Source organism: Bos indicus, chromosome 5 (genome assembly GCF_029378745.1).
Source record: "Bos indicus isolate NIAB-ARS_2022 breed Sahiwal x Tharparkar chromosome 5, NIAB-ARS_B.indTharparkar_mat_pri_1.0, whole genome shotgun sequence".
NCBI classification, from domain to species: Eukaryota; Metazoa; Chordata; class Mammalia; order Artiodactyla; family Bovidae; genus Bos; species Bos indicus.
The window spans coordinates 99440846-99501335 of NC_091764.1; the positions used below are offsets into that span (position 1 = coordinate 99440846).

At 36.3% G+C, this 60490-nt stretch overlaps 2 protein-coding genes across 14 annotated transcripts in view; both read left to right on the plus strand.

Moving 5' to 3' along the window:
• The window catches only part of LOC109559664 (killer cell lectin-like receptor subfamily I member 1), a 24237-nt gene extending 13311 nt beyond the window's left edge, over positions 1–10926 (plus strand). For 8 of the 12 annotated variants that reach the window (XM_070790113.1, XM_070790114.1, XM_070790110.1 and 5 more), the window contains 4 exons: positions 4825–4976; positions 5337–5431; positions 5939–6033; positions 10621–10926. In XM_070790113.1, the coding sequence (XP_070646214.1) occupies positions 4825–4976; positions 5337–5431; positions 5939–6033; positions 10621–10706 (428 nt within the window). In that variant the 3' untranslated portion in view covers positions 10707–10926. Of the gene's footprint in view, positions 1–1593; positions 1841–4824; positions 4977–5336; positions 5432–5938 lie in introns of all 12 variants that reach the window. The other 4 variants (XR_011566752.1, XR_011566750.1, XR_011566749.1 and 1 more) reach the window with 3 other exon arrangements.
• Positions 10927–19721: 8795 nt separating this feature from the next.
• LOC109558822 (killer cell lectin-like receptor subfamily I member 1) lies at positions 19722–41051 on the plus strand. 2 transcript variants are annotated; one of them, XM_070790115.1, is made up of 8 exons: positions 19723–20107; positions 20962–21752; positions 24159–24431; positions 27429–27527; positions 27678–27746; positions 33248–33399; positions 33749–33852; positions 34645–41051. In XM_070790115.1, the coding sequence occupies exons 3-8, from the start codon at positions 24227–24229 to the stop codon at positions 34754–34756; spliced, it is 741 nt and encodes a 246-aa protein (XP_070646216.1). In that variant the 5' UTR covers positions 19723–20107; positions 20962–21752; positions 24159–24226; the 3' UTR covers positions 34757–41051. The 2 variants fall into 2 exon arrangements, with proteins under 2 accessions (XP_019815699.2, XP_070646216.1); XM_019960140.2 differs by lacking the exon at positions 20962–21752 and having other exon boundaries at positions 19722–20107.
• Positions 41052–60490: the final 19439 nt, after the last annotated feature.

Here is a 60490-nt window from a genome sequence, read left to right on the forward strand (position 1 = left end):
GGCATTAGTTGAAAAGGGACAGAAGTTAGCTTTTGATGTGATGGAAATATTCTAAATTTTAATTGGCGAGGAAGTTACAGAAGTATACTTATTTTTCAAAACTTATCAAATTGTGTACTTCAAAACAGTTTATTTTGTTGTGTGTAAATTATAACTCAAGTTGACTTAAAAATGGCACGTGCCTGTGTACTAAGTTGCTTCAGTCGTGTCCAAGTATTTGTGACACTTTGGACTTAGCCCACCAGGCTCTTCTGTCCATGGGATTCTGCAGGCAAGAAAACTCCAGTGGGTTACTGTGCCCTTCCTTAGGGTATCTTCCCGACCTAGGGATGGGACCCAGGGATCAGGCACTGCAGGTAGATGATTATTATTATTATTATTATTAGGGTAACCATCCCTGGAAGCCCTAGTGATTCCTTTGCTATTACATAATGCCTTTGTTTGGGGCTTCCTGGGTAGCTCAGTGGTAAAGAATCTGCCTGCCAATGCTGGAGATGCAGATTCATTCCCTAGGTTGAGAAAATCCCGTGCAGGAAGAAATGGCAACCCACTCTAGTATTCTTGCCTGGGAAATCTCATGGATAGAGGAGCCTGGCAAGTGGGATATGACTGAACATGCAGGCACAGTGCCTTTCTTTGTCATCATGGTTTTGCCTTTAAAGTCCATTTTGTCTGATAGAAGTATTGCTTTCCCCATATTCTTATTTTTTATATTTGTATTTTTGGAAATATCTTTTTCCATCCCCTAATTTTCACTTTGTGTCTTTCACCCTGAAATGAGTCTCTTATAGGCAGCATATCACAGTTTCTTTTTTTTTTAAATCCAATATGCTTGCTTTTGATCAGAGCATTTAGTTCATTGACATTTAAGTAATAATCATCCAGGTGGCTCAAATGGTAAAGAATCTGCCTGCAATGCAGAGACCAGGGTTTGATCCTTGGGTTGAGAAGATCCCCTGGAGGGGAAAATGGCAACCCAATCCAGTTTTCTTGCTTGGAGAATCTCCACAGACAGAGGAGCCTGGAAGGCTGTAGTCCATGGGCTCACAAAGAGTCGGACATGACTGAATGACTAAACATGTTGATATATATGTACTAATAACCATTTACATCTTTGTTTTCTGGTGGTTGTAGTTCTTTTATAGTCATTTCTTCTTTTGTTTCTCCTTTTGTGGTTTGCTGATTTTCTTTTTTAGTATACCTGATTTATCTTCTTTTTAGTTTTTGTGAATCTGTTGGATGTTTTTAATCTGTGGTTACCAGGGAGTTCAAGTATGTTAACTCACAGTTATATCTACTTGCTTTAAAAGGATAGATATTCAAGTTCAAACACAGTATAAAAGATATACATTTTTATATTTACCTCTCCCACATTTTGATGTCCTATTTTATAGCTTCATGATTATCTTTTCACTGTTTCCTGTAGTTACAATCACTTTTGCATTTTTTTTATTCTTTTTTAATCTACATTCTGACTTAAGTGAGCTTAGATTCTTTTATATATTTGCTTTTCCTATTGTGATTTTCCCTTTCCTATAGGTTATTGTTTCTTTTCTATTAAGAAACTGCCCTTCGATATTTCTTTTTGTATAGGTTTGCTGCTGCTGCTGCTAAGCTGCATCAGTCATGTCCGACTCTGTGCAACTCCATAAATGGCAGCCCACCAGGCTCCTCTGTCCCTGGGATTCTCCAGGCAAGAACACTGGAGTGGGTTGCCATTTCCTTCTCCAATGCATGAAAGTGAAAAGTGAAAGTGAAAAGTGAAAGTGAAGTCGCTCCAACTCTTAGTGACCCCATGGACTGCAGCCTACCAGGCTCATCCATCCACGGGATCTCCCAGGCAAGACTACTGAAGTGGTGTGCCATTGCCTTCTCTGTTGTATAGGTTTAGTATTGCTGATTCTTTTGGTCTTCGCTTATTGGAGAAATTCATCATCTTTCCTTCTATTCTAAATGATCATTTTGTTGGGTAGAGTATCCTGGGTTCCAAGTTTTTTCCCATTTCTGGACTTTGAATATATCTTGCCACTTCCTTCACATCCACTATTGATAAATTACTGCAGAGCAATTAGTTGACAGTCTTGTGGGAGTCCCCTTGTAACTACCTCTTTGTATTTTTCTTTCTGCCTTTAGAATCCTTTCTTTCAATTTTTGCATTTTAATTTCACATTTCTTGATGATGTGTTTGGGTTGATTGTGTTTGGGACCCTCTGTGCTTCCTGTTTCCTTCTTTAAGTTTGGAAAGTTTTCAGCCATAACTTCTTCAAAACATTTTTGATCCCCTTCTCTCTCTCTTCTCCTTCTGGAAGCCCTATTCTGTGTGGGTTGGCATGTTTTATATTATCCTATAGATCTCATATATTGCTTTTGTTTTGCTTTATTTGTCCTTATATCTGCTGTTCTGATTGAGTTATTTCCATTTTTTCTGTTCTGGGTCATTTATTCATTCTTTGTGTCATTTAGTTAGTTATTCATTGCTTCTAGATTGCTTTTTATCTCAGTAATTGAGTTATCTACTTTTGATTGGTTCTTCTTTATAGTTCCTAGTTTCTTTTTATAGTGATCTACATTTCTATTGATAGCCTTTCTTAAGTCAGTTAGTATTTTTACTACCACCTTCTTGAACTCAGGGTCTGGTGAATTCTGTTTTATTATTTGTTCTTTCAGGGGATTTCTCTTGTTCTTTTAATTGAGAGTAGTTTCTCTGTCATTTCTTTTTATTGAAATTTCTCTGACTATATTGAATTTAGGAGAAACAGTTGTGTATTGTGGTCTTGAAGGTTGGTTTTCATGTGGCAGCAATCCTGTAAAGACTGTGTTTGTCCAGTGTCTTTGATGTAAGGGCTGCTTTTGATATGGAAGCCAGCTACTTCTATCCTCAGGGTATCCTGGCCACTATCACTTTGCTAGGGTATGTGATTGACATTAGTGGTGTGAGGCGGGACTTCCTCTCTTCTCAGTGGCTGTTGCTGTCTGTCAAGTGCTGGATCTTTTCCCAGTTGCTAGAGTAAAAACCCTGAGGGAAAGACTCGATCAGCCTCCATTGCCCTTGAGTGCATGCCCTGACACAAAGTGGGGTGCTTGCTGAAGCAAGTGTGACCCATGTACTTACAGAAGACCTATGCACAACCTATGGAGGTGTCCATGGCTCCACTCAGAAGTGGCTTGGGCTTGCATCCCTTCCCCTGTTGTGATAATCCCAGGTCTAGTGCAAGGCTGTAGTGTGGAGAATGCTGAGGCTAGGGGTCAGGGCACTGTGGCTGCAGGAAGTGAGTTGGCTGTGCTGCTATCGAAGATCTGGGCTGTCTCTGTGGCATTCTTCTCCCAGGCCCTGTCTGCCACAGATCCAGCTCTGAACTGAGGTATGAAGTGGGTGGAACTGGGGTGCTCTCAATTGGGAGAGGAACCGCTGAGTGCTCCTGTGGGTGCTGAGAATTGCTGTCACTGCCCTCACCTGAAACACACCTCAGGCTCATCCAGGCTGCCTCTGTGTAGTTACATCAGGTCCTCCCTCAGTATCTGTCTACTGGGACTCAGCACGAAGCCACTGAACACTCCTGCAGTGCTGCCCTGCAGATTTGCTGACAATGGCTAGCATCGCCCCACCCAGATCACTCTCTAGGCCTCCCAGTCTGTCCCTGCAGAACTAGACAGAGTCTTTTCCCAGGACCTGTTTGGCTGGATACGACACCAAACAATGGTGTGGAGTGAGCAGGACTGGGGTGATCACCTCTTTGTATTGAAATTTGTGGCAATGCAGCAGTCACCCATGCAAGACTCTACCCACACTGACTGTTAGCCAACCAGCACATACACTGTCCTCATAAGTAGAGTCTAGGCTTTTAGAGCCCTCTTTCTGTCCCAGGAGTTTCCCCATCAGGCAATAGGGCTTGTCTCCTACACACAGGATCCAGGACTGGGATGCCCAGACTATGGCTTATTCTGCTTATTCCACAGGGTGAGGGTTCTTTTCTTTCCTTTCAGATCCCTCCCAAGGGTGCAAGGTCCTGAACTGATGCTGTTTTTTTCCCCCATCCTACCAGGTTACAATTTTCTTGCCATTTTGATTGTATGGGAGTTCTGCCAGTTTCCAGTTAGTTTTTCATGAAAATTGCTCCATATGTAGATGTCTTTTTGATGTGTTTGTGTGGATAGATGAATTTCATGTCCTGCTTCTCTATCATCTTACTCTCCCTCAAGTATATGTTTTTGATGATTTAAAAAATATTATTAAAAATGCAAATTACATGTTTATTAAATAAGGTATAAGTTTTAAAATTTTTTTGCTGAATTTTATTCTGTATATTTAAAATCATTAATAATAAACATTTTTGACAAAAGGGAATAACTCATCAGTTACTTTCAGTGCTTGTATGTTTATATGTTGTTTAGCCTCTTATTTTATTTTTAATATTTATTTATATGGCTGCTCCAGGTTTTAGTTGCAGTATGTGGGATGAAACCCAGGCCCCCTGCATTGGGGGCAAGGAGTATTAGCCACTGGACCACCAGAGAAGTCTCTGGCCTTTTAAACATGCATGTATAATTTTAATCACATCAAGCAATCTTGTAATATTATTTGGAATGCATTTTCCTTATAGGTAAAATTTGATAACAAATTTTAAGTAGAAAAGTATAATACATGAGCTAAATATTATTGTTAGCTATGGTTTGTATAAAATTTGCCCAGGAACATTACAAAAAATGCTCACTTTGCTTTCTACCTAATATTCATCTGTATAAGAAGCACAAAGGTATAGTAACTGTGTTAGTAGTAGTGATTCATAGTACAGAGTACACATTAAATGAGTTTATATTTTCTAGAATGTTCCTGTGACCTTTGTTCCACTCACTGGATTGGATTTGGAAATAGTTCTTACCATCTTTTCAGTCAAGCCAGAACCTGGGTGGAAAGCCATGCTGCCTGTGCAGAGCTGAATTCCCACCTTCTAAAGATTGATACTAAGGGAGAGCTGGTAGGATAGACACTTCTGTTTTTGTTGGTGGTGGTGGTGTTATACTGTAACTATATTTGGTTTGAAAGCATTAGTGATTGACACCGTAATTTGGGAAAACTGGAGATTCTCAAAAGTATATGATATTTTCTTTCTTTGACTCAATTTTCTTAGGGAGAGATTAGAGAAACTCTACTTTTTGAATGTTTAATGCTAGAAGAAAAAAATCACATTAACAAATGAGATATCTTGAGAAAAAAAAAATCTTTTTAACACTAAGTAAATGTATGCAAGCCCTTGGGAGAACTCTAACCAATAACCTTTGAAAGGAGTGGATTATAATATGCACACTTTTCTGGTTTATGATTTTTTTCCTAATAGGAAATTTTATCAGTGCTAGAAGAAAAAGGATGGATAGGTCTTCAAATCAGTGAATCCTGGTTATGGGAAGATGGCACCACAGTAAATGAAAACCTGTAAGTACAGTATTTTGATAACTGAACTTTTCTGTGTATATAGGGATGTGTGTATGTTATGTGTGTAGGGCACAGAAAAATCAGCTAAGAAAAAGGAAATTATTATGTTTTTTGAAAATCATCCTGTGAGATTTAATTGGGGGAAAATTGCCAGTTCTTTCTAAAAAATTTCACCTTTAGGAACTTTACATTTTTAACTTTACTGGACTCAGGATAAATTTGTGCATAGTTTTAGGCAAGCTTATAAATCTATAGACTTCTGTTGTATTTTTATTATTTGTCATTTGGCTTATAATTCTACTTAAACAGGATGGGATTAGGTATTGTCTAATATTTTCTGTTAAGTTTTAATATTTTGTAATTAAAGACTATTAATCTTCAGAGTTTTGTTCTTGTTTTGATTTGTTTAGTTTGTTCTTTTACTGTTTCTTATTTTGTTTTTGCTGATTTTAAGCTTGTGAGTTGGCATTTGTAGATATGACACCTTGCTTTACAATTTTTTTGCAGATTTGAATTCCTGAAAATGGATGATGAGAGTTGTGCATATATTGAAGGAAATTATGTGTATACTGCTAACTGTTTATCTGGGAAATCTTACATCTGTGAGCTTACCATATAGCAGCTGAATTTTGCTAATACATATTGTTGGTGAATTTTAATTAATTAAAAAGTACAAAATATGTTGTTGCTTTTATAAAATGGTATAAATTATTACTAAAGCTTTTTTTTTAACTGCACACAGAATACTTTAGCTAAATTTTTGAATTTTAAATGTATTCTAAGTGAGGAAAATTTATCACCCAAATTCCTTGGGAGCAAGTATTTTCCCTATGATAACTCATATTAATATTTTTTAATTTAATAAAGTTAAAAGCACTTTTTATGAACTAAAAAATTTGTAAAATTAGGGATACAAAAATAAAAAGGGCTTCTATATCAGTTAGGGTTCTGGCATGAAATAGACATCATTTAAGATTGTTCAAGAGGTTTACAGTGATGAGGACACTCACCATATTGGTGAGGTTTAATGGAAAAAACAAGAAATAACAAGATTTATAGACCTCTCCTTGGGGGCAAGTCTTGGGGGCAAGCCAGGGTGCTTGTGTTCAAGCACACTCCTTAAGAGCAGAGTCCAGGATTCCCACAGTCCTTCCATCTGTCCCGGTACTTCTACCATTAGCCACGGGTACTTGTTTCCCCCACAAAAGACTCCAGGACTGTCACACCCAATCTGTGGCCTGACCCATTCAATCCCAAGAGTGGGCCTCCATCAGTATAATCTCTCTTTCCTCTGAGGCCCCTCCAAGGGGCACCAGTCCTGACCCAATCACTTCTCTTCCCTGCCTACCTGATTACTTGTGTATCTTTCTTACAGTTTGGTTACACAGGAGTCCTTTTGCCAGTTTCCAGTTAGGTTTCAGTGAGAATTGTTCCACATGTGGATGTATTTTTGACACATTCATGAGAGGGCAGGTGAACTTTATGGCCTCTTACTCTGCCATCTTAATCTGAAAAGTGTTAGTCACTCAGTTGTGTCTGACTCTTTGCAACCCCATGGACTCTAGTTCACCAGGCTCCTCTGTCCATAGGATTCTCCAGTCAAGAATACTGGAGTGGGTTGCCATTCCCTTCTCCAGGTCTTGATCTGAACCTCCTTTATTTACTTGAAATATAGCATGACTCCCTTTTGATCTATAAAATTTCTGCTGAAAAGGCAAATAATAATGTTATGAGAGTTCTCTTGTATATAACCAGTTGCTTTTCTCTTGCTGCATTTAGTATTCTCTCTTTGCTTTTAATTTTTGCCACTATAATTATAAGTGTTTTTTTGTGAACCCCTCTGAGTTCCTATTGTTTTGGAACTTCTGTGCTCCTGGACAGGGATATTTGCTCCCTTTTCCAGGTTAGGGAAGTTTTATACTCTTATTTCTTCAAATGAGTTCTCTGCCCCTTTCTATCTCCCACTTCCTTCTGGGTCTTGTTTGTGTACTTGACATTATTCCATAAGTGTCTTAAACTGTCCTAATTTTTGAAATTCTTTTTTCTTTATTCTGTTCAAGTCAAGCAATTTCCACCATTCTCTACCAGTTTGTTCATCTGTTCATCTGGGTCATCTAATCTGTTGCTGATTCCCCCATGTGTATTTTAAAATTTTAACTATTGAAATCTCCAGCTCTGTGTTTCTTCTGATATTTTCTAACTCTTTGCTAAAATCTGTGCTCACCCACTCTTCTCCTGAGTTCACTGAGCATTCCCATGATCATTTCCTTGAATTCTGTTAGATAGATCAGTTACCTTCACTTTGTTTACTTCTTTTTCTGTGATTTAACCTTGTTCCTTAATTTGAAACATCCTGTCTCCATCATTCTCTCTGATTCTCTCTATTTGTTTCTCAGTGTTAGGTAGTTTGGTCATGTTTCTGGTTCTTGGAGAAGTGATCTTACATAGGAGATGTCTTATGGTTACAGAGCCATATGCTCTAGAGGTGACTCTGTGTGGGATGCATAGGTCAACTAACTACTACTGGGACACTGGTAGATGTGGTTAGTCCCTGTCTTGTTGGTTATGTTTGCAGAAAACATTTTTCCATGTTGTCATATTTTTTTTCACTTTTCCAATAGTATCTTTTTGATAGACACAAAGACTTTATTCCCAAGATTTATTGAGATATAATCAACATATAACATTAAGTCAAACATTTTGATTTGATAGATTTATATACTGCAGAATGACTACCATCATTGCATTGACTAGTACCTCTGTCCTATCACAGAGGTACCTTTCTTTTTCATGATAAAACTTTCAAGATATATTTATTAGCAACTTCCAAGAATATACTACAATATTATTACTTTATTCATCATGCTGTACATTAGATCTCTAAAACTTGTTAATCTTACCACTGAAAGTTCATTCAGTTCAGTTCAGTCACTCGGTCATGTTCAACTCTTTGGACTCCATGGACTGCAGCACGCCAGTCTTCCCTGTCCATCACCAGCTCCTGAAGCCTGTTCAAACTCATGTTCATTGAGTCAGTGATGCCATCCAACCATCTCATCCTCTGTTATTCACTTCTCTTCCTGCCTTCAATCTTTCCCAGCATCAGGGTCTTTTCAAATGAGTCAGTTCTTCACATCAGGTAGCCAAAGTATTGGAGTTTCAGCTTCAGCATCAGTTCTTCCAATGAATATTCAGGCCTGATTTCCTTTAGAATGGACTGGTTGGATATCCTTGCAACTCAAGGGACTCTCAAGAGTCTCCAACACTGCAGTTCAAAAGCATTAATTCTTCAGCCTTCAGCTTTCTTTATAGACCAACTCTCACATCCATTCAAGATTACTGGAAAAACCATAGCTTTGACTAGACTGACCTTTGTTGACTAAGTGATGTCTCTGCTTTTGAATATGCTGTCTAGGTTGGTCATAGCTTTTCTTCAAAGGAGCAAGTGGCTTTTAATTTCATGGCTGCAGTCACCATCTGCAGTGATTTTGGAGCCCAAGAAAATAAAGTCTGTCACAGTTTCCACTGTTTCCCCATCTATTTGCCATGAAGTGATGGGACTGAATGCCATGATTTTAGTTTTCTGAATGTTGAGTTTTAAGCCAACTTTTTCACTTTCCTCTTTCACTTTCATCAAGAGGCTCTTTAGTTCTTCACTTTCTGCCATAAGGGTGGTGTCATATGTGTCAGTCAGTCAGTTCAGTCGTTCAATTGTGTCTGACTCTTTGCAACACCATGAACCATGCACGCCAGGCCTCCCTGTCCATCACCAACTCCTGGAGTCCACTCAAACCCATGTCCATTGTGTCAGTGATGCCATCCAACCATCTAATCCTCTGTCATCCCCTTCTCCTCCTGCCTTCAATCTTTCCCAGCATCAGGGTCTTTTCAAATGAGTCAGCTCTCTGCATCAGATGGCCATGAAGTGATGGGACTGGATGCCATAATCTTAGTTTTCTGAGTTGAGCTGTGAGCCAACATTTTCTCTCTCCTCTTTTACTTCCATCAAGAGGCTCTTTAGTTCTTCTTCATTTTCTGCCATAAGGGTGGTGTCATCTGCATATCTGAGGTTATTGATATTTCTCCTGGCAATCTTGATTCCAGCTTGTGCTTCCTCCAGCCCAGCATTTCTCATGATGTACTCTGTATATAAGTTAAATAAGCAGGATGACAATATACAGCCTTGATGTACTCTTTTCCCTATTTGGAACCCGTCTGTTGTTCCATGTCCCATTCTAACTGTTGCTTCCTGACCTGCATACAGGTTTCTCAAGAGGCAGGTCATCTGTGTATCTGAGGTTATTGATATTTCTCCCAGCAATCTTTATTCCAGCTTGTGCTTCATCCAGACCAGCATTTCATTATCTTTGACTAATATTTCCCTACCTCACACCAAGTCACTGGTAACTATCACTTCTCTGTTTCTCAGAAATTGACTTCTCCAGATTCCACACATATTTGATATCAGGTAATATTTGTCTGTGTCTGTCTGACTTATTTCAATATCAAACTGTCTGGTGTTGCTTTCAGAATATGTAGTTTTGTATTTACCATGCCAAATTCTCTCTTATCATTCTTCAGCTTTAGAAGTAAAATGTCCATTCTTGGCTCTTTGCCCTACTGTACAATTTTTAGAAATACCTTGTTTAGTTCTTGAAAAAAATTAATAATTGGATGTTTGTTTTAGTTATACTAAATGTTTATAACAATTTGGGCAGAGTTTGTGTATTTGTAACATAAGTAAATATTTCAGTGAATTGGTAAGATATTTTACCATTAATTTAGGTCTTCTTCAGTAATTTTCAATAAAACTTCATAATTCTTTACATAGTAATTGTGTTTATCTTTCATTAGATTTATCCTAGGTATTTAATTTTTTCCTTAATGTAAATCACATCATTTTTTAAATTTATACTGGAAGTGAAGCACTCATATAGAAAATAGAACAGCCAATTAATGTATAATATTTAATTTTCACAAAATAAATATGACTATTTGGGGATACATTGTGTTGCTGCCAGAATATATTTTGAAGTGTTAACTCCCTATTTCCAAATGTGACCTCATTTGGAAATAGATCTTGGTATGTGATCTAGTTAAAGCTAGTTCTTTCTTTAGAGATACGCCTAGAAAATTGTGCTTAGGGATCAGCTCTGCTCACAACCTTATTTTGAACTTCTACCTTCCAGACTGTGAAAAACAAAATCTGTTTTTTCAAGATATTCAAGTTGTACTACTTTGTTACAGAAGCCCTAGGAAACAAATACTACATTGATGTAACCAGCACCCATATAATTGAATAATATTCCAAGCACCTGAGAAATGCCTCTTGGACACTGTCTCCAGGAATAACTCCTCATCTTCATAACAGCTATCCATTCCACATCATTATTCCTTTTGGGAATAAATCCCCACTATAGTACATTTTGTCTTAATTTATAATAGCAGAGATTAGATTTACCTGGTTTTAAACTGTATGAATAAATGGAATCTTATAGAATAAACTATTTTGTGTCACTTTTTTTTCCTCAAAATTGTTTGTGATATTAATCCACAATGACATGAACAGACCGCATAGATAAAAGAGATACCATAAAGAGATATTCAGCCTCAGAAAGAATAGGAAAATGTAAATTTAAATAATTCAAGATAATCCTTTCTGTTGGTGAAGGTTTTATTGGTAAGATATCTCTTACCTCCTTAAACTAAGAAGATGAACTACTATCTTGATCTTTTGTTAAAAATAAATAGCTAGGTTGTAGCTCTTACCCTCGTTTTCATTTCTTCAAATTTGTTTGAGTGCCAAACAGATATTGTTTTCAAAAGGAATAGCAAGTAATTTGTAAAGATATAAGAGAAGTAAGATTTATTTCATTCTGCTGTACTGGCAATATTTTGAGAAAATTCAAGTTGCATATACTTTTTGAAATTAATCTTAATCTGATGCTTTATTTGCAAAGGAGAAATCTACTACAATGAAACTTCATTTTATTCATATCTGTTTTGAGTGGTTATATTCAAGAAGCATTCATAGGGCAACAGTAAAGATGAGGGAAGGGTCACATTTCAAGTTTATTATTCACTCAGAACAGTTCAGTTCAGTCACTCATTCACGTCCGACTCTTTGCGACCCCACGAATCACAACACGCCAGGCCTCCCTGTCCATCACCAACTCCTGGAGTTTACCCAAACTCACGTCCATCGAGTCAGTGATGCCATCCAGCCATCTCATCCTCTGTCGTCCCCTTCTCCTCTTGTCCCCAATCCCTCCCAGCATCAGGGTCTTTTCCAGTGATTCAACTCTTTGCCAGAGGTGGCCAAAGTATTAGTTTCAGCTTAAGCACCAGTCCTTCCAATGAACACCCAGGACTGATCTCCTTTAGGATGGACTGGTTGGAATTCCTTGCAGTCCAAGGGACTCTCAAGAGTCTTCTTCAATACCACAGTTCAAAAGCATCAATTCTTCAGTGCTCAGCTTTCTTCACAGTCCAACTCTCACATCCATACATGACTACTGGAAAAACCATAGCCTTGACTAGATGGACCTTTGTTGGCAAAGTAATTTCTCTGCTTTTAAATATGCTATCTAGGTTGGTCATAACTTTCCTTCCAAGGAGTAAGCATCTTTTAATTTCCTTGCTGCAGTCACCATCTGCAGTGATTTTGGAGCCCAGAAAAATAAAGCCTGACACTGTTTCCACTGTTTCTCCATCTATTTCCCATGAAGTGATGGGACCAGATGCCATGGTCGTAGTTTTTTGAATGTTGAGCTTTAAGCCAACTTTTTCACTCTCCTCTTTCACCTTCATCAAGAGGCTTTTTAGTTCCTCTTCACTTTCTGCCATAAGGGTGGTGTAATCTGCATATGTGAGGTTATTGATATTTCTCCCGGCAATCTTGATTCCTGCTTGTGCTTCTTCCAGCCCAGTGTTTCTCATGATGTACTCTGCATATAAGTTAAATAAGCAGGGTGACAATATACAGCCTGCACATAAAATAGGTTTAAACAATTAAATACCTCATTGGGAATATGACATAAATTAGTCACTCATTCATGTCTGACTCTTGTGACCTCATGGACTGTAGCCCACCAGGCTCCTCTGGCAAATATTTTGGAATACATAGCCATTCCCTTCTCCAGACTATCTTTCTGACCCAGGGTTCAAACCTGGGTCTCGCCATTGAAGGCGGATTCTTTACCATCTGAGTCACCAGGGACATGACATACAAGGTAACATATTCACAGGTTCAGGGATGAGGATGTGAACGTCTTTGAGGGCTGTTTATACACTATCTCCCACAGTCTTCCACTCTTGGGAGGATGAATTTGGAATTCTACATTATGGCCTGTTACTCTTCCTGAGCAAATTCTCTGACCACAGCTCTGATGCTGGCAGTGAATGCATGACATGTTCCTCTTATGTGACAATCTCACTCTAGGAGATGAGTGTTTGGCAGATGGAAATAAAAGTTTAAGGTGCTCAGTCGTGTCTGACTCTTTGCAACCCCATGAACTATATAGTCCATGGAATTCTCTAGGTCAGAATATTGGCTTGGGTAGCCTTTTCATTTTCCAGGGGATCTTCCCAACCCAGGGATTGAACCCAGGTCTCCAGCATTGCAGGTGGATTCTTTATGAGCTGAGCCATAGGGGAATCCCAAGAATACTGGAGTGGGTAGCTTGCCCCTTCTCCAGGGGATCTTCCCCACTCACGAATCGAACTGGGGTCTCCCATATTGCAGGCAGATTCTGTACCAACTCAGGGAAACCCTGGAAGGGCTATCAGGGAAACCCAGATAGAAGAAGGCAGCACTGGCTGTCGGTATTAGTAACTGTTGTTTAGCTGCTAAGTCATGTCCAACTCTTTATGGCCCCATAGACTGTAGCCTACCAGGCTCCTCTATCCATGGGATTTTCCGGGCAAGAGCACAGCAGTTGATCACCATTTCCTTTTCCTGGGGATCTTCCCAACCTAAGGATCAAACCCATATCTTCCTGCATTGTCAAGTGGATTCTTTACCGCTGAACCATCAGGGAAGCCTTGTATTAGGAACTACTTCTCTACATTTTCCTAATTTCTCTACAGCCATTTTAATGAAGTATTAATAGGAGCTGTACTGGAGATACTATACAGGTGCAAATGTCCAAACAGACGGCACCCAGTGTACTCTTTCTTGCAGTCTTAACCAAATTTAAGATACAGATAAGCTTGAAGATTATGGTTTTTATTCTTTGATTTACTACAGTCTGTAGGGTTGCAAAGAGTCAGACATGACTGAAGCAACTTAGCACAGCACAGCAACAAATATTTATTGAGCATCTCCTTATGTCCGTCACTCTTCGAGGGTCTGAGGCTACATAAATGGACAAAACAAAGAAAAGTCACTGTCCACATGGACTGACATTAAAGTGGAAAAATGACAAAGACAGTGAAGTAATAAATCATATGTAATAAGTGATCATGAATGCTAATAAGCAAAATAAAGCAGTGAAGGGTATTTTGCAGTCAAAGAATTGGATATTTAAATAAAGAAGTCAAGAAAGGCCTTGGGTCATCCAGATATCATTATATTTTTGCTTTGAGAGTCAACTTAATAATCTAAATGTTCTCATTTTCTTGGTTAAAGGTGTTTCTCCATCCTTACTATTATAAAATGCCTTTTCCACAGTATAATTACTCTTTATCAATAAAATGCATAATAGATTGACAGGACTGTAATTTCTGTACAAAAATTGCTTACTGATGTTATCAAGGGATAGGAAAAAAAAAAAAACATTACAAGGCAGGGTAGAAAGAAGGGTAAGGGAAACCTGGGGTGTGTTAATAGTATATAAAATAGCCCTGACAAAAATGTAGTATGTGTGGAAATTTGTGTGTCTGTAATACTTAATATTAAACAAATGAAAGAGGATTAAGTATATTTCAGATAAGACAGGACAAGTTCAAAGATACACTATTTTCTGTTAATGTTTTTCATATGCTTTATCAAGTAACACCACACCAAAAAAAATATTGGTTCGCTCTTAGATGTTATGAAAAGTTGAAATAAGAGGTGGTGTAACTCCTAAACTCAAGAAGAATGTACAAGTGAGATACGACCAATAGAATTAAATGCACATAAAAACTGGTAACAGAACACAGAAAGATGACTGCGTGTGAGTGGGTGAAGTGTGCAGCAGGCGACTCTGCTCACCCCGGTAGCTGCACAGGAAGCTCTAGCTCGGCCAAGGCTGTGGTGGACGCTGTGGCTTCCAGGGGAGATGGCACTCAGCCTGTGAGGTCAACATGGGTGGAGGTGATGTTCGCTATGTGGCTGAAACAGTGGCCTTTTCCCTGTAAACATGTTAACATATCTTAGCAAAGGAAATACTACAAAGTGGGTCAAATAAGGACGTTTTCCGGGGAATAAAGTGAAGAAGACACTAAGTAGAGAAAGTGAGACTGGTCTTAAGATATTCACAGATACTCTAGAAAAGAGACTATGCTTTCATACTTAAAAGCATACAAAACCTGTCCATTTATACACATGTGAAGGCAAATTTAAAGCATAGGAATTATATTAATATGGATTGTATCAAAATTCAGTTACCTTTTTATTAATACTAGAAATTATATTAATACCCCTGAATTAATGGATTATATTCACATGCACAAATGTAAAATTTGGTATTATGAGTTACCAAATGTAAAATTTGGTATTACAATTAGATACATCAACAAGTTAATGACTAAAAGTGACTTTATGAATCTTGCAAATATTGAAAATCTTATTCCACCAAGGAATGGCTTCTTTAAGACTGTAATTGTTTTATTAAACATTGTAAACAGTATGTGTATATTAAGGTCTGTTAGTCCATACAGAGAAGATCACCTGCCCTTTTTTTTTCTGGTTGAAAGTGATGTATTTTAAAAGTATTTGTGTTTTTAACTAGTATAGACCAAAGAATTATATTTTATAAACTTGAAATTTACACACAAGGATAAAATTTATGGAATATTAGTATATAAAAAAGCTGCTTACTTATTTTACTGAATATTTGTATTTAATTCTGTGTCTAATGTTTAGATCTTTGTTTTGATTCCAATTTTTTGAAAACAGATTTGTCAAATTCCCTGTTGCCTTAGATAAGTGAAGGTCTTTGAAGTACAAAATCAACTACAGATTCACTGAGAAAGAAATAGAAAATAGAAAAATAGAAAATACAAGACTATATTCCTGAAAGTTTGGGCTAGCAAAGTTTTAAAAATATGTGGTTTAAAATCTAGCTATATTTTAGAAAAAAACCTCTGATCCACTACTGTAGACACTGGCATTTCAGATCATAGGCATGTGTGAACTTGGGAAGTTTGGGAAAAGTTTAGAATTTTCAAAGATTAATAATAAAGTTCAAAAATGTAAAAGAATAGTATATGCTAGTATAAGTTCCAAATAAAATTGCAAAGTGTTCTATTCACTCATAATATAGAGCAAATTTTTGCATGCCTTTTATTTACTATGTTAGAACCCAGTAAGATTGGAGATTTAATTAATGAAAATCAGCTCTATTGATTTATCATTTGGAGAAAATCTTATTACTGGAAATTTATTTACTTAGAGATGCTTATTGAAAAAGAAAATATTCATTATTAAAATACATTTTGTTACAGGGCTAAGAATTTTTAGACCTGAAAATAAATATTGCATTGTTGTTTAGTCACTAAGTCGTCTCTGACTGTTTTTTGTGACCCCATGGACTGCCTGCCAGGCTCCTCTATCCATGAGATTCTCCAGACAAGAATACTGGAGTGGGTTGCCATTTCCTTTTCCAGAGAATATACCCAACCCAGGGATGGAACCCTAGACTCCTACATTGGCAGGAAGATTATTTACCACCAAGTCACTAGTGAAACCCATTAAAAATAAATATTTTACTAATCTAAATGCTCAGATTGCAAGTAGCTTTTGTTAGGAATTTTCTGTTTGCTATTTTTCCTCAAGAAATACTATTTTAGCAGGTTTAAATTGGGGCATACAGTTGTCCCTCGGCATCCCTGGAGAATTGGTTCCAGGGATCCTTTGGATACCAAATTCTGCTGATGCCCAAGCCCTTTATATAAAATTGTGTGGCATTTGCATATAATCTCAGCACATCCTACATATACTTTAAATCATTTCTATATTACTTATGATATCTGATTCAATGCACATGCCGTGTAAATAGTTTAAGTACAATGTGGAAAGTGAAAGTGTTAGTCACTCATTCATGTCCCACTCTTTGCGACTCCATGGACTGAAGCTTACCAGGCTTCGCTGTCCATGGAATTCTTCAGGCAAGAATACCAGAGTGGGTAGCTATTACCTTCTCCAGGGAATCTTCCCAACCCAGGGATTGAATCCGGGTCTCTCGCATTGCAGGCAGATTGTTTACCATCTGAGCCACAAGGGAAGTACAATGTAAGCACTTTATAAATAGTTGCCAGTTTGCTGTACATTCAAGTTTTGCTTTTTTTGAACTTTCTGAAATTTTGTTTTTCAAATACTTTCCATCAGTGGTTGGTTGAATTTATGGATGTGGAACTCATAGATACAGAGAGCCACTTATATATGAAAAGAATTTGAAAATTGATCAATTTAGTTAATTTGGTTTATACTGATGTATTTCACAAAGGTTCTAACTTATACCCTGTTTTGAGGTAGGCATAGGAAATAAGAAGAAACACAGGTGTATCTTTTATACTTAACAGCAGATCTTCTGAACAGAAAAGATGCCAGGCTGTAGTCAAAAAGATTTTCACATCATTATCTGAAGACTGTCCCTAGTTTGGGAAGATCCCCTGGAGGAGGGCACAGCAACCCACTCCAGCATTCTTGTCTGGAAAATCTCATGGATAGAGGACCCTGGCAAGCTACACTCCATAGGGTCTCATAGAGTCGGACACGACTAAAGCAACTGAGCACGCATGCATGCCTAAGAACTAAATCAAGTTTTTGTCAAAAAATAGCAAACATTGCTTCAAAACTGAATTGATATTGTCTGTGGTATTGCCTGTGGTAAGAGAAACTTCTAATTAGCTATTTTAAGAAGATATTGTATTTTTATCAGACTTCATCACGATATATTTAAATATATATATATATGTTATACAATATGGATTTCCCAGGTAGCTCAGAGGTAAAGAATCATCCTGTAATGTATGAAACATGAGTTTGACCCCTGAGTTGGGAAAATCCCATGTGGAAGGAAATGGCAGCCCACTCTAGAATGCTTCCCTGGGAAATCCCATGGACAGAGGAGCCAGTTAGGCTACAGTCCAGAGGGTGACAAAAGAGTCAGACATGACTTGGTAACACAACAACAACAACATTATGTAATATATATAGGTTATATATTTTTCATATTTAATAAAAAGTTTTATATAAATTAAAATATTTTGTTTTTCCCTTTTTTTTGGACGAGCACGTCATTTAAAAAATTTGTCTTCATTTTTTTTTTTTTTTGCCTTTCTCAAAGATTAAAAATACATTTTCTGTGTTTTATTCCCTTATGTGTGCACATGCTGAGCCACTTCAGTTGTGTCCGACTCTTGGAGACCCTATGGACTATAGAAAACCATGGGATTTTCCAGGCAAGAGTACTGGAGTGGGTTGCCATTCCCTCCTCCAGGGGATCTGCCTGACCCAGGGATCAAACCTGCATCTCTTAGGTCTCCTGCCTAGGTAGGCAGGTTCTTTACTGCCAGTGCAACCTGAGAAGCCCTTTATCCCGTTATACATACACTCCTGTTTAGCATTTCATTTGCCTAATATAGGGAGCTAAGTTTAATTTTCCAAGATGTAATATCTAGTTGTTTAAGCACAATTTATGGAGTGTTCTATTATTTATTTTCTGATTCACCCATTTAAGTAACATGTCTGGTTTCTACTATGTCAGGACCTAAAATGATAAATGGTAATGGACATATCCTTGGGGAAATTAAAATTGTTGGAGAAAATATATATCAGTCAAATAACTACAGAAATTATTTTTAGCTTTCAGTATTGATTATTACCTCAAAAAAAGGTAAATTATCAACCTGGTACTATGAGAAATAACATACAGGTAACTGACTTAGTGTCGGAGTTCCCTGAAGAGCTCTAAGGGAGTATAGATTGGAACAAGTATTTTACAAACTGAATTGTTTCAGTCAGTTAGGTAAAGAAAAGGACAAAGAACGATTTAGGCAAGAATATTAGGATGTGTGAAGACCCAGTGATGTTAAGAAAAATGGTTCATTTAATTAAAGAGGAATGATGCGGCAAGAGCAAAACGATAGAAGAAAGTGTATAACACTTTCAAAGACTAGGCCATAGCAGAGGCAGGCAATTTGAGAATAATTTCTTATTTAAAATAGGTCAAATCTTGTAACTGATCTAGATAAACAAACAGTAAATTGGGGGAATTCCAGATTCCTTACTCTTTCAACAAGTTGAAAAATGGTGACCTTCACTAACATAAGAACATATGTGGGATGATGATATTGTTTACTTTGTTTCATTTTTGAGGTGTGGAGTTTTAGTTGTTACTATTTAGGACATTTGAGGAGATGCTAACTGACAAAGAATAAGTGAACTGAAACCTAAAGAAGAAATCTCAGCATGTGCACATGTGTAAACACATGATTTAAGTAGTAATTGAGACAAGGACTGTGGATGAAGAGACCAAGAAAATATAAAGAAGAAATGGTTAAGAAGAAAGAAGTGGTGAATGGGATTGAATTCTATTAAAAGTTCAACTAAAAGAGAAATAAAGGATCCATTTAGTGAAGCAGAGATCACTTATGATCTAACAGTGTGCTGATGCCGAGGAGTCATTAGGTAGGAGTTAGAATGCAATGGCTTGAGAAATGAGAATAAAATATAATAAATAGTGATGAAACTCAATGGCACTTTGAGAATATTTCTAAGAGTGATAGAGAGCAAAGATAGTACTTTTTATTGGGATTGAGGTCTAATGATGATGAAAATTGTGTGTAATTTTAAACTGATGTGAAGGATAGTACTAAGAAGATACTGAATATTCAAGAAGAAAGCAGAGTGATAAATAGTGTGTGATTCTTGGTCAGTGGAGAGGTAGATTCAAATATAGTTGAAATTGGCTTTATTTAAGAGGAAAGAAATCACCTCTGTTGAACAGGAAAGAAGATAAGATGCATGCATATACACGGAGAAAGATAAGGTAATCTGTTAGTTTTTCTTTTTCTGTGATATAGGTCATCTTCTGAGAACAAAGAGGGTGTGGAAGAGAAATTTGTTAAGAATGGAGAATGTGTGATAAAATTAGTTTCAGATAATGTGAAAGAATGATGACTTGAAGAAAGCAACAGGATTCCTAGCAGAATTAAAGCAATTTCTTGTTGGTGACTGTGAATTTATATTGCAGTAAATCTGATCTCTTCTAAAAAGGACTTGGCTTCTCAGGTGTTGACAGAGAGGAACAGATAATTTATCTCATACATAGGGTGATTTTACTGAACAAGTGGGACCAGAAAATGTTCAAGGAAGTTAGTGATTGGCAGAAGAGAATCAAGGTTGATAAGAAAGAAGGTGAAGAAAGAAGTATACTGATAGAGTGGAATGAGGTCAAATGGGCTGCAGACATCAATGAGATCAGAGCATTTTCATGTTGGAGAGAGATAAATGAGCAATCTTGAAAGGTAAGAGTGTTTGTGGAGGGTGCTAAGTTTATATGACACTTTTTTAGATGAAATACTTAAAGATATTCAAAGACCAAGGTGTTCCCATAGCGGGGCTTGGCTGTGGCAGAATGAGGAAGTTACTGTAGATGAGGAGACAGAGAAATTGTGTAATCGGGATATAAGAGGATGGTTCATATGGACATTAGTGGATCAGAATACTGTGATTCATTAGCCTGGTCAATAATGAGGATACCTGGGAGCACATAAGCCATGATGAGGGAAAATGAATGTTAGAGTCATAAATAAGTGGAAGAGACTTGAAAAAGATGGTGTCTGTACTGTGGTTCTCAATCATCAGGCACAAACTAACAAGAGACACATATGGAAATTTATATTAAAATGTTTCCTTTTTTACCCATAAGCTGCTGATCATGGAAGTCTTTCAAATTATATGTATTTATTATAACACACCAAGCTTTCCAAGTGGCTCAGACATTAAAGAATCTGCCTGCAATTCGCGAGACCCAGGTTTGATTCCTGGGTTTAGAAGATCCCCTGTAGAAGGGAATGGCTAACCATTCCAGTATTCTTGCCTGGATAATCCCATGGACAGAGGAGTCTGACAGGCTACAATCCATGGGGTCACAAAGAGTCAGACATGACTGAGCAACTAACACCCACAAACACACACATGACTATATTAAACTATATTATGAAAGTGAAAGTCGCTCAGTCATGCCTAACTTTTTAGGACTTCATGGACTATAGAGTCCATGGAATTCTCCAGGCCAGAATAGTGAAGTGGGTTGCCATGCCCTTCTCCAGGGTATCTTCCCAACCCAGGGATTGAATCCAGGTCTCCCGCTTTGCAGGTGGATTCTTTACCAGCTGAGCCGCAAGGGAAACCTAAGAGCACTGAAGTGGGTAGCCTATCCCTTCTCCAGAGGATCTTCCCCACCGAGAAATCCAACTGGGATCTCCTGCATTGAAGGCTGATTCTTTATCAACTGAGCCATCAGGGAAGCTGATATTAAGCTGATAAACTGTATTGTATGCTATAATAAACACAATATAAAAATAAACTTCATTCTCTGGGTACCAACTAATAAGCAAGAATTATCTATTATAATTTAACCAGTAAAGCCTAAAAATAATTTCTATTGTCATAACTACATACTTTTCCATGTATCCCATGGTACTCTTATTTCATATAATCTCTAATACAATATGTAATTGGTCCAGTTTTCTTTTCCTTTAAGTCCTCAGGCTTGATATTAAAATACTCTTATTAAGCGGTCATTAAATGTAATATTTTCCTTATACATTTTAAACTGAAAATTTGTAATTTATGAAATGGTTTTTGAAATACCAAAGGTATTTTTTATTTCCTGATTGGTATTTTATGGGGGAGGTAAACTACAAATGAGTAGTTTCATGAAAACTTCCTTTGTAGTTTTTCACACATGCTTTGAATAACAAATGATTATGTCATTATTAGATTATTTTTCAACCAAGAATCTTCCCTGAAGGTTCTTACACCACATTATCCTCTGTATAACTTTATTTTCAGCATACAGCGATTTTATATTGTTTAGTATCTTTATATTGTTTAGTATCTTTGATTTTCCTACAAAGTTTCTTTTTAAATTTATTCTTCAAGTTGGTGAGTATTATTGTTTCTGTTTATTTCCTTCTCTCAAGAAGTTATTGTATGTATGTAATTGTATGTAATTTTTGACATTAATATCAACAATCAATTCATAATGTACTGCAGTTTAGGAAAAAAATCATTTCTGTAAAATTACATTGCGTGCTCATTTTGTAAACAATGGTATGAAGAATGAATGCAGCTATCTTTTGTATTTTTTGATTCTTCGTCTTGGAATTTTCTTGTTGTTCTTTTCTCCAATTGTTTAGCCTCTTTTATTAAATAACCCATATTTTTCTCATTATTTTAAAATGTTGGATCAGTTGATGTTTTCATTATTTGGTTTCCATACATACTAACTATTTTCCAGAAGGGAAAGATTTAAATTAACCATAAGTCTGTGTAAATGAATGTCTGTTTTCCTGCACATTGTCCAACTCTGTGTGGTTGAATTTGATTTATTGATTCTGTAGGTTAACATCTATATTATTAATATGTTAGTCTGTATTTCTTTGTTTAGTGATGAAGAAAAAGCCTTTTCATGTGGTTATTATTGACAAAAGGTCTTTGCATTAGCAATAAAATGATGTTTTTATAATTCAACCTAACTCTCTTTCTTGTCTATGTGTGATTAGAAACTTATAACTATTTACTTATACTTTCTTTGAATGTTTTATTAATTTTATCATCTCATGGTTTGCATTTAACATTTTGATTTATCTGAAATTTGTTCAAGTATATATTGTGAAATTAGCAATCTATGTATTGCTTCAATTTGAACTAATATTCCATCTGATTCTATCACTTTTAGCATTTCCTGGATCATGTTTATTTAATTATCAACTCTCAAAAACAATAGTCATTTTTCTTTCTTTTTTGGGACAAAGAAAAAGGGAGTTTAATTGTTCTAAACATTTAAACAACAACATTCTTACAATGCCAATATACTCTTAAATATCAATTTTTTGCTGGTGCTAAATGAATTGGTCAAAACTTTCAGAAAACAATTTGAGGAGGTGAGAAAAATTTTTAATTTGAAAATTAGTTTATCCTAGTTTTTTCAAAATTTACTGTTAGTAAATTTATAGAAGGATAAATATAGGATATGGAAAAGGCTTTATGAATAAAATTGTTTGTTACTCAATACTTCTAAATAGTCAAAATTTTAAAAAAACCGTTAAACAAATAATAAACAAAAAAAAAATAGCTTGTATCATACATTCTTTTATTTTCAATGAAATAGAGAGCAACGCATGCCAAAACTCTACCTACAAGTAACCACTGAAAATACAGCCTGTTAGAAATCTATTATTTTGCTTTAATAATATATATTCCATTATACAATATAATAATATATAAAAATAATATCTGTTACATTAAACAATAGTATACTAGGGTATAAATGTACCATAGCTTTAACACCTTCCTTAATTGTGAATTCTGTTGATAACTTTTTGTTCTTTTTTTTTCCAATTTAGCTCTTAGTAAATAAAAACAAAAGATAGGTTCTGCATATTTTTGAATATTTAAAAAGTATTTTGTAAGATACATTGCTCAAGCTAGAATTGCTGGTTAAAATTCTACTTATTTTATGCTTTCATAAATATTGATATTTTGTACTCACAATCATGTGCCAATTCAACAAAGTATTAATTATTTAGTGTTCTCACAGCTGAAATGTGCTCTATTATTTTCATTTGCATTTCTTTCTTTATTAACGAGACAATAAATTTTTAGAATTTTATGCATGACCTTTTAATTTCTTTTGTCCCTTTTTGGCAATTCATTGGTATTGTTTCTTAATTTTAGATGGCTTGTTTGTTTGCCTCTGTGTGTGTGTGTGTGCTTGCAAATAAACATGATCTAGTTAAGTAGAAAAATCATGTTAGGCTGGCAGAGAGATACATGGTTATATGCAAATGTAGAATTTACCCAGTTCATGAAAGACATAGGTTTTTCCCCCTCTATTAGTCAAGAATCTACTGCCTAATGAATTATTTCAATGATACAGTAAACTTTATGTCAATGTGATTTGAAATAAAAATTTTAATATTAAATATAAGTAATTAAACCTTTGTTAATATAGCTGTGTTTTAACCTTAGTTCACACATTGTCGACATTTATTCATTACATAGAGAATGTTGAGGAGGGAAAACATATCTACTTTAAACCTACTCCTTTGAAAACCTGATTCAGAGAGGAAATGTATCTTATCAATCTTATTAAAGGAGAATAAAACTATTTTTCTGAATAAAGACTGCAAAGTGAGAGGGAGATTTAGTCTCTCGCTTACTCCCTTTTTTACCCTTTTAATGTTATACCTAAAAGCTTACTTGTACTTTAGAATGAATGCATTTTTCACTGTCTGATTCGATATAATCACCACTTAACCTTTTCCCTCACTTTTCTCTACTGCATAGATATTAAAGAGAGACACAGAAAGATACCCAGATTGAGCTGAAGCAGTCTAAGTTTAAAAAAAGAAAAAATGCTTAAGAGTATGCAAAACAAAGGTATTGTAAACAAGCAAGAGGTAATCTACACAGAACCAAAATTTTGCAAGTCTCAACAGCAAAAAATATCCAAGACAAATCAGAGTAATGCCCAGTCAAGAGAAGAGCAAGTAGACTATATGGAACTGAAGTTTCCCAGATCTTCTCACTTTAAGCACAGAAAACAGAAAAAAGGAAAAGGTACATTATTATATGTATTATATTTTGCTATTTGCTAGATCTTGATTCTTGGGTTTAGAAAATTACTTCTTTCAAAACCATTGTATAATAAAATTGCCTCATTACACTGATTACTTATCTTCAGCACTCTCCTTAGTTATTTTAGATATTACCATAAAATTTTTTGTCTCTTAAATAATCCTTCACTATGTTCATTTCCTCTAAAATAATCCTACAGAATTGTATTACTTGTAAGAATTATTGTGTAAATTCTACTGCTTATTTTTTAAATAATTTTAAAAATAATTCTTGTTATTAATCTTCAATTCAATTCAATGTAACTCAGCCCCACAACTGTTTTTGAATTTTTACTGTGGCCCTGATCCAAACCTATGATACCCATAAAGATGAAGCTGCAATAACCACTTGGCTTCAAAAAAACTAACAGAATTTGTAAGAGGAAAGATAGATTACAGAAAAATATAATAATGATTAATTGGATATTGGCATTAAAGCTGAAAAATTAGCAGAATATGATAATAATGTTCCTAACCTAAGTGACTGAGTAGTTAATCATCTTACTCATCATTAAAAAAATAATGTTTACTCACCATTAAGAAAAATATGTTTAATCTAATAAAGGCAGATCATATATGAAATTTGAATTGTCTCTTGATCAGTTCAGGGGAAAATGTCCATAAAGAAATTGGATTTTAAAGGCTAGATGTCCCAGAAAAGGATGGAAAAGGGTAGGAAAGACTTATGTTAGTAGGTAAGATCGCAAACAGAGACAATATGGGTGAAAAGTCTATCCTAGAGAAAAAGAACATATATGACTTAAGCAGAAGAAGATTCAAGAAGGATACATATGAAATGCATGTCCAGACAGAAGGAGAAAATAAACTATGTCTAATAAATGACAAGTGGAAAATTATTTCTTTGGACTTAGAAAAGTCCAAAAATTTGGGGTTTGGCAAAGTCCAAAAAATTGGGATTTCTGTTTGAGTGCCAAGAAAAGCATATAAGCTACAACTAAGGGTTAAGAGGTTGAAAGAAATTTATTATGGGAATAAATTTAGTTCAGAAAACATTTTTACAATTTTCATTGAGAAAAAAACAACATAAGAGAAATGATGATAATAAATGAAAGACCTGTATGAATAACAAGGACTCTGATGCTGGGAGGCATTGGGGGCAAGAGGAGAAGGGGACGACAGAGGATAAGATGGCTGGATGACATCACTGACTCGATGGACGTGAGTCCCAGTGAACTCCGGGAGTTGGTACTGGACAGGGAGGCCTGGCGTGCTGCGATTCACCGGGTCGCAAAGAGTCGGATACAACTGAGCGACTGATCTAATCTGATCTGATCTGATATTAGAGTTTGAGAGGTCTGAGCCCATACATGGATGAATGTGACAAAATTTATAGAAAGAGATGATGAAGAAGCTGGCAAAAAAGAGAAAATTTCTCTTAGAAAATAAATGTTCTAAAGGAAACTGGGTGGCATGGAGTAATTAGGGCATACAATAGGTTTTAACTTGGGCCATAAAGAAATTGCTTTTCCTCTGAATTGAAAAGAAGATAATAAGGTATGAATATATGAATATCCATATAGTAAGGTAGAATATATGAATATTCATATATTCAGGAAGGCGGTCAAGGTAAGGAAATTCATGGTTTCAACTTCCTTGTAAAATAAGAAATTTCTTGGTGCTTGAGTTAGAGTCTTACTGAGGCTTGATAATTTTTTTTTTTTTTGGTAGTCAAAGAGGGACTTTGGGCAGAAGTTGACCAAAATTAAGATTAGACATGCTAATATTTATCCACCACACTGTTTAATTTCTAAACTTGGAAATTTGACTCCTCACACTCTTTCATCTATGACACATTCAAGCAATCTTGAAAAGGACCACGTGTTCAAATAACTTGCTTCTCTCTTGGATTGATGTCTATCTGCTTTCATGAAGATTACTGACACAGACTCTCTAAAAGTCTCTCATCTTCCACTCTACACATTTTTCAATCTTTTCTTATGTTTCAAGACAAATGGTGATATCTTTTTAAAATAGGTGTCTGCAAAGATTTCATATTGTTCTTAAAGTTAAAAACAGTTATCTCTATGCTTCCATTCTCTCCGTTGCTCCCTGAATTCCAGTCAGACTATAATTTCAGTTCCATGATACATCAAATTTCCTGTCATCTAAAATCATTTATTGATGACTCTCCTCGAGTTTGATCCCTGGGTCAGGAAGATCCTCTGAAGCAGGAAATGGCAACCCACTCCAGTATTGTTGCTTAGGAAATCCCATGGACAGAGGAGCCTGTTGGATTACAGTCCACAGGGTCACAAAAGAGTCAGACAGGACTTAGTGCCTAAACAACAACCCCAAGTGGAAGACCTCCTCCATGTCTTTCGTACTTGAAGAAATAATTAGCTCTTACTTTCCTCCAGCTTTCAGTGAAATGTCTTTTTTTTTTTGATAAATGCATTTCCTGTTCACATGTGTCTGGATTAAAACTTGGTGAACATACTTGTATGTCTTTGTAAAATTTATGATAATTATTTCTTATCTCAACAAAGAGCAAAAATGTGTTTTGCTATTTCCCCCCTGACTGATTGATTGGCTAATGAGCGAATATTAATATTCACATAGAGTTTTGAAAATAATTTTTTTGCATGACAGCATTATTTTCTCTAGGTGTATTTCATTTTTAAGTCTCCTAGCTGAGAGTATATTTTCAAATTGCTCAGACTCAATAATTTATAGATGACTAGGCGAGGAATACGCAAAGATGCTGGTGAGTCAGGTGACATACCTGGGGCCTCAAACAGGATCAGAAAGAATTGAAGTCAAGAAAAAGCTAAAAAGGAGGAAATCTGGGTATCAAAGAACTCATACAAGGATTGGAAAATGAATGACTGCCCTCTGAGAGTGAAACAAAATGGATTTAAATTTCATATTTGATGATTTGTGGGAACTGATGAAACTTCATCATTGTTTCTGTTTCCTTTAGTGTTACACCACCGATCTAAGGCCTGGCAAGTGATAACTGGGAGCCTGGGGACCTTGTGCGTGGTCTTGTTGACAGCAGTGTGTGTCTTGCTTGCAAACTGTAAGTAATTAAGAAAATAATCTGTCCTTGGCACAGTCAATATATCAACAACATAATACGTTTCAATGATTTGTGATCAAGACTGAATTTTTATTGTCCTAATTATTTTATTCTAAACAGAACTAAGTATTACCATGATTTTTTCCATAGTATATTCCAACAAAGAAGACCCAAACCAAAAAATATCACCTGTTCCCACTGTATCTTCCAAAAATGATGGTGAGTACTCTCTCTGTTTTGTCCACTTCTAATATTGATTATTAGGGTTAAAAGGTTTGTTTTCCTAACATCCACAAAACTTCAGTGAATCAGATAGAAAAAATCCTCTTTTATGGTATGTTCAATTTTTTATCATGGAACTATTAATATTGGGCAAGATGAGAAAGATGACACAGGGGAATGCAAGACCCAAAGTACTATGTATAATAGGTAAGTATTGTTTTTGTGATTTGATTATTTTTAGGAGAAAAATGGGATATAAATTATATTAAGGTGGGAGCAAGAGAAATGGGTGAAGAGGGCAAAAAGAAAAAGAAAACAAATGAAAAACAAAGGAGTTATGTCTCAATAACATTTTTTTTTGTTTCTAGCTTTCCCTGATGGAGATGATTCCTCTAGCATTTATGAAGTTAGAAGCATTTTGATTTTATTAAAGTACATTCATTTTATTTATACATTGATATAGCTATGATATAGAAAGCAGTTATTGTTTTGAATTCTTGTTGTTTTTTTTTCACTTATTGCAAGTTTACTCAAAGTCCTAACAGTAAACTCAGCACTTGAAAGAAAGACAAAGAATGCGAGAGAGAGGGAGATAATGTTTCTGAGTCTATTTTTTCAGGAAGTTGGGATGGTTCCCCTCTGACTTTCTTTCACGGAAATTTTTCCTTTTTAAAGAACAGTGTTAGATTCTCAGCACAGATGCATTTGCCAAGAAAGGTATCTCTTTTTCCATACACTAAAACCAAAAGGGTAGGGTCCCTTTGTCACTGAGGCCAAAGACATTCCTCATGAGTGTTCCTGATGAACATTTCCTACAAGCAGGGGGGATAAAGAAAGAAATAGAAGGAAAATAATAAAAATCATGCACTGGTTTGAGGATGACATAAAAATATTTTGGTTTAGCACTCCCATTCAAAAGCAGAGACATTACTTTGCCAACAAAGGTTCGTCTAGTCAAGGCTATGGTTTTTCCTGTGGTCATGTATGGATGTGAGAGTTGCACTGTGAAGAAGGCTGAGCACTGAAGAATTGATGCTTTTGAACTGTGGTGTTGGAGAAGACTCTTGAGAGTCCCTTGGACTGTAAGGAGATTCAACCAGTCCATTCTGAAGGAGATCAGCCCTGCCATTTCTTTGGAAGAAATGATACTAAAGCTGAAACTCCAGTACTTTGGCCACCTCATGCAAAGGGTTGACTCATTGGAAAAGACTCTGATGCTGGGAGGGATTGGGGGCAAGAGGAGAAGGGGATGACAGAGGATGAGATGGCTGGATGGCATCACTGACTCGATGGATGTGAGTCTGACTGAACTCCGGGAGTTGGTGATGGACAGGGAGGCCTGGTGTGCTGTGATTCATGGGGTCGCAAAGAGTCGGACACGACTGAGCAACTGATCTGATCTGATCTGAAGAAATTAAAAAGGACTAAACAGTTATGAAAGAGGAAGTCTAAGATTAAAAAAAGATGAAAAGAACTAATTTCAAGTCTAATTAAAAATAAATTCTTTGAGTAAAAAGAGAAAATCTCAACAGATGCAATAAACAGAGAGTAGATACATCAGTTGTTAATTTTTTATTTAAATTAGTGATTGACTTGAGAAACTTTGTTGTCTCTCAGAAAAAAAAAAAAAACCATATCAATGTCAAACATTAGCCATCCACATTGCTTGTGTTTCTGTTTTCCTTTCATTCGCCTAATTTGAAAATAAAAAGCGATCAAATAGGAAATTAAGGAAATGCAAATTATAACCCCAATGAGTTACCATTACACAACCACCAATATGGTTAGAATTTGAAAAGACTGACAGTAACAAGCTTTAGTAAGGATGTGGAACTAACTGTACTGGCACAAGCCCTTAACGAGCCTACTCTTAGACACTTGAAAAAGAGAAATGAAGGCATATGTCCACATAAGACATGTACAAGAATATCTAGAGACACTTTATTTATAATAACTAAAAATTATAAGCAATCCAAATATAAACCTCCAGAGACTACTCAGTAATGAAAAGGAATGAAATCTCTATACACACAATAGATAAGATTCAAAAACATACTGAGTGGGAAAAGATGCAAAAGAATTGATCTTGAAGGATTATGTTTATAAGAGCTGCTTAAAAATGTAAAAAAAATAATTTGTGGCGATGTAAATCAGATCCAAGGTTGTTTGGGTGAAGTAGGGGTGTTGGAGCATTAGTTGGGAAGTAACATAAATTAACTTCTGTGTTAATAGAAATATTCTAAAATTTGATTGGAGAGGAAGTTACAGAAATATATTCATTTATCAAAACTTATCAACTTGGATATTTCAAAACTGCTTTTTATTATGTGTAAATGATAACTCTGTGGACTGTAGCCTGCCAGGTTCCTCTGTCCATGGGATTTCCCAGGCTCAGAAGCAACCTGGGCTTGTATCCCTTCCTCTGTTGTGTTCATCCCAGATCTAGTGCAAGGCTGTAGTGCAGAAGGCTGGGTTTGGGGGTCAGGGCATCATGGCCATAAGAAGTGCTGCTGACAGAGATGTGGACGGTCTCTGTGGCATTCTCCTCCTGAGACCAGTCTGTCCCAGATGGACCTCTAAGATGTGGTAGAGAGGGATTGGAGCTGGGATGCTCTCCCTGGGAGAGGAACCACTGTATACTCCTGTGGGTGCTGAGAATGGCTGCTGCTGCCCCACCCAAAACACACCATAGCCCCTCCAGGCAGTCTCTGCGTGGCTACATCAAGTCCTCTCCCAATACCTGTGTGCCTGAAACTCAGCATTAAGCCACTGAGACTCCTGGGGTGCTACCCCTGTAGCCGCTATATTCGTAGCTGCCCCATCTGTCACCTTGTGTGTACGCTGACAGTGACCACTACCCACCCACCCCCATCACTCCCCAGGCCTCCCAGTCTCTCTGTGTGGAGTTAGACAGTCTTTTCCCAGGGCCTGGTTGTCCCAGATATCACACCAGGCTGTGGTGTGGAGTGAGCAGGGTTGGGGTGATCACCCTTTTGGATTAAAAAGAGTGTTGATCCAGTAGCCACAAGCCCAAAGATCTCTCCACCCTGATTGTTGGCAAACCAGCCCATGCACACCCCTCATAGAGTCAGTCTATCTAGGCTTCTCCAGTACTTCTATCTGTCCCAGCAGTTGTCTCAGCAGACGAGGGGGTTTGTCTCCCATGCACAGGACCTAGGACTGGAATGCCCAGATTGTGGCTCACCCTGCTTGCTGTTTGAGTGAAGGTCCTTCTCCTCATATCAGATCCTTCCCAAGGGTGCAGGTCCTGAAATGATGCCTTTTTTCTCCCATCCTACAGGGTTACATGTTTCCTGCTGTTTTGATTTTATAGGAGTCCTTCTACCAGTTTCCAGTTAGTTTTTCATGAGCATTGTTACACATGTAGATATTTTTTTGATGTGCCTGTGGGAAAATGAGTTCCATGTCTTCCTACTCCACCATCTTGTTCCCCCTCTCTAAGTCTACATTTTTTATGATTATAAAAAATTATTAAAATACACAAGTTACATGATTATTAAATTGTTGAAGTATAAGTTTTAAAAAATTACTTACTGAATTTTATTCTGTGTATTTAAATTGCTTCCCTGGTGGATAAGTTGCTAAAGAAACTGCCTGCAATGCCAGAGACTGAGGTTCAATCCCTTGGTAGGGTAGATATCCTGGAGAAGGAAATGGCAAGGAATATTTAAATTAATAGCAAAAATTTTGACAAAAGTGAAATAGCTCATTAGTTGCTTTTTGTGTTCATATGATTATATGTTGATTAGTTTTTTATTTATGACATTTATTTATTCACTTATTTATTTGACTGTGCTGGGTCTTAGTTGCAGCACATGGGATTTTCCATCGTCTTTGTGGCATGTGGGATATTTCTAGTTGCCACATGCAAACTCTTAGTTGCAACATGTGGGATCCAGTTCCCTGACCAGGGATCAAGACTGGGTCTCCTGCATAGGGGCTCAGAGTCTTAGCCACTGGACTACGATATGCATGCATAATTTTGATCAGATCAAAAAAGTTATACTTAAAATGCATTTTCCCTATAGATAAAATTTTATAACAAATTTTAAGTAGAAAAATTAAAAGCATGAGCTAATTATTGTTCAGTTCAGTCGCTCAGTAGTGTCCAACTCTGCGATCCCATGAATCACAGCACACCAGGGCTCCCTGTCTATCACCAACTCCTGGAGTTCACCCAAACCCATGTCCATCAAGTCGATGATGCCATCCAACCATCTTATCCTCTATCGTCCCCTTCTCCTGCCCTCAATCTTTCCCAGCATCAGGGTCTTTTCCAATGAGTCAGCTCTTTGCATCACGTGGCCAAAGTACTGGAGTTTAAGCTTCAACATCAGTCCTTCCAATGAACACCCAGAACTGATCTCCTTTAGGATGGACTGGTTGGATCTCCTTGCAGTCCAAGGGACTCTCAAGAGTCTCCAACACCATAGTTCAAAAGCATCAATTTTTCAGTGCTCAGCTTTCTTTATAGTTCAACTCTCACATCCATACATGACCACTGGAAAAACCATAGCCTTGACTAGATGGACCTTTGTTGGCAAAGTAATGTCTCTGCTTTTTAATGTGCTGTCTAGGTTGGTCACAACTTTCCTTCCAAGAAGTAAGTGTCTTTTAATTTCACGGTTGCAATCACCATGTGCAGTGATTTTGGAGCCCCCCAAAAATAAAGTCTGACACTGTTTCCACTGTTTCCCCATCTATTTGCCACCAAGTGATGGAACCAGGTGCCATGATCTTAGTTTTCTGAATGTTGAGCTTTAAGCCAACTTTTTCACTCTCCACTTTCACTTTCATCTAGAGGCTCTTTAGTTCTTCTTCACTTTCTGCCATAAGGGTGGTGTCATCTGCATATCTGAGGTTATTGATATTTCTCCCAGCAATCTTGATTCCAGCTTGTGCTTCTTCCAGCCCAGCGTTTCTCATGATGTACTCTGCATAGAAGTTAAATAAGCAGGGTGACAATATACAGCCTTGACGTACTCTTTTCCCTATTTGGAACCAGTCTGTTTTTCATGCCTAGTTCTAACTGTTGATTCCTGACCTGCATACAGGTTTCTCAAGAGACAGGTCAGGTGGTCTGGTATGCCCATCTCTTTCAGAATTTTCCACAGTTTATTGTGATCCACACAGTCAAAGGCTTTGGCACATTCAATAAAGCAGAAATAGATGTTTTTCTGGAACTCTCTTGCTTTTTTGATGATCCATCGAATTTGATCAATTCAAATTTGGCAGTTTGATCTCTGGTTCCTCTCCCTTTTCTAAAACCACCTTGAACATCTGGAAGTTCATGGTTCACATATTGCTGAAGTTAGCTATGGTTTTGTTTAAAATTTGCCCAGAAATGTTACCAAAAAATGCTTGTTTTGCTTTCTACCTAATATCCATCTGTATAACAAACAGGAAGATAAGGGAATTGTGTTAGTAGTAGTGACTTATTGTACAGAGTACACATTAAATATATTTTTACGTTCTAGAATGTTCCTGTGACCATTGTTCAACTCACTGGATTGGATTTGGAAGTAGTTATTATCATCTTTCGAGTAAAACCAAAACCTGGATGGAGAGCCATGCTGCCTGTGAAGAGCTAAATACCCACCTTCTAAAGATCGATATCAAGGGAGAGCTGGTAGGGGAAACACTTCATTTGTTTGTTATTGTTGTTGTTATACTGTGACTGTATTTGGTTTGAAAACATTAGGGATTGATGGTATAATTTGGCAAAACTGATGTTCTCAAAAGTCTATGATATTTTGTTTCTTTGACTCAGTTTTATTAGGGAGAAATTAGAGAAACTCCACTTTTTGAACATTCAATGCTAGGAAAAAAGCACATTAATAAATGAGATATCTTGAGAAAAAATCTTATTAATACTAAGTGGATGTGTGTAAACCCTTGGGCGAAATTTAATCAATAATCTTTGAGTCAGAAAGGAGTGAATTATAATATGTACACATTTATGATTTTTTTCCAAATAGGAAATTTTATCAATGCTTGAAGTAAAAGGATGGATAGGTCTCAAAATCAATGAAACCAGTGAATCCTGGTTATGGGAAGATGGCAGCACAGTAATTGAAAACCTGTATGTACAGTGTTTTGATAACTGAACTTTTCTGAGATTATATGTGGTTTTGTGTGTATGTGTGTTATGTGTGTAGGGAACAGAAAGAGCAACCAAGATAAAGGAAATCATTATGTTTTTTGAGGATCAGTCTGTGGGATTTAATTGGGGAAAATAATTCTTTCTAAATAATCTCAGCTTTAGAACCTTTACATTGTTAACTTTACTGGACTCTTAGGAGAAATTGGGCATAGTTTTAGGCAAGTTTATAAATCTATACATTTCTATCATAGTTTTATCATTCGTGATTTGCTTTTGTTGTTGTCCAGTCACTGTCATTTCCGATTCTGTGACCCCATGGACTGTCTTCCCTATCCTTCATTAACTCCCTGGGTTTACTCAAAGTCATGTCCATTGGGTCAGGGCTGCCATCCAACCATCTCATCCTCTATCACCGTCTTCTCCTCTTGCCCTTAATCTCTCCCCACGTCAGGGTCTTTTCCATTGAGTCAGCTCTTCACATCAGGTGGCCAAAGTATTGGAGCTTCAGCTTCAGCATCAGTTCTTCCAATGAATATTCAGGATTGATTTCCTTTGACTTATAAATTGTCATTTGGCTTATAATTCTATTTAAACAAACAGGATTAGATACTGTTTAGTATTAACTGCTAAATTTAAAGACTCAGTCTTCAGGGGTTTGTTCTTATTTTATTTGTTTAGTTTGTTCTTTTATTCTTTCTCATTTTGTTTGTTAATTTTAAGCTTGAGATAAAATTGGCATTTGAAGATTTTATTGCTTTAATTTTTTTACAGATTTGAATTCCTGAAAATGGAGAAAGATGGTTGTGCATATATTGAAGGAAATTATGTTTATACTGCTAACTGTTCATCTAGGAAAAGTTACGTGTGTGAGTTTACTGTATAGCAGCTCAATTTTGCTAATACAAGTTGTTGCTGCTGCTGCTGCTGCTGCTAAGTCACTTCAGTCATGTCCAACTCTGTGCGACCCCATAGACGGCAGCCCACCAGGCTTCGGCATCCCCAGGATTCTCCAGGCAAGAACACTGGAGTGGATTGCCATTTCCTTCTCCAATACAAGTTGTTAGTGAATCCTAATTAATTAAAGAGCATAAAATATGTTGCTGCTTTTATAAAATTTTATTAGTTATTAGTTAAACCTTTTTTTACTGCATGCAGAATACTTCAGTTACATTTCCAAATTTTAAATGTACTCAAAGTGAGGAAAATTTACCACCCATAAATTCCTTGGGAGTGAGTAGTCTCCTTATGAGAGCTCATATTAGTAATTATTTATGTAATAAAGTTAGCAAACATCCTTTATGAACTAAAAAAATTGTAAAAATTAGGGATATAAAACTAAAAAAGGCTTCTACTTATATCAGTTAGGGTTCTGGCATGAAATAGACATTTAAGATTGTTGTAGAGGTTCACAGTGGTAAACCACATTGGTAAGGTTTAATGGAAAAACAAGAAATAGCAAGATTTATAAACCTTTGTCTGTCCAGTCTTGGAGGCAAACCAGTATGCTTATGTTCATGCATACTCCTTAAGAACAAAGCCCAGGCTTCCCACAGCCCTTCCATCTGTTTTAGTAGTCTTACAATCAGTCACAGGTACTTGTCTCCCCCACATAGGACTCCAGACTGTGACACCCAATCCATGGCTTGACCCATTCAATCCCAAGAGTGGGTCTCCATCAGTATAATCTCTCTTTCCTCTGAGTTCCCTCCAAGGGGCACCAGTCCTGACCCAATCACTTCTCTTCCCTTTCTACTTGATTATTTGTGTATCTTTCTTACAGTTTCAGTTAAACAGGAGTCCTTTTGCCAGTTTCCAGTTAGGTTTCAGTGAGAATTGTTCCACATGTGGAAGTATTTTTGACATGTTGTGAAGGAGTAGGTGAGCTTTATGTCCTTTTACTCCATCATATTGATCTGAACTTCCTTTATTCAATTTGCATACAGCATTCCTATCTTTTGACCTGCAAAGTTTCTGTTGAAAAGCCAAATGATAGTCTTGTGGGAGTTCCTTTGTACATTGTAATTTGCTGTGTTGTGCTTAGTCACTCAGTGTTGTCTGACTCTTTGCAATCCCATGGACTGTAGCCTGCCAGGCTTCTCTGTCCATAGGGATTCTCCAGACCAGAATACTGGAGTGGGTGACCTTTCCCTTCTCCAGGGGATCTTCCCAACCCAGGGACTGAACCCAGGTCTCCTGCATTGCGGGCAGATTCTTTACCAGCTGAGCTACCAGGGAAGCCTCTCCCTTGTACAATACCAGTGGCTTTTCCCTTAATGATTTTATTAATAATGGTCTCTTTTTATTTTTAATTATTGCCACTATCTTTATAATGTGTTTCTTTGAGGACCCCTTTGGGTTCATATGTTTTTGTACCGTCTGTCCTCCCAGACAGGGATATTTGTTTCTCGGGTTAAGGAAGTTTTCTGCTCCTATTTCTTCATATGAGTTTTCTGCTCCATCTCTTACTGGGGATCTGTATGATGCAATTGTTTGTGCACTTGATATTGCATAATGTGTGTCTTAAACTGTCCTCGATTTTTAAAAGTCTTCTCTTTTTTTCCTTTTCTGTTCAACTTAAATGCTTTTCTCTACTCTCTCTTCCAGACTACTGAACTGTTCATCTGCGGCATCTAATCTGTTGTTGATACCTTCATGTGTATTTTAAAATTTTAGCTATTGAATTCTATAGCTCTGTGTGTTTCTTCTGTTATTTTCTAACTTTTTGTTAAAAATACTGTGTAATCCTTTCTTCTCTTGAGTTCATTGAGTATATCCATAATCATTTTCTTGAACTCTGTCAGGTAGATTGGTCATATCCACTTTACTTCTTTTTCTATGATTTTACCTTGCTCTTTTTGTCTCTGTCATTTTCTCTAATTCTCTGTGTTTATTTCTCTGTGTTAGGTAGCTTGGTCATGTTTCTTGTTCTTGAAGAAGTGGTCTTATGTAAGAGATGTCCTATGGGGCCAGCAGCAGACTCTTCTGGTCACCAGAGCCATATGCTCTAGGAGTGAGTCTGTGGACAGCATAGGATGACTACTATGGGGACACTGATAGGTGGGGCTGTCCTCATATTGTTGGTTACATTTGCAGCAAACATTTTTACATGTTGTCACTTTTTCCCCCCACTTTTTAAGTAATATCTTTTTGATAGACACAAAGACTTTATTCCACAGTTTTACTGAGATATAATCAACATGCAACATTGTATAAGTCCAGCATGTTGATTTGACACATTTCTATTGCAAAATGACTGTCATCATTGCATTACCTAGCATGTCTGTCCTATCAGAGACATACATTTCTTTTTTGTGATGAAAACTTTCAAGATCTAATTTATTAGCAACTTCCAGGTATATACTACAATATTATTATCTTATTCATCATCAAATCAGATCAGTCGCTCAGTCGTGTCCAATTCTTTGTGACCCCATGAATCGCAGCACGTCAGGCCTCCCTGTCCATCACCAACTCACAGAGTTCACTGAGACTCACATCCATCGAGTCAGTGATGCCATCCAGCCATCTCATCCTCTGTCGTCCCCTTCTCCTCTTGCCCCCAATCCCTCCCAGAATCAGAGTCTTTTCCAATGAGTCAACTCTTCGCATGAGGTGGCCAAAGTACTGGAGTTTCAGCTTTAGCATCATTCCTTCCAAAGAAATCCCAGGGCTGATGTCCTTCAGAATGGACTGGTTGGATCTCCTTTCAGTCCAAGGGACTCTCAAGAGTCTTCTCCAACACTACAGTTCAAAGGCATCAATTATTCATCATACTATACACTAGATCCCTAGAACCTGTTAATCTTATAACTGGAAATTTATGTCCTTTGATTAGTATTTCCACAGTCCACTCCCAGTTCCTAGTGACAATCACTTCTCTCTCTGTTCTCTGAATTTGGCTTTTTCAGATTCCATATGTATGTGATATCATGTAATATTTATTTGTCTCTGTCTGACTTATTTCATTATCAAGTATCTAAATTAAGGTCGCTTTTATAATATGTAGCTTTGTGTTTACCACGCCGAATTCTCTCTTACCATTCTTCAGTTTTAGGAATAAAATATCTATTCTAGGCTCTTTGCCCTACTATAAATTTTTAGAAATAATTGATTAAGGTCTAGAATAAACAATGATAGGGTGTTTGTTTTAGTTACACTAAGTATTTAGATTACTTTGGGCAGAATTTGCATATTTATAATGTAAGTAAATATTTCAATGAATTGGCAAGAGATATCACTAGTAATTTACATCTTCTTTAATAATTTTCAGTAAACTTCATAATTTTCTACATAGAAATAGTGAATATCTTCTGGTATTTACTCCAGATACTCCTAGGTCTTTAAATTTTTTCCTAATGTAAATGGAATCATCTATTATATTAAACAAATTCATAGTGTAAATAAAACATGCAGAAAACTGCACAGACTATTAATGTAGAGCTTGTTTAATTTTCACAAAATAAATATACTTGTTGTATATTTATATGTTGAGATCCTAACATATAAATATATGTTAAGATCTAATCCCCCAGGACCTGAAAATATGAACTTATTTGAAATGGGTCTTGGGTCTTGGTGGATATGATCAAGTTAAAGCTACTTCTCTCTTTAGAGAGAAGCCTAATCGAATATGCTCATTTGTAGGACCTGCTGACACCTTTATTTTGAACTTCTATCTTCATAGAGCTGTGGAAAAAAAAAATTCTGTTCTTTTAAGACACTCAAGTTGTGCTACTTTGTTACAGAAGGCCTAGGAAACAAATACAACACCCAAGTAACCAGTACCAGATAATTAACAAGGCTTTGACCAGAAACATATTGATATATCTTTTGTTACTGAAACTTTAGTGACTGAGGATGTTTCAATATTCACTTATGTAACAAATCACCAACCACAGGCATTAATGTCTGCAAAAATCCCCTGGTCAATAATGTGTTAAACAATATTACAAGCACTTGAGAAATGCCTCTAGGACATTGTCTCTAGGAATGACTTCTCACCATGGTAACTATTATTCATTCCCATTATTATACCTTCTAGGAATAAATCCTCTCTAAAATAAATTCTGTCCTAATTTATAACAGCAGAGATTAGAGTTACTGTATAAATAAATAGAATTTTATAGAATAAACTATTTTGTATCTTATTTTTTGCTCAAAATTATGTTCATGTTATTAACCCACAATGACATGAACAGATAGTTTAAATAAAAGAAATACCAAAAAGAGATGCTTGGTGTCACAAATAATAGGAAATTGTAAATTTAAATAACTCAAGACAACTCTTTCCATTGGTAAAGGCTTTATTGGCAAAATCAAACAGATTCATAACACACTTTGTTGGTAAAGATGTAGGGAAGCAAGCACTTTTGAATGATGCTATTTGGGGATAGTAAGTGCACAAGCTCTATTAAACACTAAATTTCTATCAAAATTTAATTTACATATTTTTTGACACAGAAATAGCACTGCAGGAGATTTATATTATAGATATGCTCTATGGCAAATGATACAGTATATCATGCTATTTATTGGATAATTTTTCTATAATTACCAAATTCTGGGGCAAAACTGAATATCCATTGAAATAAGCAGTTAAATTTTTTTTAAGTAATTTATTTTAAATGAAACAAAGATAAATATTTTTAATGATAAAAGGTACAATTCACAAAGAAGATAGACATCATAAACCATTAGCTACCTTAACAGCAAAGAAACAAAAATGTATAAAGCAAAAATCAGAAGGAATAAAAGGGAAAAGAAAAAAATATATAATCACAATGAGACAGGTTAACACTTCTCTGAGAATATTTTATCAAGTAAGCAGTTAAATTTTATCGTAATACTTGCAATTGTTTACAAAAAGTGAGATAGCTCTTTATATGCTGACATGGAAAAATCTGCAAGAAGGTTATTTAAATAAAAAAATAAAGAAGCAGGACTATTGTTTATAATTCAGTTCAGTTTAGTCGCTCAGTCATGTCTGACTCTGTGACCCCATAAACTGCAGCCTGCCAGGCCTCCCTGTCCATCACCAACTCCCGGAGTCCACCCAAACCCATGTCCATCGAGTATGTGATGCCATCCAATCATCTCACCCTCCATCATCCCCATCTCTTCCTGCCCTCAATCTTTCCCAGCATCAGGGTCTTTTCCAATGAGTCAGCTCTTCGCATCACGTGGCCAAAGTACTGGAGTTTCAGCTTCAACATCAGTCCTTCCAATGAACACCCAGGACTGATCTCCTTTAGGATGGACTGGTTGGATCTCCTTGCAGTCCAAGCGACTCTCAAGAGTCTTCTCCAACACCACAGGTCAAAAGCATCAATTCTTTGGCGCTCAACTTTCTTTATAGTCCAACTCTAACATCCATACACGATCACTAGAAAAACCATAGCCTTAACTAGACAGACCTCTGTTGACAAAGTAATGTCTCTGCTTTTGATTGTCCTGTCTAGGTTGGTCATAACTTCCCTTCCAAGGAGTAAACGTCTTTTAATTTCATGGCTGCAATCACCATTTACAGTGATGTTTGAGCCCAGAAAAATAAAGTCAGCCATCGTTTCCCCATCTATTTGCCATGAAGTGATTGGACCAGATGCCATGATCTTAGTTATCTGAATGTTGACTTTTAAGCAAACCTCTTTCACTTTCATCAAGAGGCTCTTTAGTTTTTATTCACTATCTGCCATAAAGGTGGTGTCATCTGCATATCTGAGGTTATTGATATTTCTCCCAGCAATCTTGATTCCAGCTTGTGCTTCTTCCAGCCCAGTGTTTCTCATGATGTACTCTGCATATAAGTTAAATAAGCCAGGTGACAATATACAGCCTTGAAGTATTCCTTTTCCTATTTGAAACCAGTCTGTTGTTCCATGATTACATAACATTTGATTTAGCATATAGCATGTATATAATTTTATGTTCCTAGAATATCTCTGGAATAACATCTAGGCAAATATAATATTTGCTCTGAGAAGGAAATGAGGAAAAATAAAAGACTTTGTTCATTATTTCACACCTTTCATATTTATACAGAGTGAAGTAAGCCAGAAGGAAAAACATAAATACAGTATACTAACGCATATATATGGAATTTAGAAATATGGTAACAATAACCCGGTGTACGAGACAGCAAAAGAGACACTGATGTATAGAACAGTCTTATGGACTCTGTGGGAGAGGGAGAGGGTGGGAAGATTTGGGAGAATGGCAATGAAACATGTAAAATATCATGTAGGAAACGAGTTGCCAGTCCAGGTTCGATGCATGATGCTGGGTGCTTGGGGCTGGTGCACTGGGACGGCCCAGAGGGATGGTATGGGGAGGGAGGAGGGAGGAGGGTTCGGGATGGGGAACACATGTATACCTGTGGCGGATTCATTTTGATATTTGGCAAAACTAATACAATTATGTAAAGTTTAAAAATAAAATAAAAAAAAAAAAAGAAAGAAAGTATCAATTTCAAACCTTTTAAAATACATTTAATAATGACTTACATAGATAACTTTAAAATATCTACTCCATTAAATGAAATTGTTTGATGTTTTATTATTTACTGGCCCTCGAAATTTTTTAAATCTAAATTTATTTTTTGGACTTTTGACTTTATTACATTTAAAACTTATTGTTTTATCCTTCAGGAATATTTGAGAGATCATAATCCTTCATAAATCATGCATAGTTGAGTAATTTGAATGAACATCCTAAGTTTTTTTTTTTCATAGTATCTATTAAAGAATTAAAATATTGACTTTGAACACAATAATTCTTTTAGTTATCAGGGCAAATAAACTTCTTTTCACAAATGTAATGAAGCTGTCTAATATAAACATCAAAAATGATACTCACTGAATCGAAGTATCCACATTTCCCATCAGGTGAATTCTGTTGGAAATTCCTACAACAGAAAATATATTTATTTTAGACAGTCATTCTTCAGGAAAAATTTGATTATGACAAATTTAAAACATATGTGTGTAATTGTTTCAGTGTTCAGATGCAAATCTTGTGACAGATATATAGCTATAAAATTGTAAAGTGTAACTTTATATATAAAACTAATAGAAGTATTGCCAATTATAACTAGACATAAAAATACTTCCAGTTTCCTATGACTCAGAATAATGTGCTGAAAGCAATTATCTACTATACTAGCCTCACTTTGAGTGCAGAAAGTGCTAATATGCATTAAAAATGAATGTATATTTTTAATTTTTTTAGTTTGGTCATTTTTAAAGTCTTAAATGGATTTGTTACAATATTGTTTCTTTTTTTTTAATGTTTTGGTTTTTTGGCCACGAGGCCTGTGGGATCTTAGTTCCCCAACCAGGAATTGAGCTGGAAGGCAAAGTCTTGACCACTGCACTGCCAGGGAAGTCTCAAGAGTGTATGTTTGGAAAGCAAGATAGCTGAGTTGGAGATCCTGAGCTCATTTCCTTCCACAGACAAACTAAAACTACAACCGTATGTAGAACAACGATCTCTGAGAATGACTTAAAGACCAACAGAGCAGATTTTCTATAACTAAGGTTGTAAAGACACTGCATAGGGGCTTCCCTGGTGGCTCAGTGGTAATGAATCTGCCTGCCAATGTAGGAGACACGGGTTCAGTCTCTTATACAGGAAGATCACACATGCCATGGAGTAACTAAGCCTGTTCACCACAACTGTTGAGCCTGTGCTCCAGAGCCCATGCTTTGCAACAAGAGAAGCCACCAGAATGAGAAGCCTGTGCATCACAGCTAGAGAGTAGCCCCCACTTGCCACAACTAGAGAAAAGCCTCATGCAGCAATGAAGACCCAGCACAGCCAAAAATAAATTAAAATTTAAAACAGACAATGCCTAGGTATAGTGATTCAGAGCCTGCATTCCCAGTGCCATGAGATGTGAGTGCAACTGCAGAGTTCACCCCTGAAAAGCAAAGGTTCTGGCCCTTCGCTGGGGTCCCCAGACCAGGGGACCTGCACTAGGAAGATGAGTCCCCATAATGTCTGGTTTTGAAAACTAGCGGGGCTTTTACATCCCAGGGAGCCAGAGGTCAGTATGAGACTCTAGTTTTGAAGGACTCACACACAAACTAACTTGCTCTGATCCCAGAACAGCAGCAGAAGCTTGAAAAGTATCAGAGTCATACAAGAAAAAAATTAATTGAGTAATTTTAGGGCCCGTGATAAAGGGGCAGGGATATGGTAGAACTTTCTATTGGGATGGAAACACTGGTGGGGGATACTTTTTTTTTTTAGCTCTTTACCCACCTAGCTAACCCAGCACTGGTTGGCACCATTCCTGTTGCTCCTTCCCAGGTGGTTCAATGATAAAGAATCTGCCTGCCAAGTAAGAGAAGCAAGAGACATGGGCTTAATATCTGAGTCGGGAAGATTCCCTGGGGTGGGAAATGGCTACTGGCTCCAATATTCTTGCCTGGAGAGTGCCATGACAGAGAAGTCTGGCAGACTACAGTCCAGGGGGTTGCAAAGAGTCGGATATGACTGAGTGACTTATCACAAGCACAGAGAGGTAAGCACAACGAGGAGGCAAATAGACATAGTCACTATGTTGTACACCTGAAACTTGTTGTATGTCAACTATATGTCAATAAAAATTTTACGTAAATAACTAAAATGAAAGTACACCTTTTTCCTACTGACCTTAAGGACTTTGGGGCTTCCCTAGTACCTGAGATTCTTTCCCTGGTAAAGAATCTGCCTGCAATGCAGGAGACTTGTGTTCCATCCCTTGGTCAAGAAGATCCCCTGGAGAAGGGAATGGCTACCTCCTTCAGTATTCTTGCTTGGAGAATCCCAAAGACAGAGGAGCCTGGTGGGCTACAGTCCATGGGAGTCACAAAGAGTCAGACATGACTGAGCAACTAACACTTTTATAAAGACTTTCATACCAAAGAAAGTATTAAAATTCTGTGAAATTGAGCAATGAGATTAGGGAACATAGATTTTACATTTTAGAGGGAGGAGGCAGCAATATGTAGGAGAAAATGTTGCTTAATTTTAATTTTCTCTAAATGTTCCTGAATCTAACCAATAGTGAGTAATACTTTTAAATCACAAAATTATCTGTGTGAAGTCACCAAACTTTCAAATTCTGCTAATGACCTCCGTAGCACTTCTATTTAAGGTATCCCACGACCCTACCTGCTTCATTGTTTTCCTTATGTCTCTTTCACCACCCTTTGTGTCTGCAAAAGTTCAGGCTTAGATTTCCTGAAGGTCACTCCCAGCTTCATAGTATTGACAATGTCTCTGCAATGATTCATGCTGCACTTGCATTCCCAGCACAGACCTCTCATTTGAACTGGATAACCATGTACAAAAACCATCATGTGATATCTTGTGGATAGATAAATGTTTAATATGTTTATCTGACATATCTAAAATTGAATTCCAAATATGTCCCATCAGAGTTAATGGCAAATATTCTTACAATTACTGACATAAAAATCTTGGAGGCATCCCTGACATCTCTGACTCACACATCTTTAAATACGTTTGGAATCTGTCAGCAGACCAACTCAACCAATGTTTATCAGTTCAATTCTGTTCAGTTCAGTCCCTCAGTTGTGCCTGACTCTTTGCAACCCCACAGACTGCAGCACACCAGGCCTCCCTGTCAATCACCAACTCCCGAAGTTTACGCTAATTCATGTCCATCCAACTATCTCATCCTCTGTCATCCCCTTCTCCTTAATGTTCATCATTGTTCATCAAGCCACTATCATCTCTCACCTAGATGACCGTACTAAGTACTTCACGTCCCAGTTCTTACTCCCTATACCCCTAAACATACCCTAGACAGCCTGGAAGGCAAAGTCAAGTGCGCCTTAGGAAGCATCACTACAAAGCTAGTGGAGGTGATGGAATTCTAGTTGAGCTATTTCAAATCCTAAAAGATGGTGCTGTGAAAGTGCTCAACTCAATATGCCAGCACATTTGGAAAACTCAGCAGTGACCACAGGACTGGAAAAGGACAGTTTTCATTTCAATTCCAAAGAAAAGCAATGCCAAAAAATGTTCAAACTACCACACAATTGCACACTAGGAAAGTAATGCTCAAAATTCTCCATGCTAGTCTTCAACAGTATGTAAACCATGAACTTCCAGATATTCAAGCTGGATTTACAAAAGGCAGAGGAACCAGAGATCAAATTGCCAACATCCATTGGATCATCGAAAAAGCAAGAGAGTTCCAGAAAAACATCTATTTCTGCTTTATCGATTATGCCAAAGCCTTTGACTGTGTGGATCACAATAAACTGTGGAAAATTCTTCAAGAGATGGGAATACCAAATCACTTGACCTGTCTCCTGAAAAATCTCTATGTAGGTTAGGAAGAAAAGGTTAGAACTGGACATGGAACGACAGACTGGTTCCAAATAGGGAAAGGAGTACATCAAGGCTGTATATTGTCACCCTGCTTATTTAACTTATACAGAGTACATCATGCAAAATGCCAGGCTGGATGAAGCACAAGCTGGAATCAAGATTGCCAAGAGAAATATCAATAACATCAGATACACATATGACAACACCCTTATGGCAGAAAATGAAGAACTAAAGAGCCTGTTGATGAAAGTGAAAGAGGAGAGTGAAAAATTTGGCTTAAAACTCAACAATCAGAAAATTAAGATCATGGCACCTGGTCCCATCACTTCATAGCAAATAGACGGGGAAACAGTAGAAAGAGTGACTGACTTTATTTTCTTGGGCTTTAAAATCACTGCAGATGGTGACTGCAGCCATGAAATTAAAAGATGCTTGCTCCTTAGAAGAAAAGCTATGACCAACCTAGACAGCAGATTAAAAATAAGACATATCACTTTGCCAACAAATGTCCATCTAGTCAGAGCTATGGTTTTCCAGCAGTCATGTATATGAGAGTTGGACTATAAAGAGAGCTGAGCATTGAAGAATTGATGCTTTTGAACTGTGGTGTTGGAGAAGACTCTTGAGAGTCCCTTGAATTGCAAGGAGATCCAACCAGTCCATCCTAAAGAAAATCAGAGATGCCACCAGTCTATCGTAAAGGAAATCAGTCATGAATATTCATTGAAAGGACTGATGCTGAAGCTGAAGCTCCAACTCTTTGGCTACCTGATGTGAAGAATTGACTCACTGGAAAAGTCCCTAATGCTGGGAAAGGCTGAAGGCAGGAGGAGAAATGGACAACAGAGGATGAGATGTTGAATGGATCACCGACTGGATGGACATGAGTTTCAGCAGGCTCCAGGAGTTGGTGAAGGACAGGAAATCCCGGTGGGCTGCGGTCCATGGGGTCGCAAAGAGTCTGATATGACTGAGCAACTGAACTGAATTAATACCCCTAAATACACATACCCACAGTCTAATCTCAAAGAGTGAGTCTCTAAAACTAGAAATCTGCCCTCATCACTCCTCTGCTCAAAACCCTCCAGTAGTTATCCTCCTGAAAACAAATCAAAGTTCTTGCAATAACGTCTGATCTCTTACATGTTGCTGTTGTTGTTCAGTTAAGTTGTGTCCAACTCTTTGCAACGCCATGGACTATAGCCTGCCAGCTCCTCTGTCATGGGATTTTCCAGGCAAGAATACTGGAGTGAATTGCCATTCCCTTCAGAGGAGCTTCCTCATCCAGGGATTGAACCCTCATCTCCTGTGTTGGCAGGCAGATTCTTTACTGCTGAGCCACCAGGGAAGCCCATGTTCTCTGTCATCCTTATTATTTCTCTGCTCTCTGACCTACTTTTCTTCTTCTTTCCCCACTTTGCTCCAGTCTTATAGGTCTCTTGCTTTTTCCTCATGCAGGTGATATACATTCCAACCTCTGAGTTTTTACACGTACTTTTTTTTTTTCTGGATAATATCTTTCAATTCCTTTTTTAAATTAATTAATTTATTTTAATTGGAGGCTAATTACTCCACACTATTTTAGTGGTTTTTGCCATACATTGACATGAATCAACCATGGGTATACATGTGTCTCCCATCCTGAACCACCCTCCCACCTCCTTCCCCATCCCATCCCTCAGGGTTGTCCCAGTGCACCGGTTTTGAGTGCCCTGTTTCATGCATCGAACTTGGACTGGTGATCTATTTCACATATAGTAATATACATGTTTCAATGCTATTCTCTCAAATCATCCCAGTCTCGCCTTCTCCCACAAAGCCCAAAAGTCAGATCTTTATATCTGTCTCTTTTGCTGTCATGCATATAGGGTTGTCATTACCATCTTTCTAAATTCCATATATATGCATTAATATACTGTATTGGTGTTTTTCTTTCTGACTTACTTCACTCTGTATAATAGGCTCCAGTTTCATCCATCTCATTAGAACTGATTCAAATGCATTCTTTTTAATAGCTGAGTAATATTCCATTTTATGTATATACCACAGCTTTCTTATCCATTCATCTGCCAATGGACTTCTAGGTTGCTTCCATGTCCTAGCTATTGTAAACAGTGCTGCAGTGAACATTGGGGTACAAGTGTCTTTTCAATTCTGGTTTCCTAGTGTGTATGCCCAGTAGTGGGATTGCTGGGCTGTACACTGACTTTTTTACTGTGCGGAAGCTATCCCACCAGGCAACCCATATAGCTTGCTCATTCAAGATACTGTATGGACATAATTTCTCAAGAAGGCTGTCCCTGGCAACTCTATTTAACACAATGAAGTATCTTTCCTTTGCATCCATATATAAGAAAGTACTTTGTGATATAGTGGAATATATGGACTCATATCACATCATAGCATTTATCATTCTCTGATATGTTATGCAATTTACTTGGCATATTTTGTTTTCTGTCAATAATTTTCATTATCCCTATCTCTCATGCATTAAAATGTAATCTTCTACAAGAGTAAGATATTTTTGTATGTTTGTTTATTGCTATAGCTTCAATAGCTAGAATAGCTACATGGGACAGTGGGTAATTAATCAATAAACAGCTTGTTAAAGAGCCTGTGTTTCTCATATTTTTCCCCATGCTACTTATCTTTAACAGGTGATTTTTCTTCATTTTCTAAACTACCTTCCTAGATATGGATCGACAAATCTATGCCGACTAACTAATGATGAGAGGGGGTTAACTGGAGTTAATGTGAACTTATGTGAAATAATGGCTTGAAAGACAGTACCACATAAGCTATTTGAGATTACTAAATGATTTATTAGGAAATGGATTTGTTTCAATTCTTCAATGACATTCCAGTAAGTAGCTACAAATTTCATATACAGAGAGTGCTGGGTTTAGGTACAATTGTTCTTTCCCATTACATTTTTACTCTTTCTTCCAGCCCCACCTGCAAATACAACTAGCATCATCAAATACACAAGGGAAAAATACAAAAGTAAAATGTTACTTTACTCTGTTTGGAAGACCCCTCCATTAAAGAACATGAGAAGAAATAATGTACTTTGTGTTTGATGATTTGGGGCCTGAGATTTGCATCTGGTTCCTTGAGAAGTGATATTCAGTGCAATTAAAGATGGTCCCTAAATTCCCAAGGACCATTTCAGTTCATGACCTGTAATCTCTGAGTCAGTTACTGAGAATGAAATGAAAACTTACATGTTCTGAGAAAGAGATGAACTATCCAGCCACATCCAGGGATGATTAGCTCCTTTTTAATATAATCCAACCCAATAGTTGTATTTTATTTTTGATCGAATGATCTGTGGGAAAATTAGAATCACTAGCGTTATTCATAATATTGATAACACTTTATTACTGGGGACTTTCATAAAACACTGGACATATTTGTCTTCAAATGCCCCTATGATAAATCAAAAAAGCACTAATTTCTCCATCGTGCAGAGAAGAAATGAAAGTGGGAAAGCCTCATGAATGACTCATCCCATTCTTTGTGTCTGGATGAAAGGTATCAAGGAAGAGACAGGATAGACTAAAAGAAATTCCAAGTATAACTGAATAGACGGGTTAATATGGGTGCTCTAAACCTAAAACTTCTCTTCAATGAAAGACATCTTAAAAATGTGAAAAGACAAGCTTCAAATCTGGAGATATCTGCAATATTTAGCTTAAAGAACAAATAAAATATTCTTATAAATCAATAAGAAAACATAATAAATATAATATATAGTCAATAAATATGGAAATATTTCAAGCTCACTAGAAATCAGGGTAATGCAAATCAAAACTACAAAGATATTGACAGCTATTCAACTGTCAAAAATTAAGAATAACAACTCCAAAGAGTTGGACATGACTGAGTGACTGAACTGAAGAATAACTACTCCAAGTTTGTGGGACACCAGATTTCAAAGATATTTTTTAAACCACTGCTAAAAATATTGAAAAATAATTAGGAATTATCATATAAAATTAAACTTTTACATACCCAATTATCCTATGATTCCACTCCTCAGAATATTGTGACAAAGAAAAGATAGGACACGGGGGAAAAAAAAAAACTTATGAAGTGATATATCTATGAATGTTTAATGAAGGACAATTCATAACAACAAAAATGGGAAAAAAATTAAATTCCCATCATTTAGACTACAGATAAACTATATGTGTACTATGAAATATTATATAGCAGTGAAAAATGGAGAAACTGTATCTACAAGTTTTAAAACAGGTCATCCCATTTACTTCCATGTTAATGTAAGGAAACAAATTTTCTTAAGCATTTTTTATATATCAAATGGGAATCATACTGTCTATTCTGATGATTTTGTGTACTGAAATAATGGATGCATGCAGTTTCTGAAACATCCTTACCATAAAAATACTATTAATTATTTGCAATCATTCTTTATGGTGCATTTTATTCACTTGAAATATTTTCATATGGATGCAAATGTGGAGCTATAAAGTCATATTTTTTCCTAAGAGCAACATCTTTCTCTCTTTTTCTCTTTCTGTATTTCCCTCTCTCTCTCTCTCTCTCTCTCACACACACACACACACACCAGTTTTTTCTACTATAGTTAAATTGCATAGAGGAAAATTTTAATTATTAACTTTTAATGTCTAGGTAAAATATATAGGTATTTTAGAGGCACGTCAAAAATATACCCTATCATTTCTAGGTCTCTGAAAAAGCACTAAAATTAAATGTTCATCAATTCTTTCATTTATATATCTTTGTTACATACTAGGGGTCTATATCATTTATAAAAGACTGTTTTCACATATCACTGGATTTAAGTCACTGCTTTACCTATACTCTTAGGCTCTATAAAGCAAGGAAATACCAAAAATCCTAAACCATTAGCATGAAAGTAATGCTGTTATACAAGAAAGTCTGTCATAAGATTTGTACAACATAAAGTTTTCACTCTAACAAACATCACAAGGTTTCAGAAATTTCAGAGGAGATGGAATAGTTCGTGGAAGTACACAGATGAAAGATACAAAACGTTTGGCTGAAATGTCAAAGTCCAGAAACTCCAGTGGCAGAAGTAAAATTGTAGACAACAAAAATGGGAAGAGACAAGAGAAATACAGATTAAAATAAAGCTAATTTCCTGAGGGTAAAATAAAACTCATATCATTCAGGGATTGATTGTTCACAATTGAGGTTTAAATTAATCAAGGTACCTATAATCTGTGTCTGAATTTTTGTATTTCTCTGTCTTCATTGTCCATCACTTAATTCATTACTTTTTTATAGTGAAGAGTTATTCACTGACACTGTTATTTTAAGAACATAAGCATTTCACAATCAAGAAAACATAAAGCTCTTAACCTATACTTTATAAGACTAATAGAAATAGCATTCTTGGGACTAAATATTACAAATTAAATTCAGTGCCTGACCTGAATTATTAGAAGGAAATCTACAAAATCTGCTAGGTAGGCTTTATAGTTCTACATTCTATAAGTCATGGCAAATGTGACTTAGATTTTCTCTTCCAGAAAAGAGAAGCTTCCTCTGTCATTCAGGATTAAGAGTAAGACAAAAACTCATTTTCAAATATCATTCCAGCTAAAGTCTTTCTCTTTATTTTTCATTTTATATTTCCTATGGTCATGAAAGTGAAAAACTCATCCTCCCTTAGAAATGTTTTCCCTCCCAAATACCGATGTGTGTTAGTCACTCAGTCATATCCAACTCTTTGCAACCCCGTGGACTGTAGCCTGCCAGGCTCCTCTGTCCATGGAATTCTCCAGGCAAGAATACTGGAGTGGGTTGCCATTCCCTTCCCCAGAGGAACTTCCCAACCCAGGGATCGAACCCATGAAATACTGGTGGTGGAAGAATAGAACTCAATACAGTAAGATGTTGGCTCTTTTAGACTGTTTATATCATTGAAAGCAGTTTCTCTTTGGAAGGACTGATGCAGAAGCTGAAGCTCGAATGCCTTGGCCACCTAATGGGAAGAGCCAAGTCACTGGAAAAGATCTAGTTGCTGGGAAAGATTGAGGGCAAAAAGAGAAGGGGGCAATAAAGGATGAGATGGTTGGATGGCATCACTGACTCAATGGACATGAGTTTGAGCACCCTCTGAGAGATAGTGAAGGACAGGGAAGCCTAGCATGCTGCAGTCCATGGGGTCAGAGTCTGACACGGCTGAGCGACTGAACAACAACAAAGTGCTTTGAGGCTAAATACTGAAACAGCCTTATGTATATTAAAATATCAAGATGCCACACATAAAATGAAACAACTGAAAATCAGTACATTGCACCCACACCCACAGCAAAACTCTCTCTCTTGGTTTAGAAATAGCTTTTACAGGTCTTTGTTACACCTGTGTCCCCTTTTCTGCAGGTAAGTCTGCACCTATACATATCAGGGCTCAAACCAAATTGGTCAAATATCATTGGAGGAAAAGTCTACGCAATTATCCTAACTTAAGATATACAAACTTCTCCTAAAACACTTACTCAGGTTTAGTAAAGTAAATATGCCTTCTCCTCTTGGTCATCAATCTTAATGAGTCTAGGGCCCAGGTCTTGGAATGATTTCTTATACTCACTCCAAATTTTTTCTTCTTTTGAAAAATAATAATATTTCTTTCCACAGCAGGACCATTGTACTTGACATGTGCCATAGTCTATCTTGAAAACAAAACTACCATCATCACAGCCTCAAGATCTTTAGTGACCTGTATATTTTCTTTACTTCACTGCTTACTTCTGACTGAATGATCAGTAAATAGATTATTTTCTGTGTCCCAAAAGTCTATATTAAAAAATAGCTCTTCTACCAAATTCTGTAGGTAAGAATACTGTTGAGCCAGAGACTGTCTCTGACAGACTCAAGGCCTTTGATAAGATTACACTGAGAAACCTTGACTTCTCAAATGTAGATAAATTGTAACAAAATGAAATATTTCTCCCTAAAGGGCAAAATCCATCAAAGTGAATACATGGGAATGATGTTAATTCTAAAAACTCTTTGCTTTGAGAAATATTTATAGATAGCATGTGTGTGTGCTCAGTCGTGTCCGACTCTTTGCAACCCCATGGACTACAGCCCACCAGGCTCTTCTGCCCATGGGATTCTCTAGGCAAGAATACTGGACTGGGTTGCCATTTCCTAATCCAGGGGATCTTCCTGACCCAGGGATCAAACCGAAGTGTCTTGAGTCTCCTGAATTGGTAGGAGGATTGTTTACCACTGAGCGACCTGGAAATCTTATGACTAGCATAGAACATCCAAATAATCAAGTAACTATGATGGTATCATAGGATTTTTGTGAAAGTTAAGTATCCAATTAACTATAGTAAAACATGGATTCAAGAAGAAAGATGAGTAAAATTAAAATTTCTGCCAAAGTTACAACATAAAGTTTTAAAACTACATTTTGAAATGGTACAGAAGGGGATATTTCTATGAAAAAATACCTGTCAGATATCAGCCTAAGTATTTAATACTTGCTTGTATTAGGTGGTAAAATGAAGTGATCCTCAACTTCTGGTGCAGAAATTTTCCTTTCTGTTGTATTTTGTATTTTGCATTCACAATAGCCCTGTAACACTTCAATTGTAAAAATAAGATCATGAATGGCTTTAACACAAGATGACATTGTTATAATTTATTGTATGAATGATGTTGGCTAAGTTGAAACAATCAATGAAAATGTAAAGTTAAAATATTTTGAAGTGTTGAAGCATAAAAAAGATCTTTAAATGATAGCTGCATATATTTGACTCTGTTATTTTTAAAGTGAGTAAAATAATAATAAACATTTATACAGCAGAAAACAAAAAATGGAAATAAAGAAGCTATGACCTGTTTTTTTTTTTTTGCCATATATTCTTCTCAAATAACAATTTCAAACTTGTGATTCTACTCAGTATACATTAACCCAGAAAGACACTAAAAATGGTTTGAAGTGAACCAAATAATTAACAATTATCAGGAAAAACACATTGAAATGAAAGAATAATGTACAAAATAATATATAATATATCAATACTCATGATTTTTATTTTAATAACATAAAAAGGGATCAAATTTACTCTTTTCTAATTAAGTAGTATTGCAGTAAGATAAGGAATGTAACAATCAAATAAAATGCTCTAGGTCTTGGTCCATATGGCAAATTCAAACTTACATGAAAAATAATTTCAAATAGAAAATTTCAAGTAATTTCAAATTCAAATTCCTTACTAAAATTTTTGTATGACTTCAGCTATTTTGTGTGACATAAGAACTTTATGATAACAAGATTATGATATCAGTATCATAGTCATTACCCTCTGGAATCTAACATTTCTATAGAACTTCATAGTTTATGAAGCTCAACAGCTGTTCAGCAGTTATAGTATCTCATTTTTTAAATTCTGGTTCATTGCTCTCATGATCAATAAGTGTACCTGATACTCATATGTATATCCTAAGCCTCTGGTTACCAGCAGGAATAAAAAGCACATTAATCCCAGGATTGCTGCAACAATATGCTGTGGAAATTCTTCACAAAATCAGAAGGCAAATATGTGGTAAGCAAAACCTCCAGAATCAGAGCAAAACTGAACTTATTGTGGAGTTTCAGATTAATATCACTATTTAGTTGATCACAAATGTCATTGAATATTGCATTTAAATACACCTCTTAATATATTAAGAACCAGACATATAATAAATACACGGACACAACTGTTATCATTTCATTTTTTCTTACTTGACATTGTTTCCAGTAAACAACCAAATATATAGGAAAAGAGTTTCCTTGGTGGCTCAATGGTAAAGAAACAGCCTGCAGTGCAGGAGATGTGGGTTCAATCCCTGGGTCGGGAAGATCCCCTGGAGAAGCAAATGGCAACCTACTCCAATATTCTTGCCTGGGAAATTCCATGGACAGAGGGGCCTGACAGAATACATTCTAAGGGGTGGCAAAAGAGTCAGATACAACTTAGGACCTAAACAACCACAGCATATAGAAAAAAGTATTTACCTTTTTATCAGCTGAATGCCTTTTATCCTTCTTTGAATAAGAGAATTTCTGGTTTATGAATCACCCCCTCTTCTTACTCATTTTTGAAGACTATAGGCAAAGAACACACTAAGAATCCTTCACATTGTTTCATAAGGTATAATTAATTCAATGGAAAAATGGCAACATATTCATCATTAAGTAATGGGGTGCTAAGTGAATAATAACCAAGATGATCTTAAAAAGTGAAATAAAATATCCATTTCTCTGGGAATATCAGAAAATACGATTTTTTAAATTTCTCTTTCTGGAGCTTTTAGAACATATTTTCTGTGTGATTAAGTAATGATCCATGACAGCTTATGGCTTAAACTTTCAAACTTAAAAATCAATTTAATTGGTTGCAAAGTTTTAGAAATGATATATTTCACACTCATCAAAAACCCAGATCAATATGTTCTTTTGAGAAAAATTATATCTCATCACTTAGTATCTGTATTAGACTCAAATGGCACACGTTTTGGTACACCAAATAGAGTAACCCCTTTGAAGAAGAATACACACACACAGTCTAATTTGGCAAATTCCCTTAACTGACCAATTGTGTTATACCAGGTCCTATCATTCACTTTTCTTGTTCCTTCAACATTATGGTCACTGGAGTTCATAACTTGAATCTTAGATTTTGAGGAAAACACAGTAACCATGAGATTCAAAAAAAGAGCCTTTGAAAAGTGATATTAAAGGTGCCAAAGATGACTTGTGGCACTAATAACAAGCCTATATGGTGTGATTATTTTTCATTCTATAAGTGAGAAAAATTGAGCCTAAATAATATAAATATTTCTAAGATCAATCAACTAATAAGTGATAATCTTTAATCAAAATCCATATATATATGTACATACATACATATAACTCCAAAATATAATTTCTCATCTATACTTCCACAAAAATATAGCCTCTGTCTACTCCAGAAAAATAAATAAATTTAAGGAGGAAAACATTCTGAAGAAATGCAAGGTTTATTTTTTTTTTCTATTTTAACACCACAGGGCTTAGAATGGAGACAAATATGTTCTCTTCAGCAAGATATGGATGGATTTTTAAAGAACGTGGTACTAAATCTGCTCTGAAACTTAAGAGGAACAATAAAGTTTCAAGCTATTTTAGGAAGGTGTGAATAATCTAAGACTCATAATCTTTTGATATTTAGCAGACTATAAAACAAGGCAATTCAAGATTCTCTGAAATAACTTTATAATTGAATCCAGGAGATAGTTATAATCTTTGTTATGATACAAATTAATTTTATGACTTTAAGAAAATAACTATTCTAACTTTCTCATACACATAAGGAGAGGTTAGAAGAGATGATCTCAAGTTTCATTTTTGAGTCTAAAATTCCATCTTAAATGTAATTCTAAAGCAAATCCAATATGGATAGAATTGGTAATTAGTATAGCTGATCTTTAGTGAGTAAAATATACCATATTGTACTGAGCTTTTTGTTTTTTTTGCTTTCTGATTCAACTTATTCTTGCAACCAATTAATATACCTTGATTAATACATGATATATATTAACTACATTCTATAATTAATTAAATCATACATGTTGTGTTAAAAAGTGTATAAATTTATTATATAAGTCAGAGGCTAAAAGGAAGGATTATCCAGTTAATGGAGTTGGGACATTTGCTTAACAATCTCGAGAAATTGTAGTCTTTCCTCAAATCTAAATCAATTTAAAGTATTTCAGTTTTCACATTGATTGATTTCCCAACATTTATTCTACTCCAGATATTAGCCTAAGTTAATCATGAGCATCGACTTCATCTTGCCAGTGATTTGGTTTACATTTTAGAATGAGATTGAGAAAGTAAAAAGAAGCATAATAAGGAGTTAGCATACAAAATTTATTTATGTTTTGTGTAATTATGAGAAAATTTTGCATTTATTTTTATGACATCTCCACAGCTTTTGTTTACTGGATATATACATTACTTGCAATATTTAATATATTTTTCTTAAATATTTATTTTGACTCCTAAAACAAAACAAAATGTGCCTTTACAAGTTAACTCATTTATGAAGTAAGGGCCTGTTTGTCTCCAACTCCTCCTCTATCACTTAGCAGACTGTGAGGTGAACAGCCAATACTGGCAGAGAAGATTGTTGCGGGAATGACATCCTTCTATTGTCCACATGTTATACTATGAACATATAATAATTTCAAAACTATAAAAATATTTTAAATAATGAATATAGAATAGATGTCAGTGAAATTCATACATTCAATACACAGTAAGATTTACAAATTTAGTTGAAAACAATTATCATTCAATTAAAAAATAAATTAAAAAATTAGTTGGATTGTGTATGGCTAATACAAAATAAACTACTGAAGAAATGGAAAATGCTAATGATTAAAAGAAAAAAACCCATATTTTTCTCTGAAAAATATTTCTGTGACTTCTGTAAACATAGCCAGAATAGTGTTCCTAAGAGTTTAGGTTTTATTCTTGGGTTCTCAAAATATCTTACTATTTCAACATTTACTTTGTAATTTGAGGAAACTTGATTTGAACAATCATCAAATAATGATAAGTTAAACAAAAACACTACTATTTATTGTTTAGTAAATACTCTGTCTTCTACATTTTCAAAATATATAATAAATCTTGTTATAGTTAAAATAACTTCTTGGCAAACTTTTTTAATATAAATGTATTTATTTTAATTGAAGTTTAATTACTTTACAATATTGTATTGGTTTTGGCATACATCAACATGAATCCACCACAAGTATACACATGTTCCCCATCCTGAACCCCTCTTCCTCCTCCCTCCCCATACCGTCCCTCTGGGTCGTCCCAGTGCACCAGCCCCAAGCATCCAGTATCATGCACTGAACCTGGACTGGCGATTCGTTTCATGTATGATATTATACATGTTTCAATGCCATTCTCCCAAATTATCCTACCCTCTCCCTCTCTCACAGAGTCCAAAAGACTGTTCTATACATCTGTGTCTCTTTTGCTGTCTCGCTTACAGGGTTATCATTACCATCTTTCTAAATTCCATATATATGCGTTAGTATGCTGCTAAGTCGCTTCAGTCTTGTCCGACTCTGTGCAACCCCATAGACGGCAGCCCACCAGGCTCCCCCATCCATGGGATTCTCCAGGCAAGAACACTGGAGTGGGTTGCCATTTCCTCCTTCAATGCATGAAAGTGAAAAAGTAAAGTGAAGTTGCTCAGTCGTGTCCGACTCCTAGAGATCCCATGGACTGCAGCCCACCAGGCCCCTCTGTCCATGGGATTTTCCAGGCAAGAGTACTGGAGTGGGTTGCTATTGCCTTCTCTGAATTGTTAGTATACTGTATTGTTTTTTTTTTTTTTTTTTGGCTTACTTCACTCTATACAATAGGCTCCAGTTTCATCCACCTCATTAGAACTGATTCAAATGTATTCTTTTTAATGGCTGAGTTACACTCTATTGTGTATATGTACCACAGCTTTCTCATCCATTCATCTGCTGATGGACATCTAGGTTGCTTCCATGTCCTGGCTATTATAAGCAGTGTTGCAATGAACATTGGGGTACACGTGTCTCTTTCAATTCTGGTTTCCTCGGTGTGTATGCCCAGCAGTGGGATTGCTGGGTCATAAGGCAGTTCTATTTCCAGTTTTTTAAGGAATCTCCACACTGTTCTCCATAGTGGCTGTACTAGTTTGCATTCCCATCAACAGTGTAAGAGGGTTCCCTTTTCTCCACACCCTCTCCAGCATTTATTGCTTGTAGACTTTTGGATCGCTGCCATTCTGACTGGTGTGAGATGGTACTTCATTCTGGTTTTGATTTGCATTTCTCTGATGATGAGTGATGTTGAGCATCTTTTCATGTGTTTGTTAGCCATCTGTATGTCTTCTTGGGAGAAATGTCTATTTAGTTCTTTGGCCCATTTTTTGATTGGGTCATTTATTTTTCTGGAGTTGAGCTGCAGCAGTCGCTTGTATATTTTTGAGATCAGTTGTTTGTCAGTTGCTTCATTTGCTATTATTTTCCCCATTCTGAAGGCTGTCTTTTCACCTTGCTTATAGTTTTCTTTGTTGTGCAGAAGATTTTAAGTTTAATTAGGTCTCATTTGTTTATTTTTGCTTTTATTTTCAGTATTCTGGGAGGTGGGTCATAGAGGATCCTGTCGTGATTTATGTCAGAGAGTTGTCTATGTTCTCTTCTAGGAGTTTTATAGTTTCTGGCCCTACATTTAGATCTTTAATCCATTTTGAGTTTATTTTTGTGTATGGTGTTAGAAAGTGTTCTAGTTTCATTCTTTTACAAGTGGTTGACCAATCTTCCCAGCACCACTTGTTAAAGAGATTGTCTTTTCTCCATTGTATATTCTCGTCTCCTTTGTCAAAGATACGTTATACGTAGGTGCATGGATTTATCTCTGGGCTTTCTATTTTGTTCCGTTGATCTATATTTCTGTCTTTGTGCCAGTACCATACTGTCTTGATGACTGTGGCTTTGTAGTAGAGCCTGAAGTCAGGCATGTTGATTCCTCCAGTTCTATTCTTCTTTCTCAAGATTGCTTTGGCTATTCGAGGTTTTTTGTATTTCCATACAAATTGTGAAATTATTTGTTCTAGCTCTGTGAAAAATACCGTTGGTAGCTTGATAAGGATTGCATTGAATCTATAGATTGCTTTGGGTAGTATACTCATTTTCACTATATTGATTCTTCCAATCCATGAACATGGTATATTTCTCCATCTTTTAGTGTCCTCTTTGATTCTTTCACCAGTGTTTTATAGTTTTCTATATATAGGTCTTTAGTTTCTTTAGGTAGATATATTCCTAAGTATTTTATTCTTTCCGTTGCAATAGTGAATGGAATTGTTTCCTTAATTTCTCTTTTTTTTCTCATTATTAGTGTATAGGAATGCAAGGGATTTCTGTGTGTTGATTTTATATCCTGCAACTTTACTATATTCATTGATTAGCTCTAGTAATTTTCTGGTGAGTCTTTAGGGTTTTCTATGTAGAGGATCATGTCATTTGCAAACAGTGAGTTTTACTTCTTCTTTTCCAACTTTTTTAATTTAGTTTTTTCCCCATCAGTTGCTCAGTTGTTTCTGACTCTTTGCGACCCCATGGACTGCAGCATACCAGGCCTCCCTGTCCATCACCAACTCCCAGAGTTTACTCAAACTCATGTGCATCAAGTTGGTGATGCCATCCAACCATTTCATCCTCTGCTGCTCTCTTCTCCTTCTACCTTCAATTCTTCTCAGCATCAGGGTCTTTTCTAATGAGTTGGCTGGTAGCATCAAGTGACGAAAGTCTGGAGCTTAAGTACAGTCAATAAATATATACAATATTGGGTTGACTGATTTGAATAATAGCCAGTTTCTGTTTCTTTCTTGTGTTCTCCTAGAATTGTCTGAAGAAGCAGACATTGGTTTTCAAGTAAAAAAAAAAAAGTGACAGAAACTAAAATTGAAAATCTTAAAATGGTGAATGGGTTTGAATGTAGCCCTTTAAAACCATCAGAGTCAAAATCATCTGTTCCACTTGTCAAAGCATTGTTTTTAAATCATGACATGTTTAAATATAGTGAGTAGGTCTGGGCCCTATTTAATCCAGAAGCAAGTGCTAGTCAGGCAGGAACAAAAGAAGGGTTATATTTTGTTTTTTTCTCTTTTTTTCCTTATTAACCACATAGATCTGTGCACCTCAAGGGCCACCAATGCTCTGATGCTTTACAACTTTTCCTAGAAATGCATAGTAGCAACAACTGAAATTACTTCTATGTCAATTATACCATTTGTAGTGTTTTCAATAGCACTGTTCTGTGGCTTGGTATGACTTCACCCGTCATTGCCAAAACAAAGCTGTCTTTTTCTCATTCTAAATAATGATTGCACATTTTTGAGATTCTTTAGAGTTTTCTCATAGATTTGCCTTTAAATTATTATATATCTTCCTTAAGATTAAACTGCTTGATTTTAGGGAGTCGGTTTCTGATATAAATAATGACAGTGAGGAAGTCAATCCAGAAGTTCTCCGGTCAGTTGGGCAATGGTACATTCTTCTAAAGTCAAAACAGTATTTTTTAAGGCATGTCTGAGAACTATCGGTATTAATAGGCTCACAGGTATGAATTCAATCTTCCCTGGTGACTCAGTCGTAAAGAATCTGCCTGCAATGCAAGAGACACAGGTCCAATTCCTGGGTTGGGAAGATTTCCTGGAGAAAGAAA

Excerpts from the sequence above, each read along its gene's own strand:
- LOC109558822 (XM_019960140.2), top strand. The coding sequence starts at position 24,227 with ATGCTTAAGAGTATGCAAAACAAAGGTATTGTAAACAAGCAAGAGGTA. Across the intron at positions 24,432-27,428 it reads AAAACAGAAAAAAGGAAAAG|TGTTACACCACCGATCTAAG; the intron begins GTACATTATTAT and ends TGTTTCCTTTAG. Across the intron at positions 33,400-33,748 it reads TCGATATCAAGGGAGAGCTG|GAAATTTTATCAATGCTTGA; the intron begins GTAGGGGAAACA and ends TTTTCCAAATAG.